A 72,089-nucleotide genomic window follows, 5' to 3' on the forward strand; every position below is an offset into this window, starting at 1 on the left:
TGAGCAAAAAAAATATTTTTTTTGTAAAAAGAAGCAACAAAAAGCAAATGCAGAAAAAGCAACAAAACGCGGCTAAACACTAAAGCAAAAACGCTGAAAAACTTTTTATGTGACTTTACACAGCTAACGCTACCAGCATTATTAAAACGCCCAGTGTGCATGCAGCCTCAGGCTCCGTGTACACTGCAGCTGATAAACTCACATTTAGGAGCTTTTCTGCATTTTTTTTCAGCAGCTCCTGAACTCCCCCTTATGTTTTCCTGTGTCCATGTACACATAGTCGTTTACAGTTGTTTACAGGCAGTTGAGTTTACAGTAGTTTTTTTTAATGTACCAAACTTGTGTTCAGGAGTAGATTTTATCAGCGTTTCAAATGCCAAACGCCTGTAAACGTATGTAAATGCAGCTAACCGCGTTTGCGTTTGGAAATTTTTTTTAAGTCTTCCATTTCCAGATGCTGTCCAGAGCCTTTTTTCATCATGACAAATGCATGCAAAGCATTTCCCTGGTACTCAAATGGACCTGGTACACCATACTTTGACGTTTTGCATGAAAGAAAATATGTTAGACACTGCTGCAATAATGTCTGCACAGAAATGAGCTGGAACACATCCAAACACCACAAAAAAAGACAGCTAATCTCAACAAATACTGCTCTCTCTGCTTCTGCTCTCTCTATTTCTCTCAAAATGTCTGAAATAGTTCTTTTTTTACTGTTTTTCAGTGCATTCTGGGCATTTTGGAAGGTCTCCTGAGGGTATCTTTAAAAAACGCTTCTAAATGCAAATGCGCATATACGAGGTATGCAAATGTTTTTTAACCTACATTTTCCAGCAGTTTCCATCGTTCAGAAATGTCCCGTGTACATGGAGCGTTAGACTTATACATCACTAACAGATTCTATAGAAGGTCACAATTGAAATTCAAATTATTTATATTCATCCCAGTCCACAAAGGAGCTTAAATTTCTGATGTCTCTACAACAATCATACTGCCACACACAGCACAGCCAATTAAATTGGATAATTCTGAACATATTAGCTTGTTCAACATGTAAATAGACATCTGGATGGTATATATATAACGTTTTACCATAACTCTTCTTTACTTGTGATTTGCTACTAGCCCCGAGCTTGAGCTAACATTGCTCTGTTTGTATTCAGTCCAGGGGTGGAGTGACCATTTGGAAACCCGGGCACTGCCCGAGGGCCCAGGGTCAATAGGGGCCTTGTGAGATGCCCCTGGTACCTTTTTCATAGGCTTTTTTGAGTTTGGGCAAGGACACAGGGGCCCCATGATCCCCTATTGCCCGTGGGCCCCATGAGTTGTCAGTCCGCCCCGATTCAGTCTGTCTGCAGTTTGCACGGTAGAGTACAAAGTGTAACAAGTATGCAGACCAAGGATGTGGACAATTTGAAAGCTACATGATCCACATACAGTACCTGTCTAACTCACAAAAATGGTGACTGTTATGCTGCACTGCATGCATGTAGTCACTAGGCAAACAGATTGCAAACTACTGGAAAAAGGCAGCCTCTGCACAGGTTTTACTATAGCCTCCATTCCCTTGTCTCATTCAATTGTAACTAGGATTCACATCTCATTCTCACTCTGTAACTTTAGACACCTGACAACATGCAGACAAGCTAAGTGTATAAAACACACTGCTTGCACAATACTAGGCCTGTAATGGCAGTCCTTAATGCACAGGAAAAAATAACAACTTATGCTTATACAAAATATAGGCATTGACTACCCACTGTGCTCCTCTATATCTACATGATTAACCACTTGCTCTCCAGAGGATTTACCCCCTTCCTGACCAGGCCATGCTGCGCTACCTGAACTGACAATTGCACGATAATGCAACTCTGTGCCTAATTGAAATTTATAGCATTCTTTCCTCACAAATAGAGCTTTCTTTTGGCAGCATTTGATCACCTCTGTTGTTTACGCACAGGTCTCTCCCCTGCCAGCTTTACCTGACAATCGCCGGGTGCTGGCAAGGACACGGTGATTGACATCCCTATCTGCCAATGGTGGCACGGGTAGTGCAGTGCTCATGCGTGTGCGCCCCTATCCTGAAATGCAAATCACATATATATGTGATTTTTCCCAGTCCTGCCACCTTGTAGCAGTATTTCTGCTATAGGGAAGCAGGCTACTGGTTAAAAATGTTAAACTTTGTGTTTTAAGATTCAAAAGGGAGAAAAAAATGTACATGACTTCAAAAACATAAACATGAAAAACACAAAATAAGACTGAACCAAATGCATAAAACTGAATGAAAAAATTACCAATGGAGTAGAATTAAAGTGCCATCCAAAGCATTAATTGTAAAGTAAGCTATAGATTATACAAAGTAACATCAGAACAAACATTTTAGTCATAAAGTATTCATGTATCCAGGGCTGGATTTCCCAATAGGCACTACAGGCATGTGCCTACAGCCACCCTTCCTAGAGGGGCACCTGCCTGTATCAGGTTTTTTTTTTTCTTTTTACAGCTATCCTGCAGAATCCAGGAAATGGAGATGTGTCATGGACAGCTGAGGTGCTTGCAGTGAACTTGGCGCCAAAACAGATGCTGGCAGGCGTGGGTGGGTAACAGACTTAACTTGCAGCACACAGATCCTTCCCCCTATCTGCTCAGGCTCCTGGACCTCAGCAGCTGATCAAGGTGCTCTACTGGCGAATCAAGGCTTGCAGTGATTGGGCGGGACTTGGGAGGGGGTGTGGTCTCCTTGGAGGTGATAGCGCTAGCCTGCCATCTGGTGTAGGTGTGTCAGGCTCAGGAGCGGACTGAAAACTCATGGGGCCCCCAGGCAATAGGGGATCATGGGGCCCCTGTGTCCTCGCCCACACTCAAACCACACCCAAAAAAGCCTAAGAAAGGTACCAGGGGCATCTCATGGGGCCCCTTACTGACCTCGGGCAGTGCCCGAGTTCCCAAATGGTCAGTCCGCAGACACTGTGAACGGAGCCATCCCCTCTCCAGTAGCTACTGGGGGAAGGAAGTGAGCAGAGAAGTCCAGGCTGGGAAAAGTCAGTATCTCTCTAGCTGGAGCAGAGAGGGCACATGCAATGAGTCCCTGTCAGTGAACAGAGCGGAGGAGTCTCTGCACAGCTGTCCTGCACACAGAAGAGGGGGGAGGGTGGATCACACAGAACAGGTCACTGTGTACACAATGCAACATCACCCCCTCCACAGAGATGTGAGGCTTCTCAGAGTCCATAAGATGGGAGTATTCTGCTTCACCTTTGGCCACCAGTGATACTGTCAGCCTTAGCATCTTTTGCTGCTGGAGACTGTGGTTAGTTTTGAAGGAGAACCTCAGGACAGGCAAAACCCAACATCTCCATCTTAACCATTTCAAATATACAGTATTTTATGATTATTATTATTATTATACAGTATTTATAAAGCGCCAACAGTTCGCTCAGCGCTGAACATTACAAAGGGGGACAGAACATGTGACAGTACGAAAACAATACAATGTGATACACGAGGGGTTCGAGGGCCCTGCTCTTTCGAGCTTACAATCTAGGAGGGAGGGGATGGTGGTACAGGAGGAGATAGCTGTGGGGGATGGAGTGGTAGGAAGAGTGGAGGAGGTCAGCAATTAGCAGGCGGTGGGGTAGGCTTCCCTGAAGAGGTGGGTTTTCAGGGTGCGCCTAAATGACAGGAGAGTAGGTGATAGTCTGATGGATTGGGGTAGGGAGTTCCAGAGGATATGTGATGTCCTGGTGAAATCCTGCAGGCGGGCATGGGAGGAGACCAGGGAACTAGAGAGAAGGAGGTCTTGAGAGGAGCGGAGAGTGCGTGTTGGGTGGTACTTGGATATTAGGTCAGTGATGTAGTTTGGGTCAGTATGATGGACAGCTTTGTATGTCAGTGTTAGTATTATATCAGTTAGCAATATATTGCATTGTGTTGTAACTGTATTGCCTGCCCTCCTGTTCTAAAGTGCTGCACAAATTATTGGTGCTATATAAAACCTGAATAATAATATTAATATAATATGTTGTCAGAGACTAACTAGTTCATACAGTGTTTCTCACCAATTCATCTTCATTTCTTTAAAGTGGTTCTAAAGGCTGAAGGTTTTTTTACCTTCATGCATTCTATGCATGAAGGTAAAAAACCTTCAGTGCGCATCTCCCCCCTGCAGCACCCCATAATACTTACCTGAGCGCGATCATGATCCAGTGATGTGCATGAGAGCAGTGACTCTCCTAGATCTCTTTCTCCTCACTGGCTGGGACACAATCACAGCCAGTGAAGAGGGAGCAGTGGGTGGGTGCCATTGGCTTGGGAGCGAGTGGCTTGGGAGCGAGCATGCATGAGTGCCTCAAGAGCTAGCATCTGACTCTGGGAGCACTCAGAAAGGAGGAGAGGACAGAAGCGCAATCAGAAGATCTGAGAAGAGGAGGATCGGGGCTGTTCTGTGCAAAACCCTTGCACAGAACAGATAAGTAGGATGTGATTATTATTTTAAATGTTACAAAATTGAGCCTTTATTATCACTTTACAGAACACTTGACTGAATTTCAGTGCAGAAAAGGCACTGTGTTGTCAGCCCACACAGAAAGTTAGGAGCACACACTGGATTTCAGGCAGATCAGAAGGTGGACTGCATTCCAGAATGTTGCCCATCCACCCTACATGCATACAGTGATTTATTTTCTAGCAAAACAATGCTGCTGCTTTGAATGCCAAGAGCAGCTGATTTACTAATTGCTGGATTAATCACTTCAATTACCCAATCATGCAAAAAAAGCACATTTCTGCTTAATTATTCCATTCTGCATATGATTGGGTATTCAAAGTGAACAGGCATTGGCTGTGCACATCATTGGATACCTAAAGTGAATATTGACACAACTACTAAATCAGCTACTGTGTGTATTGTACTCAGCCATAAATGTATGTAGAGAAAGGGTTCTTGGAAGCTGTAGTTCTGTGGGACATGTCTAAATCAATAGGAACTAAGCTCATGACAGCACATTGGCCTTGAAATTGTCTGAAGTTTGCAAGTTCTCCCTATGCCTGTGTGGGTTTCCTCCGGTTACTGCAGTTTCCTCCCACACTCCAAAGATATGCTGGTAGGTTAATTAGCTCCTGTCTAAATTAGCCTTAGTACATGTATGTATGAATGTGCGACAGGGACCTTAGATCGTAAGCTCCTAGAGCAGGGACTGATGTGAATGTACAATATATATGTGTAAAGCACTGTGTAAATTCATGGCGCTATATACGTACCTGTAAAAAATAAATAAATAAATTGGGTGCTCAAGCCCCAAATGACTCATTGGGAAGACGGGGGCCAAGTCACCTGTTCCCCTATAGCTTGAAGTGTTAGATATTTGTTTGGGCTCCAAACTGAGGCAGCAGGGGGTAGTAAGTGGAAGGTAACAGTCAAGGGAGATTGATACTTAGCTCCGAATCAGCATGACCAAGTTTACTTTAATAAAAACACACTGCTAAATTTGTCTATATTAGGCTAATCTTTCTCATGCACAGCAAAAAAAATGTTCCCTTTAAGAGGTGGTGACATAAAAAGTTAAGATAAAGTTTAACAAAGTGAACAAAAGTATGAAATCATGAATAATACAAATGTATGTGTGTGTTTTGAAATTTCCACCCTCAAATGACATTCATCTACTGTATTTGATTTTTCATGTCCTCCTGAACCCCTTTCTAAGTAAATTGCATTGCTGTTCTATTATGTCACTTGTTTATGTCTTTATGTAGAGGGTTTCTTTGAGTAGTAGACGTTCCCGCACACTCCAATGACTGAATCTTCTAGCAGCTATATTTATACATCTAGTATTTGGAGCTGCTCTACCAAAAATACCATACAGATAATTTGTCAATCCCCTTGAGTTTATGTTAGCTAGTAAAAAGGTCCACTCTCACCTTTGAGTACCCCACCAATATCACATGTCAGAAAGAGAATCAAGAGTTTGCCTCTTATATTTATGTAGTGCAGACACATTTATGGGTGTTCCAGATCACCTTAAAGTCATTTACCTTATTTACCAACACTACACAAAGTGTAAATACTCACAAAACAATAGTGCAGCACTACAATAAATTAAAATGTATGTGCAATACAATAGTGCAATGCAAATATATCAAACTCTGTGTCACCACAAATTGAAAAAATAAAGGAGTCCAAATGTGAAGCCAAAAACTGTGAATTCAGTGGTTCTTTGATTATGAGGAAAATGACAGACGTGGGTGTCAAACGCCACCAAAACTACTTAATGATGAACCACACAGCACCTCGGTGTACAACAAAGGGAGGCTTACCAGAATCATATGATCCCCAATTAAGAGTGGTGAACCAGCACTTATATATCAATCCATGATATCCAGCTTTCCTCAAAACCACATGTCAAACGATGGTACTGCTGTGTTATATCAGATCACTGTGCATATATACTCTGTTGGACATAATATCATGAAAAGGAAAAAGACAGAGAAACATAGGAATACTAGTCAGTACCAGTGTGCAAAGGTGTATTTGCTTTAAAAGAATAAATCACCTCTAACGTTGGGTGCCCTATGTGTGTGGATGTTGCTGCCTTATGTAAAACTATAGGTTCAGCATTTTACATTTTAGAATGGGGTGCCTTGAGATTGTTCAGATTTTTAAAGGATGCCTTGATGGAAAAAAGGATGAGAAACACTGCTCTTCACTCCTGTAAATGTTAATAAGAGGCTAACACGGAGGGGCATTTAGAGGCAGAAAAAAGTCAAAATCCCGTAAAACAGGCGTTTATGAGCTCAAGTATGCATGAGGCCTAAATATGGGCAACTTTGTATTTTCCATAGATTACAGCGGACAAATGAAACATACAGTGCCAGGCTCATTTCTGTGCAGAGCTCAAGGTTAGTGCCCACAGGAGACCATTAGTTCCTGCTGTCTGTCTGTAAAACTGGTGCTGTCTGGTCGGATGCTACAGGTTAAAGCACTTTATACACCACTTTTTCTGCTTGTACTGTTTTACTATATAAACTTGTGTGTCGTTTTATGAACCATCATTTCATTCTTGACAACCACTTATGAGATGAGAGGATAGTCTAGATTGATGAATTATACGATATCTGATGCCAAGATCTACAGGACATGGTTCAAGGAGTTTTGTATACTATAGCTTCCCTGTAATTTGTGTTCAGTCAAGGGAAGTGATCGCTCCCAGGTTTGTAAAATGAACACTGTTTGTACATATGATCACCATTTCTACCTAAAGAAGGAAGAAAGTAAAAAAGGTTTGTGCGTGAGGATTTGGTTTGGGCATCTTTCAAGTGACAGACAGGTTAACAATGACTTCCCAGAAGGCTTCATTCACTTCTTATAAAATCTTTTGTTCCTCCCTGAAAACACTGCTTGCTGTGAATCTCTCCAGCATCAAATGTTTGCTGTGCCTACCCTCCTCCCAAGCCCTTGTTAACTAGTCCGTTTTATTATAGGGCACAGTGCAGTCAAGCCATCAAAGCCAACAGACACATATGTTATTAGGATCTGCCAGGATCAAGCTAGCAGCATGAACTTCCAGCGAGGTGACTACTTCCCCCAAACCTTCAAGCCTAAGCCTGGAGCATGTGATTAATGCTTAAAGCCATAACACCGTAAATAAAACATAAGGGACATTTAATTGGAATCCCTGACCCTTGTCAGTCATTGTTTAATAATGTATTATGTAGCCATACAGTGCACCCTTGTTCTTTCCACACAAGATCTCCGTAATCTGATGCTCTTTGTGTCGGCTGGGCTGGGGGAACTACCTGAAAGCAGCAGAAAATGTGACATTTGGTGGAGACAAGGGACAGTGAGGGGGAGACAAAGGACAGCCATCAGAGAGGCATTATTGACACAGCAAACAGGACAGGTTCATCCAAAGCAAATCAGCAGGAGAAACAGTTTCCAGAGACTAATTGGTAAACATCAATTAGATAAACAGCACAGCTTAAAGTATACAGTGTAATAAAGCAAATCAACAATATTTGTGTATGTGTGCAATACATTGTATACAAAACAAAGGCTTATGTCACAAGTGCTCAGCAAGTGCAGGAACAAGCATTAGCACACCACTGGAGTGACAGCTACATATATATATATATATATATATATATATATTAGATTGTAAGCTCCAAGGAGCAGGGCCCTCCTAACCCTCTTGTATTGCACTGCATCGTTGCTGTATTGTCTCCCTTTGGGTTCATGTACACTGCAGCTGATAGACACACATTCAGGAACTTTTCTGCGTTTTTTTTCAGCAGCCCCTGAATTCTCCCTAATGTTTTCCTATGTATCCATGTACACAACGTCGTTTACAAGCAGTTGAGTTTACAGTCGTTTTTGTGAACGCACCAAACTTGCATTCAGGAGTAGATTTTATCAGCGTTTCAAACACCAAATGCTTGTAAACGCAGCTAACCGCGTTTATAAGTATTTGAATTTAGAAGCGTTTTTTAACTGTTCCATGTCCAGATGCTGTCCAGAGCCTTTTTTCATCATCAGAAATGCATGCAAAGTATTTTCCATGTATTCATATGGACCTAGTACACCAGCGCAGTCAGTTTCAGGTTTTGCGTGAAGGAAAAAATGGTAGAACGTGCTGCATTATGCTCATGATGGGATCCATAGTGATTACAACCAGAAAAGAGAGGTAATCTCAACACATACTTCTCTCTCTGCTTCTGCTCTCTCTATTTCTCTCAAAATGTCTGAAATAGTTAATTATTTACTGTTTTTCAGTGCATTCTTGGCATTTTGGAAGGTCTCCTTGTGTTATCTTTAAAAAACGCTTCTAAATGCAAACGCACATAAACTCGCATAAACGCTGCTAAACAGACTTTTTTTAACCTGCGTTTTCCAACAGTCAGTTTTCATCGTTCAGCAGTGTTTTCCAAACGTCCCGTGTACATGGAGCCTTTATATTGGAAAGCGCTAAGCAAACTGTTGGCGCTATGTAAATCCTGTAATATATATATATACATTTATATATATATATATATATATATATATATATATATATATATATATATATATATTAATGGGTTTCCTTCAGGTACTCCAATTTCCTCCCACACTCCAAAGACAGGCTGGTAGGTTAATTGGCTCCTGTCTAAATTGGCCCTAGTATGTGTATGTATGAATATAAGTTAGGAACCTTAGATTGTACGCCCCTTGAGGGTTAGGGACTGATGTGAATGTACAATATATATATGTAAAGCACTGCGAAAATTGACGACGCTATATAAGTACCTGATATATATATATATATATATATATATATATACAGTACCTGACAGGGGCGGACTGACAACTCATGGGGCCCCCGGGCAATAGGGGATCATGGGGCCCCTGTGTCCTTGCCCAAACTCAAAAAAGTCTATGAAAAAGGTACCAGGGGCATCTCATGGAGCCCCCTACTGACCCCGGGCCCTCGGGCAGTGCACGAGTTTCCAAATCCGCCCCTGGTACCTGATAGATATATGTATATATATATTTGAAACACTGCACTTTACATGTCACCATGCCTATCCACAATATGAATCAGCCCATTTGGGGACATTTCTCGAGCAGGATGCTTCATTCCACATTCAGCACACATAATCCATAGGACCTGCATTGAACAGGACTGACATGGGAGAACACTGTCATACATAGAACAATCACACACACATACGATGGGATCCCATAGCTGACTCCATCAGATCACATCATGAGAAGGGACAATCCTAGGAGAGGTGACACGTGCAAGGTGACGGCAAGGAACACACTATAATCATTCTACAAAGATCATCTACCGCCACCACTTACCGGTCCACACGTGTATGATGGAGCCCGGCTCCGGTACAGTTCCCCAGGACGGACAATCACATCTCCCCTGCGACACGGCCACTGCTGCCGCCACTAGTCACTCTGCAGTTCAAACAGAGAACCAGCGCGCAGCACAGGGAAGACCTGGAGTTGGAGTCCAGCCGCCTGGGAGCGGCTCCGCTCTGCTCTCATACTAAACACCTGGACACCTGCCTCTGTCCGGGCGGCCAGTCCGGGTTTTAACGCACCTGGGAGGGGAAATCAACAGGTACTGCTCCTAAAAGAAGAAGAAAAAAAAGTTTGTGACACCTAATGATTTCCATGGCATTGTCACCTGTCTGTTGTCACAGCCATGTGTACAGCTGAATACTAACCTAACAGAATACAAGATAAAAGTATGGGAACATCACCTTGTAAAACAATTCATCTAGTTTTAAAATAGAAATGCATAGCAAATATATGTGTATACACACATTTATACCCATTCAGTGCTGGGACAAGGTCATCTAGAGCCAAGGGAGAACATACGAAAGGAGGACAGGCAGTTTGTTCTCCCAGCACAACCAGGAAACTGACCATGCGGGGATGGATGTGTTCTCCTGCCTAGTGTGGTCAGTTTTTAATAGAAAAGCAGAGGGACTAGCAGGATCACCAGGGATTACACACAAAGAAAGCAATACAAAGAGAACAGGATACTTTTTCAGACAAGTACATGGTACAGCAGGTACATATCAGGAATATGAAATGTTGGGTTTACATATTCTTGTATACAGCTCATCTATATATAATATGGTGTGTCAGGACTTTTTCTGTCAACATTTGTACTCAAGAAGAACTCTTATAATAGTAGTCAGGTCTCAGGGAAGCTAACATTTATTTTTTTGGAAATCTTTGAGTCATTGGGGAAATGCCCCTTACTTTGGTGGTCAGTGGGAGGAAAGTCCCTTACATTGGTGGTCATTAGGAAGAATGTCCTTTACATTGGAGGTCAGTGGAAAGAATGTCCCATATATTGGAGGTTAGTGGGAGGAATGCCTCTTACATTGTTGGTCAGAAGGAGGAATGCCTCTTACATTGTTGGTCAGAAGGAGGATTGCCCCTTACATTGGTGGTCAGTGGGAAGATGGTCATCTACTTTGATGGTCAGTAGGAAGAATGCCCCTTACATTGGGGGCCAGTGGGAGGAATGCTCCTTACATTGGTGATCAGTGGAAAGAAAGTCCCTTACATGGGGGGTCAGTGGGAGGAATGCCTCTTATGTTGATGGTCAGTGGAAAGAATGCCCCTTACACTGGAGGAAAGCAAGAAGAATGCCCCTTACATTGGAGGTCAGTGGGAGGATTGCCCCTTACATTGGTGGTCAGTGGGAAGATGGTCCTCTACATTAATGGTCAGTGGAAAGAATGTTCCTTACATTGGGGGTCAGTGGGAGGAATGCTCCTTACATTGGTGGTCAGTGGAAAGAAAGTCCCTTACATTGTGGGTCAGTGGGAGGAATGCCTCTTATGTTGATGGTCAGTGGAAAGAATTCCCCTTACACTGGAGGGCAGCAGGAAGAATGCCCCTTACATTGTAGATCAGTGGGAGGATTGACCCTTACATTGGTGGTCAGTCAGAAGATGGTCCTCTACATTAATGGTCAGTGGAAAGAATGCTCCTTACATTGAAGGTTATTGATAAGAATGCCTCTTACATTGGTGGTCAGTGGGAAGAATGTCTCTTACATTGGTGGTCAGTGGGAAGAATGTCTCTTACATTGGTGGTTGGTGGCAAGAATGCCTCTTACATCATTGGTGGTCAGTGGGAAGAATGTCCCTTACATTGGTGGTCAGTGGGAGGATGCCCCTCACATAGGTGATCAATAGGAAGAGTGGCCCTTACATTGGTGGTCAGTAGGAAGAATGCCTCTAACATTGGAGGTAAGAAGAAGAAATGTTCCTTACATTGGAGGTTAGTGGGAAGAATGCCCTTACATTGGTGTACAGTGGAAAGAATGCTCCTTACATTGGTTAACAATGGGAAGAATGTCCCTTACACTGGAGGTCAGTAGGAAGAATGCTCCTTACATTGGAAGTCAGTGGAAAGAATGTTCCTCACATTGGTGGTCAGTGGGAAGAATACCCCTTACATTGGTGGTCAGTGGGAAGAATGCTTCCTACATTGGTGATCAGTGAGAGGAATCCCCCTTTCAATGGGGGTCAGTGGAAGGAATACCTCTTACATCTTACATTGGTCCTCAACAGGAGGAATGCATCTTACATTGGTGGTCAGTGGGGAGAATGCCTCTTACATTGGTCCTCAACAGGAGTAATGCTTCTTACATTGGTGGTCAGTAGGAAGAATGTTCCCTACAATGGGGATCAGTGGGAGGAATGACTCCCTTACAGTGGGGGTCAGAATGCCACCTTTTAAGGTGACCATGCACTGTACAATCAGATTGTATAATTTCCTTTAGGTCTACTGTCAACTATGTACTACAAAAGCCTACTTGATGTGATACAAATGCAATCATTTGTTTATGGCTGTCCTCATATTGCGTACAGTTGATTTAGTACATCTACTTATCAAAAGTTAAACGCATTTCAATAAATGATCAATTTCTTTTCTGATTGATCTCTCCTGGTAGGAATAATTAATAAACAGTTGGCAATATGCCACACACAGGAAAGTGGATTTCGATCGATAGTGAAGATAAGATTATGAAGCCCATTATACACTTTACAATCTGATTGTACAAATCTCATTTATATCTACCAGCAAGTATGTAATACAAGGGCTTTTCTGACTGGATAGAAATGTACTGGATAGTTTAGGTAGGTCTTCATATTACATAGTTTTGGTAGATCTGCAGAGATTATATTGATTGTGCAGAGATTATATTGAGTGGCGCAAGTACAGTGTGACTGACTTATGATCATAAGTTATCAATTGCATCCCTGCAAACGATTGATAATTATCTGCCCTGACCAACTGACTCAAGTTTGACCGAATCCCATCTAAATTGAGTCTAATTCAAATGGAAAGGAAGGCATGGCTATCTGGTTGAGGATTCAATCATTTTGATCAAATTACACATTGCATTGATAGATGAAAGTGTGTATGGCCATCATAAAGGAGAGTTATGGAGAGTGTATAGTTTACACTCAGTTTTAAAAAGAGCAAAACAAATCATTACTACCATGCTGCTGCATCTGCCAAGTGGTGTTGGACCTATGCAGGCACCATCAGATGGGAGGTCAACCAGTTACAGCTCAAGGAACCTCTAGCAACCTCTGGAGGAACCCTGGTTTCCAATGACTGGTTCAGAGTCTATGCCCTTGTGTTATCACATTCTGCATGCAGCTCCCAAGACTATGCAAATGGAGTGAGTTGCTGGAAGACCTGGCAACCTACCACATAAAAAAAACATCAAGAAAATACATGTAGAAAAGGTTTTCAAGCATATCAAACATAACACCCATAAATTCATCAAGAGTTGGATACAACTGAATGGATCACAGAAATATAAAGTTGTCCATAATATCAGATATTCATAAAAGACCTATCGTCAAATTTCTGCTCAGCCAGTTACTTCCCTAAATATTGGCACATGCACTCCTGCTTAGGACAGCGGCACAAAGTGGAGGAACTGCTTGCAGATAGTGTTCAAACAGGAGAAAAACAGAATATGGGTAAGTTTATCTGCCATGATCTTGTTTGGTTCCCAAAGAACAGGGCTACTGTTCTGTGCCTCACTGACAATATGAAAAGAAAGGACTGTTCAGTTCCTGTACATGATCCATGAGTGCCATTTACCTGCAAGCTGAGAACCATTGAGGATCTGTCAAATCCACTGATCATTTGATGGAGATGTCAAGACCTTATATAGTGACCATTTTCACATCAAAAACAATTACTGCTGTGCTGGTTGAGTTTAAAAATCAAGCATATCAGATTACAGACATCTTTTTTTTGTAGGCATTTTCATCAAGTGTGGGAAAATACCCAGATAAATTATTGTGTATTGTTCTAATCATTTGCCATCAGTAGCCCTCAAAACTAAAGTACAAGATACTGATTCCTGTGCTATGAGGGAAAGGGAAAAAAATGGCGATAGGTCTCAAAGGTTTTACAGCAAAATAAGAAAAGTTTGCCATGCAATTACAAGACATTTCAATGCTCACAAACTGATTATTTTAGTTGGAATTTATCCTTGCATGGTCTGATTATTGTAAGTGATGTTAAGTTATGGTACATTGTTGGATAAGGAATCTTTCTTGCTGGATCCTATCAAAATGTCAACTTGGAAGAAGGTGAGACTGTGCTACTTAAAGTTGGCTTCACACACCATGTGAAAATTTACCAAAAACTATGCAGTGAGGGAGCATGCCTGATTACATATGAATAGAATGGATTGTTTAGGTAGGGCCTCACATTACTTAGCTAATGATAAATCTATAGACCCTCTTTCTAGTCCAATCTCTTGGTCAAATCAGCACTTGATTACTAGTAGCTAATGTTTCTAATGCATCTGCAACCCTATTACTTTTTTTGATCCTTAGTGCATGTTGGTGGCATTATCTAATCTCCTCAATCCCCTGTTATTATCCCACCAATATAAGAACCAGCTCCAGGGGCTTTTGTTGATGTATGATTATTCTGGATTTGGCCATAAACAGCTCAACTCAATAACAGTTTGACAGATGTGCATCAAATGGTGGAAGTAGAGGTTGGTAAGGAGAGCTTTTGACCAGTTTCACCAGCAGAAATATTCTGTCAGTCTAGTTGATTCTTCCCTTTGCACATTTAGAAGCCATAGGTCCCAAAGCAGTCAACAGCAGACAGATGTCAATGTTCAGCCTAAAAGTTGTTTGATGTTTGAAGCTTACATTCTCCATCAGATGTCTATAGTTACCAATGTTAATAATGTGGTTAGCATTCTAGTCATGCAGACTCAGGGGACTGTGTTCAATTTCCCCTCTGGATATTATATGCATAGACTTTGTATACCTTCACAATATTTGTGTGCATTTGTCCCAGTTTCCACCCATAGCATATTGGTAGCATGTATTCTAACCAAACTGCCCTGAACACCCACATGGAATAAAAATATATTTGAAATATATTTTAAAAATATTCTTCCCAAATATATTAACATATATTTGAAATGCTACAATTTTGGCCATATTCAATATATTTTTAAAAAAAATAATATATATATATATATATATATATATATATTGTTGAAATGCGTTTTTATTACAAAATATATGAAAAATATTTTTAAACATACATTTCAAATATACTGTATGTCTTTAAAAATACAAATGTACACTTTTTGAGTGCATTTACAAATATATGTAAAAATATGTTAAAATTACATTATGTTAAAAAAAATCTGAAGAATATATTTAAAAAATATTTTTAAAAATATATATTTTTTAATTATATTCTTCAAATTTTTTTTAACATATAAAAAAGTAATTCTAACATATATTTTTATACCGTACATTTTGTTTCTTCATTTGAGTATCCACAATTTCCTATTTCTTTTTTATGTGTTTCCTTTCTTTTTTACAATCAGGCTGGTCATCGTTGATTATAACACACATTTTTATTAGAGCTGCACATTGATATTATAGTGTTTTGTTTTGGTGGAGACAAAAGAATGAATATATGAAAGTAAAACTTCCGTAGGTCTCATTACAATACATGAAACTTGAATGCATTGATTTTATTTTCTATACTTATATTGTCTTCTTCAGTAAGAGTGCACCATATTTTTGCTTTAAATGTGAACTAACCCTTTAACCACCAAACAATTTGTATACTGCATCGTATAGCAGATAACAAAAATCAGTTTAGTCACATTGCTGCCCTTCACATATGCACCACTTAATAAACTTGGTATAGTACCTGTAATTCACCTGCAGCTCTTAGATTTTTTTTTTTTTATTTATTTTCAGAAGAGGAAAAGAAGGTGAAGAGATGTCACCAGTGCTAAAGTGGATGAGAGCTTGTGAGTCCACTGCCAGGTCTTGCAGTTGTCCAGCATCTACTCTACTTGTATTTGTCTGTTTAAAGTCTGCCAGGAGTCCTAATCTCAAGATTTACCTCCTACTACAAACCCCCCCACCAATGACAAGACTGTCTCTGGTCATTAGCACAACAATGGGCCTTGAATGACAACAAACTGTTACTGGGGGAAGAGTGTTCACATGTTAATTTTTAACCAGAATGAAGCCTGAATAGGGTCTGCAGCTCTCTGCATCCTTGTAGGAAGCCACACTTGGGTAGATTGTGCCTCAATAACTGTTATCGGAGCACAATGTACAGTCTGTCATGGCAGCCTACCAAAACATGCTGGGACTCAATTGCAGAACAACCACAGGCTTATCTTTGAAATACAAACTAAACAATTTATATGTAACTTATTCTCCATCCCCTTGTTGCCAATAAAAATCTACAGGTTCTGGTTTGGTATTCCCTCCCCTGAACATTGTATTCAAGTAATTAGAGATCCGACATAAATGTTTCTAGTACAATGTGCTATATGTGGTTTGTAGTGGTATCTATTTTAGTGGAAGAATTAAAGATGTCAAAGGTGTGCAACTGCATCCAGATCCTGGAGTTGGACTCACAGATGAAACGTTTACATAGTTACAGTTATTCTGGCTGAAAAAAGACAAAAGTCCATCTAGTTTAATCATAAAGGGAAGAAAAAAATTATAATCCTATACCCACTATTGATCCAGAGGAAGGAAAAAAAACCCCAGCAAAGTAGGAGCTATTGCTCCCGCAGGGGAAAAAAAAATCCTTCTTGATCCCCCGAGAGGCAATCGAATATTCCTTGGATCAACTTAATCTATAAATGTAAGTATCCAGTTATATTCTGTGTGTCTAAGAAAGAATCCAGGCTTTTTTTAATGCAATCCACTGAGCTGGCCAGAACCAACTCTTGAGGTAGTCTATTCCACATTTTCACAGCTCTTACTGTGAAGAAACCTTTCCATATTTGCAGATTACATCTCTTTTCCTCCAGACGAAAGAGTGCCCCTTTGTCCTCTGTAATGACCTTAAGGTGAATAACTCTACACCGAGTTCACTATATGAACCACTGATGTATTTATACATGTTGATCATATTCCCCCTTAATCTCCTCTTCTCAAGAGAGAATAAATTCAGTTCCTCTAATCTTTCCTCATAGCTGAGCTCCTCCATGCCTTGTATCAGTTTGGTTACCCTTCTCTGCACTTTCTCCAGTTCCTGACCCTTTGTTTAGAAAGGTTGGAGACCCCTGTACTAGAGTCAGATTATCCACAGGGCAAAGTAGGCAGGAGCCTTTGACTTGGTGGATGCTCAGGGAACACCCGGGTACAGGGGGATAGTGAAATTGGTCAAAGCTGTGCACTGGCCTGTCACTTTTCAAGGAAGGATGAACTTGTAGTCAGTTGGTGTTTGATGGGGCTATGTCGGTACAATGCAAATAAGCTGACTTTTTCAGGGCAATTGAAGAATTGATGGGGGACTGACCAATCAGAATCCATCTGGTCCATCTTGGAAGCTCTGAGGGAGAAGAGCAGGGATTTCAAATGCGCGGACTGCTGAAGCAGTTACGAGGCTACTGACATCTCAGGAAACTTGGAGGTAAGTACAAGGACGAAAGGGTTGGGGAGGGTGTCTAAAGTTTGTTCAGCTTTACATTTTTGCTGTAAATGTGAACTATTCCTTTGACCACCAACTAATTTGTATACATCAATTGTGTACTTCATTGGTGAGATGATGAGTATTGGCACATTACATCTAGAATGAAAGAGGCGCTTGGGGAAATACGGATCATTTTTTTCTCATCATGTGCATTTTTCTAATATGGTGGGTGCCTTTGTTTTATAAGCCCTAAATTGTGTTACTGGGACCAAGTAGATTTCCAGCACACTGGAAGATTTGTGCCTGCCATCCTTTGGATTTTAAAAATGTTATGTTGTTTGCTCTGCACCAATAGGCCATCTCACAATCATCAGTGATGTCCCAAAAGCCACTTAATTGAGATCCCATTCTATGTAGATACATTTACTGAAAAAAAAACTTGAAAAAGCGGAAGACAGATGACTAAAAGAGTGTTTTATACACCTGTGATATATGAGCCTGATGCAGAGTGAGCCACTAGCTTCTTGTATTTCCATGTTTTATCTTGATCTAGCAGCCTGAGATGAAGCCATAGAAACAGCTTGCCTTTCTCAATGGACTCAGCAGGGATAGTCCAAGCTTCACAGCCATGTGATAATTTGAGCAGAAACTTTATCTGACAGTAATTGTAAAGCCCAAGTTGGAAAGCAGTGAATAGAAACCCTACAACAAAAGGAAGATGATATGAATACATTACCCTCCAAAATAAATCTAAGCACCGACATAAAAAAAACCTGTAACTCATATGATTCCAAGTAAAGGAAGATAGCCACATAAAATAAAGTATTTGAAAGTAGAACTGACTATGCTTTCAACGACAATCCCAATTAGCCTCTTCTGTTCATGTTTGTCTGAGAAACCCTATAATATGTCAAGCATCCTAGAAGCGTCCATAAATCAGTTAATTATTAAGCATGGTAGGCCTACACCTTAGACCTAATATTCTTTTTTTACATTATATTTATATTAGCTTTTACAACTTTTCAAAACACACATAGCACACTCCCATGCCCCCTTCCTATCCCAAGTCCTTGTACAAACAACTCCAACAGAGCACCAAAAGGTAAAACTTACACTTGGTGTATTTTAGAAGCTGAACTCCGAAACAAACAACAATTATCTAAATATATGAGGCATGTGTATTGTTACTTAAATCTTGGAGTGCTTTGTGTATTTCTTTCAGTTCTGTGCAGTAATCCAGTGTGAAAACTCTGCCTCTGTACAAGAGCTTCCTATAATAGAGACCGGTCACTGCTGCTCTCTCTCCTTGTGCAGGGTGACTGGTCTAGTATCCGCCCCCTCCTTTAGTTTTCTGCAGGCAGTCTGTAGTGGGTGCAGCCTGCTGGGTTCCTCCCACATCTCTGCTCTCTGCACAGACTATGTAAAGCATAGTGATGATGTCATCACTACTTTTATAAGGTAATAATTGGGTTTGCAGTGGTATATGGTTCACAGAAAGTGGATTTATACTCTTTGTGGCTTTTAAGCAAATTATTTAAATGAACATTTTTTTGCCCAGAGTTCAGCTTTAAACTAAATGTGTTGATCATGGTTTCCAGCACCAGATGACATAATATTGATTAAGAAATAGTCAGATACTGAAGCAGAAATTCTAGCATTGCAATGATAGTTGTAAAAAATTGTGGAGCATAAGCCAATGTCCATTGTTACCAAATAAAAAAGATTGTTCCTCTGCACCAATCTGTATGTTACATGTATCATCAATTTTTTAGTGCTTGTTTGCAGCTCTAAAGATGAAAGAAAATAAATCTAACTTGTTATGGCATCCTGGTGTCTTGTGGTTTTTCACCATGTTTTGATGTCTGACTGGTAATATTACCCAGAATCTTTAGCCCCTATATACACAGCCATTGTAATAAGCTTCGTCATCACATAGCAGCTAGTCAAAAAACAGCATCTAAAGCTAATGGGCTTAAAGATGAATTTCAAGTATGGCAATTTTACATCATTACATTGTTTCAGCTTGGACCAATGTAAGTATGTACAGTAGATGCCTAATCTGTGGGATACCCCTGGAAACTATTAATCACCCTTGTAGGCACTGCTACTACAGTGATTGTGGGTGGCTTCAGGGTCCTGTACCAAGCAGCTGAACTGCCGCTTATTGAACACAGGAGGTGGCCTGCTAAGCACAGGCACCATTCAGAGAACACTTTCCATTTTCTCAATGAATGCAAAGTGTTCTCTGCCTGAACTAGGGAGATCATGATATCACTGTTCCACATCTTCAACTCATCCATATCTGAAAATGCTTTGCATTCACTGAGAATGTAAAGGAGCAACCTCCTGTGTTCACAATGCAGCAAGGCAGCAATTTGGCACTGGACCCGGAATCTAGTGGGATCACTGTAGTAGTGGTGCTTCCTGCAGCGATTTCCAGCTTCCACTGGATCCTATAGGTATAGCACATTCATATTTACATAGGTCCAAACTGGACCAATGTAACTATTTATATTTCAATATTTTTATTGAAAAAGTGAAATACAAGAACAAGAACATAGAAACATAGCCCACCTACATGGTGAGTTGAGGCGAATAAACAGGTTCATGAATATATAGGCACAGTGATGTTGTAAACAAGAAAATACAACCCCCATATGGTAGCAAATATTCCATTAGTCAGTAAACATGGGCAGTTTTATATTACCATTTAACAAAATAAGGAGACCAGAAAAAAAAACAAATTAGGTAACAAAAGTCAAATAGAAAAAAATCAAAAAATAACAGAAGGGAAAAAGAAAGAAAAAGGTGGGGGGGGGGGGGGAGAGGAAAGAAGAAGAGGAAAAAAGAAAAGAGAGGGTCAGCCGCAGTTCCATTAAATGATAGAGATAGACCTAATCCATGGATCCAATGTAACCTCAGATTTAGAAGTGTTATTATTAACAATACTTGTAAATTTATCATTGATCATAATCCAATTAAGTTTTTGTTTGACCCAGTCTAGCAGAATAGATGACTGTCTCCAACATCTAGCTATTGTAATTCGTGCTGCTAACAAAATATAAAGAATTAATTTAACCGATTTCTGGGGAATATCAATGGGAAACAGATGAAATAGGGCTATGTCCGGTGTTCTGCGAATATTGATTCCCGGTACCGAATAAAGAAAATTAAACAGTCGGATCCAAAATCTATGAACCACCGGACATTTCCACCATATATGGAGCATAGTGCCCTCCTGTACGCAGCGTCGAAAGCAATTGGGTGACACGGATGGGTACATTTTAGCAAGGTGTGTTGGAACTAGATACCAGCGAAGAAGTGTTTTATAATTGGATTAGATAGGAGTAGTGTTAATCGAAATTTTAGGGTATTGGCTGTAGTCCGTCAGGTGTCTAAGTCTAGCAAGCTATTTAAATCCCTTTCCCATTGAATCATATAGGATAGCTTGGTAAGTGGATATATAGTGGATAATCAAACTTTCATCCTCCCAGTAGCCCCACAGGAGATCTCTAGAGAGGTGAGTGTGCAAGGTTCTACAAATAATTTGAGTTTACTAGTAATAAAGGATATAAGCTGACGGTAACGGAACAGTTCTCAGGAAGGCATCTGAAAAAGTTGTCAAAACGTATTGGAGAGAACGAGGACGAAGTCCATCCAGGTAGTCCCCAATACGCAAAAAACCTTTATTTATCCACCACTGAAATGCAGATGGTGATAGGCCAGGAATAAACTCAGGGTTACAAAAAACAGGAGCTAATAGGGTATGTAGAGAGCAGAGAGGTTTGCGAGCCCGCCATCTATCCCAGACCGTTAAGGAATAGGATAATGGAGGACAAACGATAGGAAGCTACATGAGAGCGCCAATAGCATAAGGTGGCAAGATAAGGCCTCAATGCCAACCCACTGGTGAACATAACCCCTAATGGTAGTACAACAGAGCTGTGCCATCTGAGCCGCCTGAAAATAAATCTGAAGATTAGGAAGTCCCAAACCACCATGCTTTTTTAAAGAAAATATAGTTGACTTGTTAACCCGAAGATGTTTTCCTTTCCATATAAATCTAGAGACTGCTGCTTGTAAAAGCAAAAGTTCCCAAGTCCTAAAGTAGTATAATAGTCTCGGTAAAAAGGTCATCTTGATAGAATTAATTCTACCAAACCAGAATTAAGGAAGGTCCTTCCAGTCATGTAAGTCGGTCTTAAGTTGTTTGAAGAGCGGGGGGATAATTGGTCTTATATAGTGACGAGATAGAGCTCATGAGGTGAATTCCCAAATAAGGGAGAGAACAGGAGGCCCACTGAAAGTCAAAGTTGTCCCTCAGATATTGAACCTCTGAATTAAGAGTGAGACCAGAGGCCGTAGAGGTCATAGAGAAACGATGAAACAGGTGGAGGAGACTAGGTAATGATGTTCGAGGGTTAGATATATACATGAGAACATCATCAGCAAATAAGGCACATTTATGATCTCGTTGGCCACAGTGGATGCCAGAAATAGACGGATCAGAAAGGATAGCTATAGCAAGTGGTTCCATTACCAAAGCAAAAAGTAACGGGGAAAGGGGGCAGCCCTGTCTAGTACCACGCTCAATAGACAGACAAGCTGATTTGTATCCACGAATGGAGATTTAAGCTGAAGAATTAGAATAAAGAGCCTGTATTAAAGTCAGAAAAGAAGGGCCAAACCCCAACCTACCCAATATCTGAAATAAATAGTCCCAAGATAAACTGTCAAATGCTTTATGAAGATCTAATAATAACAGTAGGATTTCCCTCGATAAGGATTTATCCCAGTTGGATTGTACAGCTTACAACAAGACCAAAGTTCAACAAATTTGGTCCGATGTTTGTCGTCCGCTGCTGAATCCGGATTGATCATCATGAATATAAAGAGCCAGAAATGTATGGAGGCGTAAAGCCAAGATTTTGGTAAGGATCTTGAGATCACAATCAAAGAGATGGGTCGATAATTAGAAACTAAGGTAGCACCTTTGTGGGGTTTAGGAATAACACTGATGAATGCTTTATTTTCATCGGGAGGCACAAGTTCCCCATCCCGTAAATAGTTAAAATAATGGGCCATATGTGGAATCAGGAGGTCAGGGAAGACCTTATAATAATTATGAGAGAGGACATCTGGTCCTGTGGATTTATGAGGGGCAAGAGTTTTCAAGGTATTACAAATTTCCTCACAAAAAATAGGCTGTTCCATTGATTCCCTGTGGTCCTCCTGAAGAGAAGGAAGAGCAACAGAGGTCAGCAAGTTGTCGAAAGATGAAGAAACATCTCTCTGAGGCGAATGGTATAGATCAGTATAAAAAGAATGAAACTTTTGGAGAATCTTACTGGGATCTTGAGATAAAGTACCGTTATTTAGTCTGAGTTTAGGGAGAGCCATTTGGGAATGTTTAGGAGACAATTTACGTGCTAATAAAGTACCTGGCCTATCTCTCCAAGTGAAGAATTTATGGTTGGACCATCGTAACTGTTTGTCAGCGGTAGTAGTGAGGCATAAATTAAGCTCCAATCGGGCTTGGTCAAGTTTAACCAATACATCCGGATCGGGATTCTGTATGTGTTGAGTAACCAGGTCAGTATATACTTGAGTTTTAGTGAGAGTTAAATTGTTACAAGCTTTTTTAAGCCTCGAGGAAAGTTGAAAAATAAACCCCCTAACCAAAGCCTTATGGGCTGCCCAATTAATAGCCGGATTTGTATCATCTGCTTTGTTGATTTCAAAGTACATTTGTAGATGTGAAGAAATATTCTGAAAATATGAAGCATTGCCCAAAATAGATTCATTAAGGCACCAATGAGAAATGGTCCTACCATGGGTCCAGGACAAAATTGTTAGAAAAATCGGGCCGTGATCGGACCAAGGTGTGGAAAGGATTTTAGCTGCAAGCAGTCTCGGAAGTGAGTGTGTATGAAAGAATATATAATCAATACGAGAGTAGCAATTATGAGCCCTAAACAATGCAACTATTTAAACATTGCAGTAACTGGAATTCATTTTTATTTTGATTATATATTAATAGTAATAAGATGACGCTGAACTAGCCCAGTGTAGTTAGGCACACCCACCAAATATTTTCCAGTTTTAGAAAGTTACATCTGCATTTATATGTGAGTTTTTGTAAGTGCAATGTGGAATTGATGCAGCAGTCTTTCCATCTTGTGGAAGCAGGTGGAGTTGGGAGATAACCATCTTACTACAACCAACTTTCTAGCTAGGAATAATATTCTGGTTAGAATTAGGTAATTTAATAGATTAAGTTTTGGAATCTCAATATTACTCAGTAATCATAACAGTTGATATAACCTGGTGCCATCAGAAATTCACTTGGGCCAGATGCAGCTTGTGTCATCTCCAAAACATGTATAGCAGTGTACCTACTTCTCTACTGCATCTAAAACATATCAATCAATCAAACAGATCAATTCTCCAGCCATAGCTATGATGTTTCTGAAGGGTATATAAAGTGTGATAGATGATATATAATTGTGCATGTCTCTGTGAATTAGATATGGATAATTGTGAGATTCTACCAAATGCTTCATACTGCAGCATGGCTCCTCTGAAATGGTTCCAATACTCCCCTTACACTTCGGTATACATTGGAATAGGGGGCAAAGACATTTCATGTTCAGTAGGGTAGTATAACATGTAGATATAATACCCTTTTGGGAGCAGGATGTAGTAATAAACAAGTAAACATTATCCCAAAGTGGTGTACAGGAGTTGTAGCCCTTAAAATTCTCTTTGCATTTTCAATAATTTTATCATTATTTCAAGCGTAGAAAGCAGAAGGGTCCTAGACACCAGTCACCATAACAGGTACTAGACACCTCCTGCTAGTAATGTGAAGTAACTGGGGCCAGGCTGGGTCCTCTGCTGCAAGTTTAAGCAGGTGAGAAAGTTGGGCAATTAAGAATTAGATCCAGGAGTTGGGTACAACTAGACATCCCTGGTTCGATAGGTATTGAAGTATGGATACATTTATTCCAGAGTGGCATCTTTCCAGAGAAGTTCCCTGAATATGGAAGTCTATTTGTCCAAACTACATTTTGGGATCCAAATTGGTAAATTTTGCATGATATAGAGTATTTGAGACATCCAAAACATTTTAATCATGTTCGTCCTACAAACAACCTACAATGATAGATGACATCAGATCTTGCTTCTGTCCCGTATTTTAGGTAATATGTGATTCCTATTTTAGGATATTGTTCTTTCTGGCTTAGTAGATATCATTATACCTAGATATTTAAAAGGGTTAGTATAGCCTGGAACGCAAAATGGTTTTGGCATCCAACAGGAGCAGGACTGATTTATCCCAATAAATATTCAGCCCTAAAAATTGACCAAATCTTTCTATATGTTGTATCAGGCATTTAAAAACATTTCCAATATCTTCCATAAAAACAATGTGTCATTGACAGAGAGGGCAACTTTTTTCACCTTACCTGCTCTTGGTTCTTTTTATCTTGGCAGTTTTCCCAATTGCTCCAATTAATGGTTATTTTTTTATTATTATATTTTTATTAGTTTCATTTACATACAAATATTTAAAACAAATCCTTACACAATATCATAACATTCAACAATTCCCTTTTCTTTTCCCTTTCCTTTTTCTCCCTTTTCCCCATACATAATCCCCACAGTCCCTTCTCCTCCCATCACCCTCCCCACTTCCTCTCAAATTACCTCTCATCTTCTTTTTCCCCCTCAATTCTTCTAAGCTACATATATTCTCACTCTCTCTTCTCTTATTTTTCTTTCCTTCTTTCACAGCTTTATCTCCCAGATTATCTTTCTCTCTATTTTACTCTCCCATCAGTTCTACATATCTTTTTGAGGTTTTAAATTGACTCCACACCCTCCAGGTTCTTAAAAGTTTTGTCATTTGATCCTTTTTGCTTTGGTATAATTCCTCCATCCTATAAATATATTCTACCCTAAGTATCCAATCCTTTACTCTTGGTATCTCCTGGGCCCGCCAGACCTTTGGGATCAAACCCTTTGCCGCATATAAAAAATGAAAAATCATCGTATTCTTATACTGTTTCACTGTTAACTCAGTATTATGGAATAAACAAACCCATAGGTCCTTTGAGATTTTAACTCCTGAGATCGCTTGTATTTGTTGTACTATATCCTACCAATATTACTGTAATCTTGGGCATTCCCACTATATATGTGCCATAGTTCCATTTATTCCACATTCTCTCCAACACAGTGGTAAATTCTCTGATTGTTGTTTATGTGCTACACTAGGTGTAATGTACCATCTTGCCAAACATTTATAATTATTTTCTACAATTTTCATATTCACCGCCCCGTGTGCTAAATTAAATATTTTCCTTCTTTGCCGTTCATTCAATTGGGTTCCAAGTTTCATCTCCCATTTCTCCAAAAACAACGGAGAGATAGGTCTGGACATTTTAGTGAATATTTTAGATATACGCGTTGTGCTGTGTTTCTGTATAGTACCTAAACTCAACATCTGTTCAGATGGATGTAGGTCCTTTACAACTCTTACGGGTTGTGGAAGTGCCATTACAAAGTGTCTTAATTGAAAATATCGCCACTCGTCAAATACATAAATCTTTTTTGTATTTCAATTCTTGAGAAGAACATATTTTCCCCTCCTTCCTAATATCCTTTTAACGGTGCATTTCCGCCCTTTATCCATTTTCCTGATATTTCCTCTTTCAGCTAATGATAATATTGCAATGGCAAGGCTCAGGGGCAACAGATGACATGCCTGGTGTGCTGTGCATCCCCACGCAGGCAGTCCTATCAATGTCAATTGGGAGGCAACGGATGCAATGCCCCAAACACAACCATTGTGCACAGCAATGTTCTAATTTGTCCCCACTTGTCACTTTTACTGAACAGTTTGGTCTACATGTAAATTTGGGGAAAATTTTGAATAATGGGATGCAAAATGAAAAAAAAAAATATATGGAACACAATCATTTCTGTTTACAGCTACCTTATTGCATTAATTTATTTTTTCACAACTGAAAAGGATGACCTGGTGTTTAATGCAATATAAGTGGAAGGCAATCCTGCCTTTTGTTTTCCCTTCATCCTTGGGTGGACAGTCTGCTGTGGTTAGGATGTGAGGGGTGTGGCTATATTTTTTAGCATGATTACACTATATGTAATTATGCCTGATGTAATTTAAAGAGTAACTCCGCTTTTGTTGAGAAAAAAAAAATCTCCTCTGGGTGATCTATGTACAAGAATTAAACTTGGTAGCAAAGTCCTACCTGTTTCTATTCTTAAAGCAGTATTAAACCCAAAAGCACAGTTTTATTATATTGCAGCTTACTAAGTCTTCGATGTGATGGTGGCATTAGTTTTCTTTTTAGGCTTTCTTTTATTTTCACCTGGTGGCCCAGCCAGTAAGTCTGTTGCTTTTCAAAAGAACAAGCTCTCCTGCAAATGTATCAGGTAAGAGTCTTGAGACAAACAGTTTACCACTGATAGGAATTAACTGCTTGTGTAACTGCAATGTGAGTTGGAGTTTGGCTTCAATTTGTTAATCTGTTATTAAACCTAACACCCTCATCCCACAGATTAACAATGTTACTGTCTGCTGTGCTCCCTCATCCGGAGTGAGGGGACTATAATATAGGAGGTGTGTTACTGGCCAGGTCACCAGGTGAAAACAGAAGAAAAGAAGCCTAAAAAAAACCAAGGTAACTATTTTTTTCCACAAAGGTGGAGTTATCAGGAATACACAAACCCGCTGCTCAACCTGAATAGCATGCTTTGCGTTCAAGTGGCGATGTACGGAGGCTCCTGTCAGCCAAGTCTTCAATGGAAGCGAAAGTGGAGTTACCCTTTAAGAGCAGTCAAGAACTCTTTGATTAGAACACTCTAAGAATCACTAATCATGGTCAAATTCATCTGTTTTTGTTTTAGTGGTCAACATACAGTACGTTGGCAAATTTTAAGCATCACCAATGAAGGTCAAATGCATTTTTTTGTTTTGTTTTAGTGGTCAACACGTTAAAGCAGAACTTTACACACACCAACTTGATAAAAAAAAATGTTCTTTAGCAAGGAACATACATTCCACAATAATAATTATGCCACCAAAATGAGTGTGTGCTGTAAATTGCCTCCAGCATTTCTCCTGTTTCTAATTACCAGAGGCTGCCATTTTGCTAAGCCCAGAGCCCCATGAGCAGCAGTAAATATTTAGGTTGTTAGCAAATCGCCCTCTAGTGGCCCTGATTTTAGGCACAGTGCCTCAAAATAGAGAGCAACTGAGTATGTGCAGAGCAAGGTGAGACAATGTATCACTGGATTTTAAACAGTATAGGCATTTATTTTTAATGTTTTACATAGCTCTACCTGCAAAAGGGGCCAGCCTGAAGTAATACAGCAGGACTTTTCTGACTAAAGTTCCACTTCAATAACTACTATACTACAATGCATGTGGATTTCCTTTCTCTGCTTTTTTTAAATCCATAAAATTACACAAAATAACAACATTATCATTTTTTAATTTATTAATTAAAATTAGCTAATAAGAATAAATGAAATTAATAAAAGGTAAACATCAGCCAAACAATATACTACTGATATAGCAGCACATATCCTATCTGTAAAGCAATTAGTATGTTTTGAGGATACAGGGATATCTGCATTTACATACACTTGTGTTTTCCAAATAAACAGTAGCCTTATCTTTTGTTTACTCTGAAATAATGAAATAAATAAAAATGTTCTGATTGATAGGATGTACAAATTCACACCTCTTTGTTTCTGCTAAACAAAAGATGATTCTGCACTGAATGAGCACCTAGTAAGCTGGAGGAGAACAATGAACTGCAAAAACAATACTGCAGCATCTGGCTGTCTCTTCTGGCTTTCCAGGAACATTTTAAAGGATTTCCCAAGTGATCTAAATGTTCGATGAAACATAAAATAAACACATTAGACATGCTATTATCTGTGGGATGATGGACATGAGTTCATGTTTACCACACGTCTCTAAATTAAATATTACTAGTGAATCAGAACATGTTTTATTTATATCACATATAATAAACATACATCACTTACACTAACCCACAAGGCAGCAAACAGAACAATGTACAGAAATTGACTAGGAACACTGTTATATTAGAATATAGAATAATATAGAATGATGAAACTTTATCAAAGAGCTTCTTCAGGCACGTTTATTAGATACTGGAGAGAGATACTCACTGCTTCAAGAAATCAGAGCCTTCCCTCAATGAGTTCCCAACTCTGCTAGTGGACTATTCTGTCCATTCCTGAAAAAGTTTGGCTCAAGAGTCAGACTAGTCGTCAAAGGGAATGTATAGTGTTTTTGCATATAGTTTCTTTATCTTCGGGAGTTAAAAATATGTTTCCTTTTTTAATGTTTAGTCTAGTAAGTATGCAAAATTGGTTATAAACATTTCATATTTACCACTCGTAGCCAGCAAGTGGTGGGTGCGAAGTCAGATGTTGGGGTTTGAGAGACTTCATTTTCTAGGACATTCTAAATCAGTGGTTATCAGCACTATGCTGTGGCTCGCTGCCTGGCTGTGGCCTCTCCTCTCCCAAGCCTCCAGCCAGCTGAAGATCTCTTAACCTCCCACAGTGCTTCCCAGCTCCCATAGTGCTCCTCAACCACCCATACTAGCCCACAATGCCCTCAGCCTCCACAATGCCCCTCAAGCTCCCACAGTTCTCCGCCAGCCTCCTTCAGAGCTTCCATCCCTCCATAGTGCCCCCCCAAATGCTTCCCAGGCTCCTCCAGAAACCTTACTCCCTACAGGGCAACCAAGTCTGCAGAGTCCCCCAATCCCCTCCAGAACTTTCATACAATACACAGTGACACAGTGAGTGCCTGTCAGGGCAGGAGCTGAGGAACGGACAGGCAGGCCTAACAATGTAACGCACTGGCTGACGACAACCACCACCCACAGACCGAAGTCCCTCAGGGCGCGGAGTCTAAGTCCCAGGCTGCCCTTCACCAGGGCCCCTGATGGTGGGGATGGACTTGACGCAGCCAGGAACCAGGTCGCGGCCCCCGAGACACCTCAGCTGCGGTAATGGCCGCCGCCAATGGCGTGTAGCTGGTGGAAGAGACAAAAGAGTAGTCAGACAAGCCGGGGTCAACAACAACAGGACAGAACAGTACAGGACAGAAGACGAGAATCACAGGTCACGAGCCGGGTTCAGCAACAGAGGGTCAGATCAAAGGAGAATACAAAGAATAGTCAAGACAAGCCGAATCAGATACCAGGAGAGTCACGAGAGTCAGAACAGAGTAACAGCAACACAAAGACACAAGACACAAGTGCAAAGAGCATGTGCGGGCCACAGGCTTATATGTCATCAGCCACACCCCTCTGGAGGATGGACCACAGAAACCTGAAGGCATAAAAGGGCTCCCATCATGCACAGCAGAATCCAAGATGGACACCAGCACATGAAGTAACATAACCACAGGGAAAAGGTAGGACCTTGACAGTGCCATACTGAGCCATCCAGCATTTTAATACATGTTTTGCATTTCACTACTTTTATCAAAGGTTTGGAAAGAATTTGCAGAACCCTAATTTTAAAAAAGGTCAAAAACCATTGCTCATAATAGCTTGTTTTCATAACAGATCTGAATTGCAGAATATCAGGTTCCACACACAATATACATCTAAATGACTAAGGGCTTGTTCACACCAACCATTGCATTGCAACGCAGTAGTTGGTGTGCAGTGTGGTGGGGCTGAAATCAGTGAAGTGATGATGTGCTGAGCTAGGTACGTTCTGCTGTTTTCTTTAAACAAACTTTATCGAGATGTGACATGGACATCTTATATAGCTCAATTGCCATCCGCGAGGCGTGAGACAGTGGATTGCCACGCACAGTGTTGAAAAATACTGCATGCAGTACTTTTTTCAGTGCACCATGCCTGCACACCACTGCAAAGCAGTGGTGTGAACCCAGACACATAAGAGACAAGGCATTTTGCAGTCCCTCCGCATGTGTTGTGAACCTACCCTTAGAGAATGGAAAATCCCCCTTCACTTCTGATAAAAAATAATGGCAGTAAATACACTTTTATTCTGAAAGAGCAGCTATCAAGTGCAGATACACTTAACTGCCACCCCCTCCAGCTGCACTTAATCTGGTCATACACAAAGATTTTTTCCATTTAGCCTGCTAACTGAATAGAATAAATCAAATTCTTCCATCCATGCTTGGATAAATCTTCCGCGGTGGCTATTCTATGTTGACAGCTGACCGCTCAGCTGTCAAAATAGCTGATCAGTGGCTGCATCTGATTGACTGCAATCGCTTTCTTCTGACAATTTTCTGCCTGGCTTCTTCAATTTTTGAATCGAGGAATGCTGAGTGGAACCAGCTGAAATTCAAACAGAGTATGGCCAGCTTAACCTACCTTCCCTTTTGCTCTATCTGCTGGGAGATGGAAGGAAGCCCTGTGTAGGCTCCAAGTCACAAATTGGAGTTCACACGTGGCTGAGGACTCCTTCTCTGCCCCATGTGACAGCATTGGGTGCTTGAGCAAGCAACAACCAAGGATTAGCACTATAATGAGGAAAAAGAGTCACATGCTCCCTATACCTGGTGGCTTCAGAGATTTCCCTTTACCCCAGACAGCCAAAGGCAAGACACAGATTTACAATAAACCTATTTTTTTTTTCTCATTGTACCGTACACGACTTTTAGGGCTCTGGCAGTAAATGGGCATTGGAAAAGGAAAGAATATTCAGCCTATGGCTACCAAAGGTGCTTATTATCTCCCCTAAGAGTTATGCTTGAAAATAGCAGCATTGCTTATTATGTGCCATTAATGGCCCCTATATACACATACAAATCAACATGAAGTTTTGTTACCAGCAGCCCTGAAACCTGAACCTGACCTCCTTCATCCTGACAAGAGGATGTGTTACTGAGAGTGAGAAAGTTGCCTTTATGGTGATCATTCATGATCACAGGGTCTAAGCTACATCAGTTAAACCAAAACATGTACATTTGCTATACATGTACACTTAATGCTGAACTTCAGGAAAACTAAACGTCTTTCCTTTTAGTGAGGCCTGCACTGCACTGCACTGAGGGTTAACTGCTCCTTTATGCCTAGAGGACCAGGTACAACAATTTTACTTGCAGCCACTCCCACTGGCTCTTTGGGCTACTAGACTGATCTCTACAGCCTCTTTTCCTCTTCATTTTGGCAGTCTAAGGTCCTCTGACATCATCAAGATCACAGCCCTCCATTGGATATGGGAAAGACAGTCCCACTGCTAGAGCAGAGGGAAAACACTGTTTGCCGGGGAGCAGAGAAAACCTGGTCTTTTCGAATTGACTAAATGAGCTGTTAAAAAATATGTTCACCTTTTGAAAATTATTATAAATGCGCATTTATTTTTTTCCCCGAAGTAACCTGCAGAGCATTGCATCCACAATCAGCAGATAACAGGTGCAATGTCAGGCTCCTGCAGACTCCCAAGATAGCTGTCTGATCATACCACCTGTACAAGCAGGCAGTTACTTTAGAGCAGAAATATCAATGAACTACGAGAGCGCTCACCAGCACCATCGCAGTTCATTGAGAACTACAAGCCATCAGCCGCAATCGGGGGGAGAGGGGATGCTTGCTGAACATGTTGCATGTTACACCCTAAATACAGGCGTAATATGTAACATGTTCACTAAGGTGAACTTAGCCTTTAAGCCTTTCTGTGCAGACAGAGCTCCACTGCAGGGGAGGTCTTTTAGTTTTCCTGGAGCTTAGCTTTAAATCTATTTTCATTTCTTGAACTGTTTCCAGTGGGAGATCAGTGAATTGATAAGTTGTTTTGTCCTCTGGAAAATACTAAAAGTGGATATTTTATTTTTTAAACCATTAAATTGGTTCTCCTGTTCCCAGATGCCCTTTCTTGCCTTCTGTGCACGGACCTCAGCTTGTAATAGTTGTTTGTAAAATATCCAGTGGTAACTATGCTCTACACGTATGTTGGGAATATCAGCAGCTCTTCCGAGTCCTTCTTTAAGCAGCGAGACGTTCAGGCATTCATTAAAGAGCCTTCCCTGAGTAAACAAAGACATTATTAACGTTGGTATTTTGTAGGAAACAATAACTTTCATTCACTTCCACTTTCATTTGATAGCTCAATAACATTAAGGCTGCATTCATACCTGAGCGTTGAGGTTTTGTGTATTTTTGTGGGCTTTTTGTCGCATTTTTAATGTGCGTTTTTTAGTGTTTTTTTACAGCGTTTTGGAGCTTTGGCATTTTTGTATTAGCCAATAGTGAAAATTATCATCTATTAGATCATTTTTTGCTATGTCTTTCTGCATTCAGCTGCTTCAAAAATTCACTAGTCTCTTCAAATAGAGTTACAAAAGTAGCTTCAGGCGTTTTGCAGTGAAGAAGTGAACCACAACTATATAGAGATTGATTTTTTTTTTCTCCATGAGCAGTTTGGAGTTTTGAGCTACAAAATGCTCTGGTGTAAATGGGGCCTGATATAGGTTATCTATTGTCTGCCAGTTCTTTGCTACTGTGTTATATCTATTAGCTATGATCTGAACATGGGCATAGAAATGTGGGACACAGATAAAGAGGACTCTTAAACAAAAGGGGTGTTATAACTCCTTTTATAACATTTAGTCACTTTACAACTCTTAAAAAAAGAAGAGGAAAAAGTAAAAAAGCAGAGTGCAGAGAACTAATATTATAATCAATATTAATATTATAATCAATATTCTTTATGCCCATGCAAAGGTCATTTGTAGTATTAATCTCTCGTAAATTGCAGTGTCGAAGCCATAGAATAAAAGACCTTCAGGAGCCATAACCCTGACATTAAAACATACACTAAGATAAAAATCAATAGGAATGAGCACTCTATTCTAATGACAGATGAGACAATTATCCTGTCCAATGTTAGTACAGATACAGTGGCCATTGCCTGTAACCTGCACTTTCCGCAGGTTCCAATAATATCTGGCCTGTCTGTAGGACCAGAAAAAAATCATTCCTCTGAGGGTCATTTCCTAAATATGCATTAAAAGCTATCCAATTCCCTTTAAAAAAACTGTAAAAACCTTATCAGTAGATTTGAAGAGACTGGCATCAGTGCCATAAGAGATCTGCAACACTGACTATTCCTTCTAATTCTTTATTAATATTGACTGATAAAGCGGGGATGAATGGAGATAACCTACTATGTCTGACAGCCAATGAATGTGTATGTTAGACAAAGGAAGCTTTGTCTGAGGATCTGTTTCAGAGCAATCTACAGCTGTGGCCAGGTTTAGTGAAAATGTGAAAAATCATAAGATTAATGAACAAAAAGTGACATGTAACATATAAAACAATAATTAAGAACTGAAACAGTACTAAGTTCAAATAGCCCTAATGATCTGCTAAAGAAAAACAATTTTACTTGATTTAATGGACAGAATTGGTCTCCACCAACTACTCAGTGAAGTCATGTTGTATTGGTGACATTATTGTATTGAATGGCTATAGATTTTACATGTTTGTCATTGCTTATCAAGCAGTGTGATCATCAAAATGTCTCTGTAGTCTTGATATGTAAATAGACACTATGTTGTCCTTATACCCGAGAGACATAATCTGGAAATTTGACTCTTTCTGCCTCTGGGCAGCACTCAGAAAAACACAACACAACAGGAACTGAGAAAAATAAATCCTTTCAATCTTGCAGGTTGACTAATGTTCATCTGCTATGGTTCTTTCAGGAGTACTCATACTACCCCATACTTTTTCAGGTGCAACATGGTAGAAAGAAAAAGAACCAATCACAAGTTGTCTTTTTAAAGAATTTGAATGAGAACTTTTTAGTTATAAATTTGCAGGCTTACCTATGAAAGATATATTTTTGCCCTTAATGTGTGTAACAGTATCAGGCAACAGAGTCCTTCACTGAAAGGGATTGCAGAGATATGTTTTATACGGTTATCACTTCAGAGATGGAGGACAGTGTGTGTAAAGTTGGCCATACATGTAAAGATTTCCAAACGTCCCCCATCCACACTAAACAGTGTGAATGGAGAAATCTCCCATTGCTTGCCATTATATTATGAAAACTGGCACCAGGGGCTATCAGAATACCAAACATTGATTACAGCTGACTGGCTTTTAATTCTCCAATCAAAGTTTGTGGAACCGGGTGCTGTCTACAGGGCCACTCACGGCTTAAATGTTTTCCAGTTTAAGGAATTAACCAAAATTTAAGCCATGTATAACTTGCCTTAGCATGAGATCAGGCAGTTGAAAAGGCCGAAAATGTCACATTTCAGGGGGCTGATCAACTCTGACCCTCTATCCAACAGTTCTTAAACGAACAAATTAAAGCCAAAAAGGGTTAAATATAACACTCTCCTAGGGTAGACTGGACTGTTATAAATTATGACTGAATACTTGGATTCTTGCAAAGACTCAGTCATGGTTGTCCCTATTTAACTGAACACATGCTGCAAAGAAAGTAGAAAACTGAGTTGAAGTTGCTCAAGAAAATCAGGAAATTCAGGTTTCTTCTGTGCTTACACTGATATGATTATCATCTTACATTGCTCTGTGTACTCAGTAAATAGAAAATCCCTTCAACCTTTTCTCATTCATCACATGCAAAACACACACATACAAATTATTTATTGTACAGGACATCTGAAATGTGTTTTGGATGGAAAATATATTTCCACACTTTTTGGTTTGTGGTCCCTTTAAGGTGAGAGCTTGAGAGGCATTGTCAGTACTCAGGGGTTCCCACCCATGCAGGGTTAGGGGTTCTGGGGGTAGTCCAGTCACAGAGAAGATAACTGATTTTCTGTACTCTCTGAACTGGTAAGTCCTCATTAGGGACCTGGAATTCAGAGGTTCAGAGAGACTATTGGGTTGGAAAAGAACCTCCAAACACTGATTACAAGGACTCCGGTCCTAAAAAGGTTAGGCCACATGCAAGGAAGCCTTGAAAAGTAGCCGGAAGGCAGAAAGTGTCTGTAAGGTAATGTGGAGTGGTTCACAGCTGAGAACAAGGGTGGACTCTCTGGTGACTGAGACTCTAGTTTTGCTGAGATCCTGTGGCTTGTCTTGTACTGTGAAACAAATGGGAACCCAGAACACCAGTGTGGGGCTGAGAGACTGATGGTGAACCATGTTGTATGGTTTTCTTTATACTAGGACTGTGAACCGTTTGTTGAAGAAATATATTTGTGTTTGCCTGTTTTGAAAGACCAGTAAAGACTATTTACATTTACAAGTGGCTTGCTGGTAATCTTTGGACCCTCTATATTACAAGACGGGCAAATTATAGCTAGAAGTATACAGGCAAAGGACTCCGCTAGCAACACGGGCCATGTGGATCATTGTACACAAAATGATTGGTTTAACCCAAATCTTTTTTTATCACTATGGCTTTTCAAAGTAACAAGAACAATAATTTAAACGTTAGATTAGATAAACACTAGTGCAGTAAAACATATTTAAACATTAAATAATACATTTTTAATAGAGAGCCTTGTATCAGAACAAAAACAGGGATAAACAGAGGAAGAAAGAGGGGTGGAGGGATATGGTTCCAAAAGAAGGACTGTCCTTCCAAATGAGGGACATTTAGGAGGTATGCTAGTGTATGTGCATACAAACAATTTAAACATATGGGCATCAGTCAACTCTATACTAGTGCACTATAATTACTATATATGTGCGTACAAACACACACACACACCAATTTAATGTACAAAGTTCACCATGTGTCACATTTTTAATATTAGCAAAAAGCTCTAATTCAGAAACATTAAAAAGTTTCTTCAAGATATAACTTTTTTGAAACACTTATTGTAGAGTTGTACAAGACGCAACATATTCAAATAAACTCATATATACACATACCGTTTATTTTCATGTATCTATATCCTTTCTTTAACATAAGCACAATGTTAATGTATAAAATCTCTTACACTCATACGCATCACAAGGTAAATCCAGTTTTGTCACTTTTTCAAAATATAACATTTTTGGGAGAAATGCAGGAAACCCAATAAAGTGACAATCACAGGCTTTGGTGGAAATTTTCTAGCATGCCCCCAATAAAAAGTAAGGACAAGCAGGGCACAGAGAACACTTAGAAAAACATAATAAAACTAATATCACTGTAAAATTATGAACTTAGCCTACCTTAAAAAAGTTAGCTTAAGCAACCCCCACAAGTCTGATACAGGAGTCCGTCATGAAGGCAGAACCACTGGCACTGCAGGCTGATTTGCTTGACTAGTTTCAGGCTTTGCTGCGTGCTCTGAGTCCTGGCCAGTGTAAGCAGTATGTAGGGCAGTGTACAGGGGTTAGCAGGATGTACAACAGTGTACAGGGGTCAGTAGTGTGTATGGCAGTGTACAGGGGTCAGCAAGTGTACGGCTGTGTACTGAGTTCAGCAGGACGAAAGGCAATACAGAGGTCAGCAGGACATTCGGCAGTGTACAGAGGTCAGCAGGACATAAGGCAGTGTACAGGAGTCAGCAGGACGTACGGCAGTGTACAGGAGTCAGCAGGACGTACGGCAGTGTACAGAGATCAGCAGGACGTACGGCAGTGTACAGAGATCAGCAGGACGTACGGCAGTGTACAGGAGTCAGCAGGGTGTACGGCAGTGTACAGGAGTCAGCAGGATGTACGGCAGTGTACAGGAGTCAGCAGGATGACGGGCAGTGTCCAGATGTCAGTAGTAAGTAGGACAGTGTACAGGAGTCAGCAGGACGTACGGCAGTGTAGAGGTCAGCAGGACATAAGGCAGTGTACAGAGGTCAGCAGGACATAAGGCAGTGTAGAGGTCAGCAGGACGTATGACAGTGTACAGGAGTCAGCAGGACATAAGGCAGTGTACAGAGGTCAGCAGGACATAAGGCAGTGTAGAGGTCAGCAGGACGTATGACAGTGTACAGGAGTCAGCAGGACATAAGGCAGTGTACAGAGGTCAGCAGGACATAAGGCAGTGTAGAGGTCAGCAGGACGTATGACAGTGTACAGGAGTCAGCAGGACGAACGGCAGTGTACAGGAGTCAGCTGGACGTACGGCAGTGTACAGGAGTCAGCAGGATGTACGGCAGTGTACAGTAGTCAGCAGGATCACGGGCAGTGTCCAGATGTCAGTAGTAAGTAGGACAGTGTACAGGGAAAAGAAGGGCAGTGGACAGGGGTGAGCAGGACAGGAGGTCAGCAGGGCACTGCACAGGGGGGTTGAGGGCACGGTGCAGGAGGTTAGGGTGACACGGTACAGGAGGGCCAAGAGAGCACATCACTAGGGTGGTCAGGAGGGCACAGTACAGGGGGTCAGGAGGACACAGTACAGAAGGGTCAGGAGGGCACACCACTGGGGGGGGGGGGGGTAGGGTCAGGAGGGCACACCTCTGGGGGAAGGTCAGAAGAGCACACCACTGGGGGAAGGTCAGGAGGGTACACCACTGGGGGAAGGACAGGAGGGTGTACCACTGTGAGAAGGACAGGAGGGTGCACCACTGGGGGAAGGTTGGGAAGGCACATAAGTGGTTTCAAAGCAGCGCATTGCTCTAGTGCTGATCCCAGCCACCCTTCCTCTCTCATCCATTCCATATGATGTCATCCACAAGTGCCTGGATCGATTGAAGAGGAGGGCCAGCTGAGATAAGCAAAGTGCACTCCAGGGAGGAGCTCAAGCACGTTAGCCGGAACCCACTGAGCTATCCTACAGCTGTCATAGGCAGCAGAAGCAGTGTCTGTCCTACAGCACGCCCTTTGCTTAAGTGCAGCTGTGGGGCGGCGACTGCCTCTGCCGCCTATGACAGCTGAAGGATAGTTTGGTGGGTTCGGGCATTGTCGTCTAGGATTACCTATGGCACATCTACACTTTGCTGCACAGCTCTGCCAGTTGGGGGTCGGTAAGGCAGGGATAAGATTGTGATCTACCGGTCACCTGCCTGCGGTTGAACGGTAGATTGCGATTCACGGGTTGCCGACCCCTGATCTAACCTAACTCATTGACTTTTCCAAAACTTCTATGTTCCAAGGAGGACTGTGATATTCCTTTCTCTCACTCAAGCTAGGTTCACATTAATGCAGTGCGGTACATCGCATGTGAATCGCACAGGAACCACACCGTATTCCTGTGCAAATCACATGCGATTTGTGTGCGATGCTATTGGAGCCATACATTATGTATGACTCAAATCGCACCACACCCGCACCAAAAAGGTGATGGACTCTTTTTTGGGTCTGCACTAGAATTGGATCACATAGGTATTCACACCTATGCAATCCAATTCTGCACATCGCACCTTTTTTTGCAGACCAATTTTCGGGGTGTTGTTAACATACACACCCACATCAGTTCGCATGAACGGGGTGCGATTTTGATGCGGTGCGGAATTCGCACAGAAAACACTGCGAATTCCGCACCACATCAGTGTTAACCCAGCCTAACACTTGATCATTATTCTGCCAAAGTATTCAGTAAAAAAAAAAAAAAAAAACCTCATATTACACAAGCAACTCTGGATGAGTTTCAGAAGAGCTTGAGAAATGTTGTGATATGTGTTAATAGAATGCGACTGTTTATGATGTCTATGTGCAAACACAAAACATAGGAGGGGTTTTTTATGGCCTAATTTGTTCTGCTTACTCACTGAGCTTGATTTACTACAGACAAATAGATGGTTCACTTTTCAGGGATATTTTCCTCAGATTAGTGAATGAGGTGAAGTGCTGCTAACTTCCATCATCCAATCATGTTCAAGAAAAAATACTGTTTTTTGTTTTTTTATTTAATTTTCCTAGCATGTGATTGTGTATTCTTTGCAAAGTGAATTTTCACCACTTTCACGTGCTAAGGTAAATATTCCTTGCAAAGTGGACAGCCTATTTGCCTTTAGTTCATCAATCATTTAATATCATTGCACATGACCTTCACAGCAAATGCTTAATGCTATGATTCCACATATATGTTTTATTAATCATTTATTTATTCTGACATTCCAAAAGAATAAGAGTAATCAGAAGAAACCACAAAATAACAAATAAGATAATTAATGAGGAATTTTCTAGTAATCAAAGTCAATGTTTAAAGCAGCTGAACCAAAGTCACCTTTTACATTACATTTTGAGAAACCCCCAATATATGTTTCTTATATGTACACATTCACACAGCACAGATAAAAATCATTTTAAAAATATTTCTTACCTTTCTGGTTGTTACTTTGGAGCAAGATTATACATAGAACTCTATAGGTAGTTTTATTTGTTCAGAAAAGCTTGCAATGTGCAAATAGAGACCGTTTTTTTTAAAGTACATTAAAGTGTAAATAGAGGCAAACTTTTTTGCCATCAATGTCCCATTATGAACTTTCCCTTCACTTCCTGTCCCATAGACAAAACAAGAAATGAGAGGAAATCCCTCCAAAGTGAGGGAAACCAGGTGTACCACCAGAACTAGTATCACCATTGAAAGATTTCCCCTCTATTAGGCCCTTTCACACAGGGCGAACTCTGTTGAGATCAGCAGGGATTCTGTTCACTGATCCCCTGCTGATCGGAGCAGAGCGAGCGGATGACAAATCTGTGTCCTCTCAGTTTCTGCAGAGCGGACATGGACAGACCCCGCTCTGCTTTATGGGTGACTGGAAATAAATTGACTCTGCTGTCTGTTTACACCCAAATACCTCCAATCTGCTCCACCTTAACGGAAAATGATGGAGTCCTCTTCATTTACACCCGCCTGTCCACAGGGATAAAGACACCTTTTGATCAGGTATGTCTGAACTGACAAGCGAACCTGATCGGAACACCTGTTTGAAAGGGACCTTAGTGGTCTAATGTCAACTCAATATTTGGAATTTTCTTTTACGTTCATTATTGATGATAGAGGTAAACAGGACAAATAGAGTGAATCTCCCTAATGGGGACACAGAAAGCAGTGTGAAAGCACCTTTAGTTACACTGTGGGCCTCATGCACACAAAACATTTAGCCTTGCTTAGCTGAGGCATGCGTAAGGGAGTGAGAGCATAATGCAAGGGATATATGCCAGTTGTGGTGCCTATGTTTACACTCATCAGCCACTTTATTAGGTACACTTGTTTAATTGCTTGGTAGCATGAATTGTTAATCAGCCAATCACATGACAGAAACTCAATGCATTTAGGCATCTAGACGTGGTGAAGACGATTTGCTGAAGTTCAAACTGAGCATCAGAATGGGGAAGAAAGCGGATTTAAGTGAACATAGCATTGTTGTTGGTGCAAGATGGACTGGCCTGAGTATTTAAAAAACTGCTGATATATTGGGATTTTCATGCACAACCATCTATAGGGTTTACAGAGAATGTTCTGAAAAAGAGAAAATATCCAGTGAGTGGCAGTTGTGTGGACAAAAATGCCTTGTTGATGTCAGAGGTCAGAGGAAAATGGGCAGACTGGTTGCTGCAACATTCAGATGTTAGGGTCAGAATTTAGTATAAACAACATGAAAGCATGGATCCATTTTGCCTTGTATCAACAGTTCAGGCTGTAGGTGGTGGTGTTATGATGTGGGGAATATTTTCTTGGTACTAGCAAGGTTTACCTAATAAGAGTGGACAGTGAGTTTATTTATCATATATCTTTCGGAGGCTATTTATCAAAGTCTCTTTAAAGTGGTTGTAAAGGCTGAAGGCTTTTTACCTTTATGCATTCTATGCATGAAGGCAAAAAACCTTCTGTGTGCAGCATTTACCCCAGACACCCCCCCCAATACTTACCTAAGCCCCTTCTCAATCCAGCTATGTGCACTGGAGTTTCAGCTATCCCGGGCCTTCATCTTCTCATTGGCAGAGAGAGAAGCAGGAGCCATTGGCTCCCACTGCTGTCAATCACAGCCAGAGAGCCAATGAGGAGAGGGGGCGGGGCCGAGACACAGTTCTGTGTGTGAATGGACACATGGAGCAGTGGGTGCCCCCATAGCAAGCTGCTTGCTGTGGGGGCACCATACAGGAGGGAGGGGCCAGGAGAGCCTGCAGAGGACCCGAGAAGAGGAGGATCCGGGCTGTTCTGTGCAAAACCATTGCACACAGTAGGTAAGTATAGACATGATTGTTATTTGTGCCATCTCTGATGCGGCTTGAGTTGCACAGAATAGCATGACATTGGGAATCACATTGTTTTCAATGGTGCCTGTTCACATCAATGCAACTCAGCACGGCACAATTTTGGAAAAGATTCCTGTGATACTTTGCGGCGATTCCAGCTCAATTTTAATGGAGAGTTTAATGGAATCACACAGAAATAGCATGTACATGTTTCAGGTTTCTTAACCCTCAACTCTCCCTCCAGGTAAAGCAGCAGCAGAAAAACTTTAACTACTAGGGATGAAATGGCATCAAAATTGCACAGGACTAAAATCGTGTCAAAATCGTTCACAAGTCACGCTACATAATTGCACCTCAAACTGCCTAAAAACGCATTGCACTAATGTGAACCAAGCGTAAATGTTTTTTTCTATATATATTAGGAGTGGTTTATTTAAAGCATAGAACTAATGCTCAAAATACAGTACTATGAAAACAGCTATCTTTTATGAATCCAAGTTGACCAAGCCGTGAAAATCTTTTTATCCTATCAATACAATCATGACGTTTTTCTTTTTTCTTTGGTGGAAGATTAGATTATTGATACCAAAATGTAAAAAAAAATCCCTTGTGATGAGACAAGCAGTTTCTTACCCTGTTGATAAAGATGAAACAATCAAGCATGGAGTCTTCTCGATTCAGAAGCTGAAACCACAGCTGCTGTGAAGGCTGGAGATTAGTCAACAACCAATGCTTGCCACTTGGAGTTAATTCCACTCCAGCAAGTCTGACCAGTAGGCTGCCATGACCCTGCCCTGCAGAATTCAATAAGAGTACGTAACAGGAAAAGTTAGACATGCAAGAAAGTGACAGGTTAAAATAGCATTAACGTTTCACTGGATGAACCGCCTACATATTTTAAAAGGGAAACTATAATGGATTTTGATCTTTTTTGTAATGTTAATTTTTTTTTAAGCTGATGTTTTAAAGTGATTGTAAACCTTAATTTTTGTTTAAATAATTAAGATCACATACTTACCTGCTCTGTGCAATGGTTTTGCCCCAATCTTCCTCTTCTCGGGTCCCCCACTCCTGATCCCTCCTCACTGCTGAGTGCCCCCATAGCAAGTTGCATTCTATGGGGGTACTCGTGCAGGCTCACTCCGGAGCCAGCTCTGTGTGTCCATTGACACACAAAGTGCGGCTTGACTCCGCCCCTGCCCTCTTCTCACTAGCTATGATTGATATCAGTGGATGTCAATGGCTCTTGCTGCTGAGTCTGAGCTACTGAGGAGGGAGAGATCTGAGAGAGCTGCTGCCCTCGTGCACAGCACTGGATCGAGATCAGGCTCATATAAGTGTAAAGGGGAGCTGGGGTGAAGATGAGCATTATGCATTAACCTCCCTGGAGGTATTCCTGAGTGTAGCTCGGGGGCAGGGGCGAACTGACAACTCATGGGGCCCCCGGGCAATAGGGGATCATGGGGCACCTGTGTCCTTGCCCAAACTCAAAAAAGCCTATGAAAAAGGTACCAGGGGCATCTCATGGGGCCCCCTACTGACCCCGATCCCTCGGGCAGTGCCCGAGTTTCCAAATGGTCAGTCCGCCCCTGCTCGGGGTAAAGTTTCAGCACCACAAGCGGTAACCCCGAGCTACACTCGGGAATACCTTGCAGCCTTGCTCCAGGCTATCTTCTTCACTTACCTTGTCCTGCGCTCCCGCGATGTCCCCTCTGCAGCGTCCCTGGCAATGTCCTCCGGCCAATGCCGGCATCCGTCTTCCGGGTTCCGTTCCCTGCGACGTCAGGACGTACGGGGACGGAACGCGGGAAATTTAAAAATGTGAAAAAGTGACATTCACTAAATACACTAAAATCACATAAAACATTACTGTATCAAACCATTTCACATACATTTTGTCCCGAGTGCTTTGTCCTGTGCCCTGCCTGCATTTTTACTGTTCTTTCTGCCTGGAAACTGAGAAATGTCCATGGTGTCCAAAAAGCGTCCCTTTAGGTAAAATAGGTTTTAGACCAGCTAGAGAACAGCGATAGTAAATTAGAACTACTTGCAGAATTGAGTGATAATGATTTGTGGGGAAATTCGTCATCAGACACTGAAAACGATTTTGTGACTTTGTTCAGTGATGTGCGAACTTGGCGCTATATTTCAAATTTCAGTGTTTTTGGTTTGATTATATTATTGAATTAAATGTATTATTATTATATTATTATTTTTTATGATTATCAATTATATTATAATTTATGATTTCGTGTTTCAAATTTTAACACACCCGGGATGTTTACTAGACTCTTGTTCAGACAGATTTCAGTGAGTTATTCTTAAAAATTACAGGCCTACAATAAAAAAAATACATATTTCCATTCAAAAAAATGCACCGCTTTGAGCACAGAAATACTGACATAATCAGACGGCTAGTGAGGTTAAGGTAAAAACCTTCTGCATTTATAACTGCTTTAAGAACCAGTACTTTAGACCACAACATCAGCCACATAAAAATATACCTGAAAAAAATTCAAATAGTGGGGGTTGTCTTTTGCTTGTCACATTTCTTTGTTACAAATGACAAGAAAATCACTAGGAAATTCAGTTTATCACATGTAAAATAGACTTCATGTAAATCACATGAGTGGTGAAACTGTGCATCCAAAAGATGTTTGTCCCAAGTTTGCAAACTATAAAAGTGTCCCGGGGCACAGAAGGTGGAAATCACATCCTGAACAACTGTGGTGACCAATTAAAATCAGCTCTCATTAGTCGGATTTTATTACTTAGCTAGTTATACAAATTTCAAGTTATGACATTACTTATGCCTAGAAACACTGTAATTTTAAGGCAATAAAAAAAGAATCCAGTACTTTTTTACAGCAATTATGCGGATCTCTCTAGCAATCCAAATGAACACTGAGGTGAGTAATTTCCAAGTTCAGCCATAAAATATCTAGACTTTGAGGCTGAGCACTTAGAATGGTTAATCACACTTGTAAGCATCCAATTATTTTTTAGAAGAGATGGCACTGCAGGAGGCCTTCTGAGCACCAGTTTAATATGCTGAAGGCACAGAGTTTGTGACATTATCATACTGCATCTGTCAAACCATCTGCTAATTACAATCAAGTTAGCACACCAGGGTATGATTTAAATTTTAGATGTTTTGGCTACAACAATGACAAAGTATCATGTTTTAAAACAGACATACATTAGTTAGGACTTTAGAGAATCTGAAAAGCTTGGACATATGCCCATTCTATTCCACTTTCTGGCCATGTTTAGTTATGAGATTTAGTGGCACTTTAGTCAGTTATGGAGTCCTGCTAGATCACCTCAGCCTGGCCCCTTTTGCAGGTACAGCTACAGCTGCGTAAAACCCAGTAATACACTGTTTCATTCTGCTCTGCACATGCTCAGTTGCTCTTCGTTTTTAGGCATTTTTAGGCACTGCTGAATCTGTAGAGGCTGATCAGTGGAATTAAACCCACCTATCCTTTACAGCCAAGGAAGCTGCTTCAGTTTGATCTGCAACTGCCATGGTGCTACACGTGATCAGTTATGACACCAGCCAATTGATAGTTTGACAGTTTGGTTGAAGATACCAGCAAATGTGACAGTTAGCAATCCTGGAATTCCAGGACTGTAACTGATTTTTGAGACCGTAAAATCAATGGGTTTAGTTCTGCTTTAAGATTACTTCTGTTCATGGGCTCTGAGCTTCAGCAAAATGGCATCTTCCAGCAAGAAGAAACAGGAGTAATGCTGGAGGCAATTTACGGCACACACTGCATTTGAAAGCATAAGCATTAATGTGTATCGTATGCTCCTTGCTAAAGAACATTATTTTTTATCAAGTTGTTATGGGTAAAGTTCTGCTTTAAAGGCCAATTCTAGCCAACATATTTGAAACTGGTAAAAATATTTTTTTCCTGTTAGAAAAGCCATATGAATTAATGCTGACCGTTGTACACACCCATGTGTTTGACCCAACTCCTGTAACTGTCACTTTTGCCGAACAACTTGGTCTGTATATAAATGTGTAGAAAAATATATATATATTAAAAAACGAAAAAAAGCAAACAAATTTATATAGGGAATACTATCATTACAAGTATGATGCAGTTACCAAAATATAATCTTGGGAATTCATATAGGGTGTCGTAGACATCTGAAATTGTTGGTGCTTGCACCCAATTCATTGTACCTTTCAGAGACAGGTACATGCATCTGTCAGTTCCTGCACTGAGGTTGGTGTGTCCACACTGGACACTCCTTTGTGCACTCCCCCCCTCCGTCACCATGATAAGTGCAAAGCTGAAGAGTTTTGTACTAGGGGAAGGCAGTGCCTGATAGGGAACTGAGAGACTAGCTCCCCATGAGGTCCACTTTAGATCTGATGAACAGTGCACGGCAATACACAGTTCAATAGCTGCTCTTCAGTCCTAGAGGCTTAAAAATTTCACCCACTGCCTTGTGTTATCACTAAAAAGACAGCAAGACTTGATGGGAATTAGTCTCACAGTTCCCATTCAAGCTATGCCCATCCAGTGACAAGTCATTTCTCAAAGACAGGCATTGCCATATTTGGGTACTGACATCAAAAGTATCCCCAGCCCTGGTGTTGGAGAATCTCATTGTCGACAGCTGAATGGGGCTGAATTGTGTGGGAGGCTGTTACATACATGACAGCTTCCCAGCTCAGACATGCACCTCTGTAAGTCATGGTGCACTTTTGTTTGCTAGCTTGGTCTTAATTGCTCCCATTTTCCTAATCTGAGAACTCGCAGTAATGCTTTAAGAATCTGTCACCTGCACAGCAACAGGTTCTTAAAGTGGAGGTAATAAGAACTACATGTACTGTTACTGACACTGGCACATTTGCTAGCCTGAATTAGGGATAGTTAGTTCTTAAGGAAACTGCTGCCACAAATGTTTTGTTATAGTTTCATTTCATTTCCAACATTTTTGCAGTAGTGGACCCTTAAAAGAGAAATGCAGGCATCAAAAAAAATAAACATACATACTCACCTAGATGGCTGCAGCATTGATCTGAGCTGCAGCTGTCCCCAGCTGGCTCCAACTGAAGGATCAAAGACTGCTGACCACTCAAGTCCACTTTGAGGTGGCCTGAAGCTCAACCATTGTATAGTAGTGGAGGAGCAAAGTCAGCGTTTGTAAAGGGCAAATATGACTGCCCTCAAGTACATTTGTAATTACTAACTTTAGAACGAGATTTTAAAAAACATTAAAGTAGAACTAAAGGCAAAACTTTTTTCTCTATGTTGGATAGAGTAAGGGAGGGCAGTCCCTTGACATTTTTTTTCTACTGCCTTCCATGTCCCATTGGGTAGAATTCCCTACATTTCTTGTCCTGTAGCCAAAACCGGAAGTAAGAGCTATTCCCTGCAAATTAAAGGAGTTTCTTGGGGATCCCAAGGTCACCAGAACTAGTGTCCCGTTGGAAGATTTCCCTTCTACTACTGTTCTGATATCAACTCAAAGTTTAGGATTTGCTTTTACTTTCACTTTTGATGATAATGGTAAACAGGACAAATAGAGAGGGTGAAACTCTCTACCAGGGACACTGACAGCAATAAAAACTAACAGGTGATGAAAACCCTCTCCACTCTATCCAAAGCTAAAAAAAAATGTTTGCCTTTAATTATACTTTAATATAGGTGAGAGAGACAGCAGAGATATTCGATTGGCTTCTTAGGGTGGTTGGGGTGCTCCCCTTCCTCAGTTCCTAGGGGTCCTCAGGTACTCCAGAAGTGATACTGGGTATGTCGTATTATAATAAAATATGTTCCAAATATTTTTAATTATTTCATTGATTTTTGTTAAATATACACATTTATTACAGGGTGCACCCATAATAATCAGTTTGAAAAAAATGTTGGCTTTCAAGAGAAAAAAAAAGCCCAAAACTGCCTTCATACTTGGTGGGTTGTGTAAACAGACTAATTAGACAGTCCTGTCACTACATGGAGGTATAGAGGTCTGTCTCTCTTCTGAGTCATTCAGATATAATGTTAGGTTTATGTGTTAGTACTGACTAATGTATAAATAATATATAGACAACACTCCAAACTCCCAACGCATGTAATTAGAAGAGGTCTCAAATAATATCAAATAGGATGTACTTACATTTTTGGAGGAGTGATGTCAAAATGGGAACCTTAATAGGAATGTGTTCAATTTCTATTGCATGTTCCTTCACACTAATGACTTTACCACGTAGCTTCACATTTTTCTTTATGAAATTGTCTGGGATGGCTTTCACGTTTGTAAACTTGGTTACCTGTTAGTATTGGTAATGACAGGAAAGAAGTGGGTACTTAGTTTTGGTTGTGAGAAAATGTAAGGACGAGAAAACAAATTATAATACAATGCCATAAAATGTTAAACATATTGGTTATTTACTATCCAGATAAAGGTGCTTTGGTTGTAATCTTCCCTCTAATTTGGCCTTGTTTACTGTGAAGATGGCAACTCATTTTCACAAAATCTTCTGGAAAATCAAGTATAATATAAATCCATTTGCACGAATTTGCTATGATTGTCCAGCATTGAGCTAGAATTTTTTCTCAAGTGCCAAACATCTATATATGACATATCCGGCCGTACACATGTATGGGGTTGAGGGAGGTGACTATACTAGACTTAGGGATCTATTTATAAAAAATTATCTGGATAAATGTTACACCCATCTACTGTATCACCCATCTGTTTCACCTAGTGGCCATCCTGACTGAGGAAAATAACACATTATGGCCACTAGATAGAGCTGGCAAACATAGACAATATTCATATTAGACAAAATATGGCCAAAATTCATTACAGCTCGAAGAATGTTTGAGACATTTGTCCAGTGAATATCTTTGCTCTTTGATATGCATGTTCAAGTAAAAAAAACCTTAGTTAGACTTACCGGTGACAGTATTTCTAGGAGGCTTTCAGGACAGCATGTGGAGAGAGTGCAGCTCCACCCATAATCACAGAAAACACTGCAATTAAAAGTCCGCTTTAAACACCATGCCCTCAGTTATAGCTGAGTAACCTCTGACATGCTGGAAAACAGAAACAAACACACCATGCCAACCACAGAATTACAGACATAAAAGTTACAAAGATAAAGGGGGGGTGGTTAGATGCTGCTGTCCTGAGAGGCTCCTAGAAATACCATCACCGGTAAGTCTAACTAAGGTTTTCTCCCCTCGCCTTTCAGGACAACACCTGGAGAAGATAACCAAGTAACTTACTCCTAGGGTGGGACCACTGCTTGCAGGACCTTCCTGCTGAAATACTGGTCTGCCACAGCCAACAAGTCCACTCTATAATGGCGTATAAATGTGGAAAAGCTGGATCTCGTAGCTGCTTTGCAAATCTGTTCCTGAGATGCACCAGCCCTTCCAGCTCAAGAGGCAGCCACCGATCTTGTAGAGTGTACTGCAACTCCCTCTGGGGGAACTTTGCCTAATGCCCCATAGGTTTCTTTGATGGCCTGTCTGAGTCATCTGCCTAGAGTACTCTTGGAGGCTCTTTCCCCTTTGCGATAACCCATAAAGAGTATGAACAAGGAGTTTGACTTTCTAAACTCCTTCAACACTTCCAAAAATCTCAAAAGACATCTTCCCACGTCCAGCATGTGGAACACCTCCTCCCCCAGATTAGCTGGAGCTGTACAGAAGGTAGGTAATACTATTTCCTGCGTACGATGAAAGGATCATCGGAAGAAAACTAGGTCTGGAAAAATAACTAAAAAAGGTTCAGAAATTGACAGCGCCTGGATCTCACTTATTGTACAAGCTGACGTAATGGCAATTAGGAAAATGGTTTTTAGAACTAAATTTCGAACCAAAGCTTCCTTTAGGGGCTCAAACGGTTTCTTTGTGAGGCCCTGTAAAACTAAAGACAAATCCCATTTGGGAAAACCTTTAACTGAAACTGGCCTGGTCCTGGCCAAAGCTTCAAAAAAATCTAATAATTAGCTCCTCTTTGGATAACCTTCTCTCCAGGAATGCAGATAAATCTGCTACTTGAGATTTAAGGGAACTTACCGCTAGCCCCTTCTACATTCCATCATGGAGAAATTCCAGGGTGGACACGACTCTGTTCACCTGGAAACCCTGCTCTGAACACCAGGTATTATACCTCTTTCATGCTTTCAAATATAATCGCTCTAGTTACTTCTTTCCTGCTTGAGAATAAGGTGGCAATAAGCTTATCTGATAACCCCTTTCCCCTTACAATTCATCCTCAAGAACCAGGCTGTTAGGTTGAATTGCTCAAATTCTGGATGCAGAACCAACCTCTGAACTAGCAAATCTTTCCTGATTGGCAGTTTCCAGGGAAGAGGATAGGTTCAGAAGTGTCAAGAACACGTAGGACAAAGGGTCATTCCAAGGATGAGCGTCCAGGCCCACTTCCTGGTCCTCCCTATGAAGGGGAAAGAACACTGGTGACTTTGTATTTAGGTGGCTTGCAAATAGGTCGACCTGAGGGACACCCCAAGATTCCATGACCAGCTGGAACACTTCTTGATTCAATCCCCAGTCGGACTCTACTACCTTTCTTCTGCTCAAAAAATCCGCCAGCCGATTCTGGGAGGCCAATTTCTTTTACGCCCAAGACAGGATCTATAGTGCCAACTCCCGCAGTCCCCTGCTTCTTGTGCCCCCCCGCCTTGAAATGTAAGCCACAGCTGTTGTATTGTCCGAGAGGACCTGAATGTGTTGTCCCTTCACTGACTGGAGAAAGTTGAAAGCCATCCAACTTGGTCTTCTTTCCTTTCAGAAGTTTGAGGACTTTCTGGCCTCTGCTTTGGACCATGAGCCCTGTGCCATCCGGTCTCCTAAGTGGGCTCCCCAACCCCATGCACTTGCATCTGTCATTAGGTGTTCAGCCTTTTCGGAAAGGACCATGGCAGACCCCTCCCTAAGTAGGTCAGATCTCGCCACCACCAAAGTTCCCTCTTCACCTTTGAAGCGGTCTTTATAGGCCTGTCCAGCGGATATTGGTATGTCCACTTTTGCAGGATGTCCCCCTGGAGAGGGCAGGAATGAAATGAATCAGTTCCAGAGCCAAGATGGCCTCTCGGACCGACACCAACAGGTTGCACTGAATCTGACTCAGGGCCGACTGAATCTTTTCTATATTATTCTCCGGAAGGAATATCCTCTGTTGTACAGAATCTATGGTATGTCCCAAGAACCTTAACTCTGGGCTGGGATCAAGTCGGACTTCTCCAGATTCAACAGCCATCCCCAGCCTCTTAGATGAGCCTGAGTTGCCTGAAGATTTAACAGCACCTGCGCCTAGGTTTCCACAAACACGAGTAGGTCATCCAAATACGGCACCACCGAAATCCCCCTAAACCAGGGTGGATAAAAATCAATGATTTTTTTTAAAAAATCAAAAAAATCCGATTTTTTTTATTTAAATCGGATTTTTTTAAATAAAATGCTTTTAAAAAATATATTACCATCCAAAGGTTATTCCATCATCAAATAAAGATTAGTTATTTAATTATGTAGAATAAGGCTGCATATGTTTAATTTTTTCATAAATAAATTCCATTAATCCATTCACAATGTCATGCTCTTCCAGAGGTTTTTTGTAAGATTATTGGGCAGTTTCTCTGCCTACAAGATATTATCACAGATGCTTGGTTTACTTTTGCAGTTCTCAAAACTGAATTTGACTCAGCGGAAATCACATGCCTCTTCTTCACAGCAAAAATGTTATAACATGAACAGAGTCAAGAAAAAGACCTTAATCCTAACTTCTACAAACCTATGAATACAGAATCAACCCCTTCAGTGCTAAGTTTCAAGAAGTTCAGCGAATAGAATAGAAACAATATTTTTCTGATTGTTTGGAGTGGAATAGATCTGCACAAGAAGAAAGTGAAACTAAGTGTGAGGAGGAAGGGGCTGACAGTCTAAATTTCTTAAAATATATATATTTTGTTTAGCCAAATTAGTTAACAAACATGGATGTTTGTTTAAGCAAATAACAGATGCTGTAATGTTATTGTTTCAGATGAATAAATCTATTTAAATTGTTATTATTAAGGTAATGATTATTTTTCTCCTAAGTACAACAGAAAAGTTGTCCAAATATGAATGATTAACCTATTAAACTGGGGATAAAAAAACTAATATGAAAAGTTGTTATTCTAAAAATCTTCATCTACTTGCATATTAAAGTTATACCAGCAAGAATTAGTCTTTATGTAGAAAACTAAGATTTAAATCAAGCCTTACTGACTAGTGATTTAAATCAAATCCACCCTGCCCTAAACCTCAGAGGCTCTAGTGCTTTTGCCATGACTTTGGTACACACCCTTGGAAAAGATGACAGGCCAAATGGTAGTGCCTTGAACTGTAGGTGCCAGATGGACATTCCCAGATTGACTGCCAGTTGGGGGAACTTCTGAGATGACAGCGCTCATAAATCGGAACATGCAGGTAAGCATCCTGCAGATCGATGGTCGTCATAAAGCATCCTGAGGATAGCAGCTTCCTCACTGAAAATAGTTTATCCATGTGAAAGCTCTTGTGCCAAATGGGTTTGTTCAGTATTTTCAGATTCAAAATTAAACAGAACCTCCCCGAGGGCTTTTGAACTAAAAAGATGTGCGAAGTAGAACCCACGAACCTAACAAAGATCGAACTGACCCAGCGTTTCCGACAATTCCTTTTTGAAAGAAGCAAACATGTCCCTGCATTGCTGCAAAGATTCCTCTTTCACTAAATCCGCCGCAGAGGCTCTACATAACGGTTTTGGCCACAAATCTCTCAGGGGATTCCTACAAGATGGACACTTTCTTTTAATCGGCGTGACCTTCTTCACCTTGACAGTGGCCTTGGCCTGAAATATAGGAAGGGAACAGGACAAAGAAAAACACCACATCAGGCTCCCATCCAGCCACACCCTGACCTTTCCTCCCTCCTTACCGCATGACAGCTGTATCGTAAGGGCAAGAGAGAGGGGAGACTTAGCCCACAAAACCCCCAAGTCATCCCCCTGTGCCCTGGAGCAGAGTAGAGTCACCTCTGTGACAAAGCAGCAGGCTTCCCTAACAGAGAAGGCAAACCATAAAGAGAAACAAAAAGCCCCACCATAAGGATAAAAGACACCACTGTACCCCCCTTACCTGGACTAGGCTGGTGCACGTTGTGCCTGCTTCTGCCGCTGGACCCTCTGTCTTCTCCATCCTACAGAGTGCACAGATTTGCTGAGACCTGTGGTCCTTTTGAAGTTCCCGCTGCCCTCCAGAACATTGGTGACCCAGAACCACCCGCTGACTTGCCTCCTCCCCTTGCATTCCAGTGGCCGGAACCAATGCCGCCACGTCTCCGCCGGACGTCCCGCCAGCTTGGCGTCCCCCTGCCGGCTGGGCCTGCATGACACCACAGGAAGCCACCTGATGGCTTCCAATAGTCTGGACCCCGGGAGACCCGCTCTCCTCCAAGCCCACAGACACGAAAGGGACTCCCTGGCTGGCCATCGCTCCACTGAGCCGGAAGGGGACAGAAGACGTCGGAACCCCCCTAAACTAATGGAGGAAGGAGCTGGGCTAGTCCACATACACACCTTCTGCGAGGTAAGGACTGCCACCCCCACACACACACTGGAGAAAGCGCAGCCATCCCGGTTCATGCAGCACTTACACCATGGCAGAGGACACACCATAACTGAGGGAATGGTGGAAGAGGCGGACTTTTAATTGCAGTTTTCCCTGTGATTATGGGTGAAGCTGCGCTCTCATCCGGTTGCTGTCCTGAAAAGCGAGGGGAGATAAACAGATGATGAAAGAAGAACTAGATAAATGGAGGAATCTCCACCACCAGTATTGTATTCAAGCAGCCGCAGTATCTGCAGCTGCTTCACAACCCAACAGTCACTGCATCTGATTGGATGGAGTTACTATTCACCCAATAATCTTTTACTTTGTTGATTTTTCAGTCGAAGTTTGGCAAGCCAAGTGGTGCTGAGAGTGTCATCCACGGCTCACATTTTGTCTAGAGTAACCAGTCTGAGCATCTCTTCTATCATGAATGCTTACAATTAGTAGAACTCACTGTTACTACACACACAAACTTTCTAACTTGTCTGAATAACGTTTTTTGAAACTGAGAGGAAGGCAGTATGTGAATCAGTAGAAAACAAGCTGATGTCTAGTAAACTATATCTGTTAGTGAGACTGTAAGATTTACACCTATATATAAACATACAGGGCTGTATCCAGTGGTCATACTTACCAGTCTTATGCTCCTTGCACACAAAATGACTCCAGCAACTGCCAAACCCGTACTAATATTCTGTTAAAAGAAAACATACAGGTACATGCTTAAAGTTGGATACTTGGTCCATTTAAAGGCTCTTTTAAGCACATACATTGAAATAGACAATAAAATAAATCTTGTTTTATAAATCAAGTCAGCAACTATATGTGTGAGAAAGCACTTGTGAGTCTCTAGGGACTTTTAGATATGATTTGGGTCTCCATCTACATTGTAATAATAAAGACAGTTATACTTAAATGGCCAATTAAAAGTGTAGTCTATTGAGCCAAGGTATCCCTGTCTTCTTATAGGTCTTGGATATCTCCCAACCCAGAATAATTTCCAACTCCTAAACTAGAAAACGTTTTGTACTGATTAATTCACAGTTTGTTTTTTATGAGTATAGCTGTCACCTCTAGGAGGATGCACACTATGTAAACCAAGAGCGGTAGAGGCCTACATAGTGGATAAACCCCTGCACAAAAAAAAATATTTTTTTTTCTTAGTTTCCATTATAAAAATTTGCAAACAGGCAATTTTTCTTTCACTGATGTGCGCTGATGAGGATGAATTGATGGGCACGGATATGCAGCACTGATGGGCACAGACAAGGAGGCAATGATGAGGCTGCACTGAAAGTCACTGATAGACAGCACTGACCGGCAGCACTGATGGACACTGTTGAGACTGCACTGATGGACAATGACTGGCAGCACTGATGGACACTGTTGGGACTGCACAGATGGACAATGACTAGCAGCACTGATGGACACTGTTGGGACTGCACAGATGGACAATGACTAACAGCACTTATGGACACTGTTGAGACTGCACTGATGGACAATGACTGGCAGCACTGATGGACACTGTTGCGACTGCACTTATGTACAACGACTAACAGCACTGATGGACACTGTTGAGACTGCACTGATAGACAATGACTGGCAGCACTGATGGACACTGACTGGCAGCACTGATGGACATTGTTGGGGCTGCACTTATGTCTTGTTGTGCATATACAATTGCAGATTAGGAAAGTGCATCCGATAACCGGCAGTTGTATTTACATTGTGATCATTGTGTTATTAGACACAGCTGATCACATTGTAAAAGGGGGGCTATGATTAGACCTTTACCATGTCACGTGATCAGCTGTGTCCAAAGGACACAGTGATCATAGAGCTCGCCGTGTGCACGTTCCAGGTTGCACGCGGGAGGCGTGGTTCTAGGGGACCTCACATGATGCCCTCCCAGAACTAGATGACCGTGTTGTAGCCGTCATTTGGCTGTAGCCCGGTCGTCAGGGGTTAAAGGCTTACCTGTAGCTAGGCTTGCCACCTCATCCCTTTAAAAGTGAATACATAATAAATACACAGGTTCTGAGGCTAATGTATTACACATAAGTACTCCGTGAGTTTAATTACCACCTTAATCCGCCACAGAACCTGTGTAATTAATATGTGTCCAGTTTTGCAGGGATGAGGTGACAACCCTACATGTAGCTAAAGATACAAGATTTGGGTTTCCTTGCACTTTAATATGAGTTTCCAGCTGTCTGTATCCAGAGGTATACCCTGGGCAGTGTGGAATATTCCTGCACATGCGTGGTGCGGTGTGGACACGAGGTGACCGCTCTACAGGAGTCTATTGTACGCCTTATATGACGGTGCTTGGTACAGTCCAGGCTGTACACCTCTAGCTAGGCTCGGTGTGTTTGTGTACATGGTGTGCGCGCTGCAACAAGTAGAATGCACGAGGTGAGGACACCATCCATACCCGGACTATATGTAAATGGGAATCCGCCAGCTGGGACACCGTAGAGATCAAGTTATCCGCCAGGTCACCCGCACCCATGTTGACATGTCCACCTTGCTTTCCTCGGCTTCTCCTGAAGGTGGCAGCACCGAGACAGCGAACGTCCAGCCAAGTACAAAAAGAGCCGGACCAAGAAGGAGAGGCGCGTCCTCGTCTCTGGGTCGTACTGCACATGCTCCGGTTCTAGGCCGCTCAGTGTGTGCTGATCTGCCGACAGAGGCTGTGGTGATTGCTGAACAATACAAATAAGTGCTGGAATGGCGGAGGGCTTTCTTGCAGGCTTGGTATATGTGGAAAGCAGTAGAAGAATCACAAAGTTTCATTGATGTTTTTGCAGTCAATAGGGAGGAATTGAAACTATAGAGTATTTATAAACCCAGGACCAGGGGTGTCCCTAGGGTTGGTGTCAGCCGCCGGTGCGATAACACTTGGTGACACCCCCTCCGATGATCCTCGCAGAATGGATTGGATCTGAGATTGAGCATAATGAATCGGACTCTGATCCATTATGCTCAATCTGCAGAGCCGATCCATCCTGCGAGGATTGTCAGCTTGCTTTACATCTTACCTTTTCGTGGAGCGGGTCCGTTGTCACCCCGTGCAGTAGGTGTTACCTGGTGCGGCATGCACCCCCCGCACCTGCCTAGGGACTCCCCTACCCGGGACCATGCATTTATTTATTATAGGTACTTATATAGAGCCGTCAGTGTACGCAGTGCTTTACATATATATTGTACATTCACATCAGTCCCTAACCCTCAAGGGGCGTACAATCTAAGGTCCCTAACTTACATTCATACATACACATACTAGGGCCAATTTACACTACAGCCAATTAACCTAACAATGTCTTCGGAGTGTGGGAGGAAACCCACACAGGCACAGGGAGAACATGCAAACTTCAGGCAGGTGGTGCCACGGTTGGGATTTGAAGCAACGACTCCAGTACTGGCAGGCAGAAGTGCTAACCATTTAGCCACTGTGCTGCCCTTGATATCTGCGTGTATGCACTACAGTATATCTGGTCTCCCACAGTACACAGAACATGGAAGTGCAATTATTTTAGTGAAAATAAACTGCTAAATACCTTTTCTCATTGGCAGTATATAACACTCTTGTAACTTCTATCAGTGTCCAGCTGAGCACTGGTTAATGCTTGTAGGAGGAGTTTTCATTCTCTTCTAACTGTCCTATGAGGCTGCATAACCCCTGACCCTCTGCCTGGACAGTATTGATTGGCCCTGCTGATTACACGCAACCTCTGGTGCAAAACCAGATCCCAACAAGCGTTCACCCGATATAAATCTGCCTTCCTAACATACACTTCCTCCCTTCACGCTGCCAAGCAAGCCTACTTTATTACCCTCATTAATACCTTCTCCTCCAGTCCTCGCCGGCCCTTCTCTACTTTTAACTCACTCCTTTCTCTGCCCCCACCTCCACCCAGTACCTCACTCACCGCCTACGAGATTGCTAACCACTTCAAAAACAAGATCGACGCAATTCGTAGGGACATCGCCACTGCTCAGACTTACACCCCACCTAGCATCCCACACAATAAAACCCCCTCAACACTCCACTCCTTCAACCTCGCTACCACTGAAGAGGTCACTAAGGTCTTCTCTGAAGCCCGCCTCACCACCTGCCCCCTTGACCCTGTCCCCTCACAACTCCTACGATCACCCTCTTCCTCCATCCTACGCTCCCTCACACACCTTTAATCTTTCTCTGTCTACTGGCACATTCCCCTCCTCTCTAAAATACGTGCACATTACTCCCATACTTAAAAAACCCTCCCTGGATCCCACCGACCTGAACAACCTTAGACCCATCTCCCTGCTACCATTTACATCCAAACTCCTAGAGCGCTTAGTCTATAATTGCCTGAGTTCCCACCTCACTGACAAGAACCTCCTTGATCCCCTACAGTCTGGCTTCTGCCCCCTACACTCCACCGAAACTGCCTTACTCAAACTCACCAACGACCTGCTCACCGCCAAAGCTAATGGCCACTACTCAGTGCTCCTACTCCTCGACCTCTCTGGGGCTTTCGACACGGTTGACCACCCCCTCCTCCTCAAAAAAACTACCCTCTCTTGGCCTCCGAGACTCCGCTTGTCAGGGATCTCCTCGATCCCCGCCGCGATGGTCCCGGCGCAGGCGCAGTGCACCGCACTGTGCAGGGACACGGGCACAAGGTCCGGTCCGGCCGCGGCGTTTGAGTTCGCGCATGCGCAGTAGAAGCCGCGGCCGCCCGCTGGGCACCAATGGCAGCGCAGGGCGGGATATTTAAATGGCCCTGAGCTGTCATTCAGTGCCTTCTGGTCTTACCTGTATCCTGTGAATCTGAACCTGTACCTAGTAAGTTATTTGACCCGGATTGCTCTTGACCTGCTGATTTCTCCTGCCCAGACCCTTGCTTTGCCTGACCTCTCTTCTGAATGCCCCTCATTAGATCTGACCTGCTGTTGCTGACCTGGCGTGTGACCCGACAATTCTCTGTCCGCTCCCTTGTACCATACCGTCCTCTACGTTACCAACTCGGCCCGTCTGACTCCGCACTTGCTCAGCCATCCATCCATCCATCCCACCGGGGTCACCCAACCTCCTCATATCTGGCTCTCCCTGGTTGGAGCCCCTGGCAAACACCCCTACCACTGACAGGTGTGCTCAGTAGTTGCGACCTGGTCTCGGGGTACTCCAAGTCCATCCCCACCATCAGGGGCTCTGGTGAACAAGTACCCTGGGACTTAGACTCCACGCTCTGGGCACGCCTGACCAGTGGAGTGCTAGTGGTGCCGCTAGGCGGTCCCTCACACCGCTCTCTCCTGGCTCTCTTCCTATCTATCACAGCGCTCCTTCAGTGTTACCTATAACGCTGCCACCTCCTCCTCACTCCCCCTCTCTGTTGGGGTCCCTCAAGGTTCTGTCCTCGGGCCCCTTCTCTTCTCCATCTACACCTCCTCCCTTGGCCAACTGATACACTCTCATGGCTTCAACTACCATCTCTATGCCGACGACACGCAAATCTATCTCTCTACCCCTCACCTCACCCCTTCAGTCTCTGCCCAAATCACACACCTACTGAGCGACATATCGGATTGGATGTCACTCCACTTCCTCAAACTAAATCTTTCCAAAACTGAGCTCCTAGTTTTCCCCCCAGCCCGCACCCCCCCCTGACTTCTCTATCAAGACCAACAACACCACCATCAGTCCCTCCCCTCAAGCCAGAGTACTAGGTGTCATTTTAGACTCCAATCTTCCAGCCCCAGGTCCAATTGCTGACAAACTCATGTAGACTTCACCTCTGCAACATCTCCAAAATACGTCAATTCCTAACCTCGGAAACAACTAAGCAACTCATTCACTCCCTTATTATATCAGGCCTTGACTACTGTAACTCCCTCCTCATTGGCCTACCTCATCGCAGGCTATCCCCGCTTCAGTCTATCTTGAATGCTGCGGCCAGACTCATCCAGCTTAGTAACTGCTCCGTATCCGCCACCCCTCTCTCCCAATCCCTCCACTGGCTCCCGATTGCCCAATGGATAAAATTCAAAATGCTAACATTGACTTATAAAGCTGTTCATAATACTGCCCCAAACTACATCACCGATCTGGTATCCAAATACCACCCAAAACGTACTCTCCACTCCTCACAAGACTTCCTACTCTCTAGTTCCCTGGTCTCCTCCTCCCATGCCCATCTCCAGGACTTCTCCAGGGCTTCCCCCATCCTCTGGAACTCCCTACCCCAATCCATCAGACTATCACCTACTCTCCTCACCTTTAGGCGCACTCTGAAAACCTCTCTCTTTAGGGAAGCCTACTCCACCCTTAGCTAATTACTGAATTCCTCCACTCTTCCTACCACTCCATCCCCCACAGCTATTTCTTCCTGTACCACTATCCCCTCCCTCCTAGATTGTAAGCTCCAAGGAGCAGGGCCCTCAAACCCCTCGTGTATTGAATCGTATTGTTACTGTACTGTCTCGTGTACTGTCTCCCATTATAATTTACAGCGCTGAGCAAACTGTTGGTGCTAGATAAATCCTGTATAATAATAATAATAATCTCCCAAAGAAGAAAAATGCTTTCTAGGAATACACACGACACTGAGCATGTGCAGAGTGTCTCCTAGAGCTCTGTACTATCTGCAGATGGATTGGGGACAGTAGAAGAAGGGGAGAATCAGAGAAGAGAGGATCAAACAGCCTTTTTAATGTGGAAGATTAACCCCTTAGGTTCTACAGTGAGTATGACAAGCATGCTTTACTGCATATACAGACTGATTTTACTGTTATGGGTTTAGTTTAGTGAAACATAGAAAATGGGAGAATAGGCAGGATTATTAATGCAGAAGAAACATGCTATGTCTCTTCTGCATTAAAGTTACTTACCTGCCTGTGCTCCCCTACTATACAGTAAGCTGCGCAATGTGCACACTTGACAATGCCGAGGTGACTGAACTCTCATGCATGCACAGGACTGATATCATCTCTGTCAAGCCAATGAAAGCTGCTGGTGATTGATACCTGGAAGCTCCAGGAGCTGCATCGCTGGGCTCAAGGTGACTATAGTTCTGCTTTAACTGGCGTTTCTGAATTGTGTAATTCATACTTGTCCTGTGCAAGTCATTTGGAAACTTCTAGGCCTCATGTACACAGGGCATCTGAGCACCTCTTAAGGCCAGAACTCCTGGCAGGAAAAAGCTGCTTAACCCCTTACCGCCGACGTCACACAAGAATGTGGCCATAGAACTGGGCTTTTTTCCGTGGGGCTGCATATTTGTGTACCTATCTTTGTGCTGGGAGTGCGCTGTACAGTGTGCTCCCAGCACAAAGACCGGGGTGACACTGAGAGTCCCGGCTCCCGCTCTAACGATCGGGACCCCAGATTCCAGGTCACATGATTGCCGTAATAGCCTCTGATTGGCTATCACAGTGATCAGTCACTGTGAAGCCCGCCCCCCTTGGTTTTATTTTCTCCCTGAATGGAGGAGAGATACATTGTATCTCTCTATTGCCTTGCAGAGAAAAAATAAACTTTGTTAAAAAAAAAAAAAAAAGAAAAATATTAAAAAAATTAAATAAAAAATACCTAGATCAAGGTTTGATCTAGTTTAGAGCCAGGGTTAGTGTTTGGGTCAAGTCCATGGTCAAAGGTCAGGATTTTTTTTATTTAATTGGTATCAGTGTCATTTAGTATCGGTGTGTTTTAGGTAAAGAAAAACCCCCAAAAAACAAAATGTGCACTATTGTTTCTGGCCTGTAGTACTGGTACAAACAACAAATAACATACACATACAGTTGCAAGAAAAAGTATGTGAACCCCTTGGGATTACGTGGAGTTTTGCATGAATTGGGCATAAAATGTGCTCTGAACGTCATCTAAGTCACAACAATAGAAGAACACAATTAAACCATGGCAACATCTAATGTTTGTGTAGTATTATGTTCAGCAGACTGTGTTCTTCTATTGTGACTTAGATGACGTTCAGAGCACATTTGCAACTGTATATGGTATCGCTGCGATTGTCAAGAGCTGGAACATTTTTTTTGGGTTGTTCTTTGGTGGTAGATTATGATAGTAACAAGAAACACACAGCTACATTAAAAAAAATTTTTTTTTACTATTTTGGGCCAGTTTTCCATTGATAATAAAAAAAAAAATCAGGAGATATCCATTACCATTTACCACCAAATGAAAGCCCAATTTGTCCTGAAAAAAAAACAAGGTATAATTCATCTGGATGTACAAAGTAGTTGTGATGATATGTGCGGTTTTACTAACACATGTCAAAGTTGCAAGATTGTGCTTAGGCGTTAAGATTTGTTTTACCCTTAGGCGTGAAGGGGTTAAAAAGTGCAACAAAAGCCATGTATTGCACACTCATTTAGGCGCCTCGCATTTGAGCATTAATGCATTCTGTTGGTCTTTGTTTTGGAGGTATTGCAGGTGTGAGGATGCACTGGAAAGATCAGCACATCAACCAGAAAGACGTCATCAGCAGTTACTTCTGGTTCATGTGTATATATTCTGGGAGTGTTTGGTGCAGATGTCACATCTAGTGTGCAGCATGAAGCAGTAGGAAAGTAAACAGGATCAAGACTGGAGCAGAGCGACAAGCAAAGGGCACACATGGTGTGCTATAGCAGAAGGTGAGCGGTGAAGGATCAGCAGATCTGGTAGACCAGAGCTAGAGAAACTAGCAATGTCACATGTGATGTACAGCATGGGAGCAATATAGCAGGAGATGAGTGGGGACCAGAGAGAGAGGAGAATCAGCAAAGCTGGAGGTTACTACTGAGTGGGGGATCAGCAGAGCTGGGGTTACTACCGAGCAGGGAATCAGCAGAGCAGGGGGCTACTGCTGAATGGAGGATCAGCAGAGAAGGGAGTTACTACTGAGCGAGGGATCAAAAGAGCTGGGGGGTTACTACTTAGCTGGGGATTACTAATGAGCAGGAGATCAGTTAAGCTGAAGGTACTGCTGAGGCGGGCATCAACAGAGCTGGGGGTACTACTGAGTAGGGTATCTGCTGAACAAGGGTACTAATAAGCTGGGGATCTGCTGAATAAGTATACCAATGCTGAATAGGGATACTAAAGAGCTGGGGATCTGCTGAATGGGGGTGCTGCTGAGCTGGGGTTTCAATGGGCCTCTTTAAAACAAATAGAAAATCAACACACACACAAAGCATCTGTAAAGTTTCAAAAAAGCCTCACTGAAGCATCAAAAACGCCTCACTGAAGCATCAAAAACACATAAAAAAGCATGTTGAAGCAGTAAGCACTTTAATGTGCATTGAAGTTGAAGCATGTGTGAATGGGCCCTTACAGACTGAAAAAAAGCTCAAAGCCTGTAACAAGCAGTTTTTTTTAAAGCTCTGTGTGCGTGAGGCCATAAAGCCAATATAGCAGCCAGATTAATTGCTTGCTTTATGGCAATTTTTCTTTCAGACAAGAACATTCGCAAATCCATCACTCCTCTCAAGGCTCGCTCCTCTCATCATACATGGATAATCTGGGTGCTGGCTGCTATAGCCCCTCTCCATCAAAGATGTAAAAAATATGAGATGCACCAGACCCATCTTGTGTTGCTGTATTTATTGATCCTCAGCAAAGTGATGGCACGTGCATACGTCTCCACCTGAAAACTAACCTTTCTTGACGCGTTTCACAACTCCAGGCTTACTCAATATACAGCAAGAAGAGCTAAGTTTGGAGTGTGACCTTTTTTTTTTTTTTTTTTTTTATAACTTTTATGGAAAGTTTTCTTTAAAAGATAAGTTCACCTTCTGGACAAAAATAATAAATGCAGATTTTTTTTGCAGGTAAAAAAAATAGCATTTATTATTTATGTCCAGAGAAGCCTGGAGAGCATTGCACCAGTGATCAGTAGATCACTGATGCCATGCAGGTCTCCTGCAGACCTGTCGGAATACCTGCTTGCAGCACGGGATGTACGAGCAAGGAGATATTACGCCATGTTTCCCCCCTAAAAATGGATGGAACATGTAACATGTTACCAAAGGTTACTACTATCCTATCCTTTAAGGGTCCATTCACACCAGTGTGCTGCAGTAACGCATGTTACCAGCATTATTAACTATACTATTTATGTGCACTGCCCTGTGGCACAACACTGAAGAAAAATACAGCCAGCCCCATTTTAGCACGCATTGTGGTACACTTTTTAAAAGGATTGTTCAACCTAAAGCCCATCAACACATGATACTGCATTGGTTTCAGCTCACAGTGTTTTGATATGTTTTTCACACAAATAAAAACTTCAAAGACCCAAGCCGGGAAAACAAAAAGTCAACCTTTGTAGTGAAGTAGCACTTGTACTGATTTATGTCTAGGGGGACAGGTAATGCCATTTTACTTACTTGATCCTCTACTCCCTCAGGGTTCTCACACTGCTAGACTGCTCCCCACAGCCACTTCTTCCCCTTTCTCAGGTGATCTAAAATCCTCGGAAATCATCAAGACCAAAGCAGGGTCCATAGCCTTGAACTGGATGTAAGGACACCAAGAAACAGTGCACTGCCAGAGCTTGGGTGGCACTTCCCTAGCACCATTTGCATTGGGAGCAGAGGATCTGGTATGTAAAAGTGCTCTCCCCATCCATTAGACCAGTAATCTCCAACCTACAGCCCGTGGGCCAGAAACAGCCCTTTGCCTTTATCCATCCCTTCAGTTACTGTTCCTCCTGCTGAAAACAACAGGTGGGGCACTATTCCTTCCACTGACACCTGCAATGAAGCAACATTCTTTCCATTGACACCAATGACAGAGCGCTATTCCTTCTACTGTACTGACAGCAAAGATAGATCGTTATACCTTCCACTGACACCATTGATGGGGAACTGTTCTTTCCACTGACACCACCGATTGGGCACTATTCCTTCCACCGGCACGAACGATGGGGCACAATTCCTCCCATTGACGCAAATGATGGGGCACTATTTCTTCCACTGCCACCAGGGTTAGGGCACTATTCCTCCCATTGACACCAACAATTTGCGATACTCCTGTCACCAATACCAATGATGGGCACTATTCCTTCTACTGACCACAGGCGCTATGCAATTTTTTTTAAATCTCACTGCCATCCAAGCCTGAAGAATCATTTAGTCCCTCTGACTCTGGGGCATTTTCTTCTCCCACTGACCACAGTCCATCCCCTCACTAAAGTCTGATGGACCGTAATTTGGCCCTTTGTTTAAATAGTTGGGAGACCACTGCTGCAAGGGAGGACTTTTAGTTTTTCTGGAGTTGATGTTTAAAAAAAAAACCATGGGCCACACAGAGAATGTGACTTGTATCTCTCCTGCCTGTCCTGTCAATCTCTCTTGTACTGTTGAGAAGCCTCTGCTGGAAAGAATCTTGTTAAACAGTCACTTCTTTCAGGTAAATTCAAAGATAACAGGTTAAATCAACATAACACATCTCGACTCCTTTGTCTATTAGTATTGTTTGGTGTTTTGGGTGATATGAAAAAGCCCCTACATCTCTAACTTCAGTAAACGAGAAAATCTACAATTTCTGGGGAAATTGTGTGAAGTGTTCTTGCCTCCACCAGTAGTCTACAACTCACACTCTAGCTTTTGTCTCTCTGCTGCCTGCTCACACACCTGGGTTCCTATGGCAGCTCACTCTACAGCAAGGGCAGAGAAGAGCGGTTAAAAACAAACTGCTCCAACTTGCTCACTTCACTGGCAATTGCCATCTTCAAACGGTTGTAGTTTAAAAATTATAAATCCTACACCGAAGAGCTTTATATTGTGAGAATCACAAGACCCAGGCCTACATTTTGATGCATAATATGTCTCTGAAATATTAAAAATGAAGGCACAGTCGCAGTTTAGAAATTGCCCTTCAAATTTGAGGTGGCTAGAGTGGAGTTTCAATAAATGTCAATGGGCGGCGTGAGTTGCAAACAAATGGTCATATTGTGAAAACTATCAGGACTATGGCTTAGCCGTGGACATTTTTAGTGGCAACAGGGATTGCCGAACGTTTTGATATAAGATTTGTGTAGGTGGGCTTGAAAATGAGGGAGTGATGGCAGTTTAGAAATCATGTCCTGATTTTTCAGCTCACACTCTAGCTTTTGTCAGCTCCCACTCTAGTTTTGAACATTCTGCCATTCATTCCTATGGGACCAATTTCACCACAAAAACGCTGATATTTCATGAACCATTCGGTGAAACGTTCCACAAAGTAATAGCATACCAATCGGGAACAATCCGCACGTTTCGGTATATTACTGTCTATGTAGTGTAAAAACTGTGGGAGGAGTTAGGGTGGTAAATTTGGCTATAATAATAAGAATATATATGTGAGATAACAGTAAGTGGTCTTGCCATGCAAGAACACTTAAAGAGACACATACAGGAATAGACAAGGCTGGAAACAGACTTGCTGACAATACTGAAGGAAAAAGGACTCAATGGATAAGTATACCATCATCAAAGCAGAAATAAAGTTAGAAAATAAAAATTGCAAACAGACAGGCTCAATATTTGCATGTCTCTTCTCCAGCAAAATAAATTGCCCTGTGTTTCCAATATCATACAGAATGAACTCTGAGCAGTACATGTGCAGCTCAGTTTACATTTCGGCACACTGTCTGATTGTTGAGATGACCACACTCCTGCTCATGGCCAATCAAGTCTGCCAAATACCGACACCCTGAAGAAGTCGAGAAGAACATGCCAGCATTCATGAGGTACCTCGCAGATGTCGGACCATTGGAACAGAGGTAAGAATTACTGCCTTTAGTTCCATTTGAAGAGATCTCTGACTACTGTTTTCATAAAAACTAAAACCCAAGACAACAGCACCATGGTGGTCAGAAGGATTTCACTTAAAGAACTCTGGGATTTGTTTTTTCGCCATGCAGTAGGGCTGTGCTCAAGCTGCATTGTTTGACTGCTCGTTTCTTCCTAGGGGTGAGTAGAACAGAAAAATTCTTACCTAATCCACCAATCCTCCGAGCGCAAGACCAGTCCCCCCCCCCGCATGCTAGCAGGCTTGTGCATGGACTGTTCCTGATGTCATCACGCCCATAAAATGGCTCTGGACGTGAGGACAGAAAGAATAGTCCATGGCTGGACTTAGGGGAGTGCTGTTGTCTGGAGGATTGAAGGATTGGGTAAGTATAGGCTTTCAGTGCTCCCCAGAACGAAAAGAGCAGTTAACCCATGCAGTGCAGGAACAGCCCCACTGTATGAAAGAAAAATAATTTCCAGTAGTTCTTTAATGGATCTAAAGCCAAACCTTTTTTTTTTTTTTCGCACAGTACCACCAATATTCATAGAACACCTCCATCTCACCAATTATAAAACACCTTGTATTCACTGAGAAAAAAAACAAAACAATACAAGGCATTCTACATTGTATGACAGGCAGCATTTCTGAACCAGCAACTCTCTGTGGTCGGAATGCAGAGGCAAAACCATCCTCATAGAACTTGTGTATCACAGTTGTCACAATAGTAGCGCTGACTACTACAGTGATTGTCAGCTTTCCCTGGGATCCATCAGGTATGAGATATACAGTTCATATTTACATTGGGGTGGATTGACTAAAACTGGAGCACTCAGAATCTGGTGCAGCTCTGCATGGTAGCCAATCAGCTTCTAAGTTCAGCTTGTTCAATTAAGCTTTTAGCAATAAAACTGGAAGCTGATTGGTTTCTATGCAGAGCTGCACCAGATTTTGCACTCTCCAGTAAATAACCCACATTATGCCAAGCTTGGCCAATGCAAGTCTGCAATTTAGATCATACACAAAGTTCAGCTGTAAAAGATTGGTATAGGACTAAAAATGAAGGCAAATCAAAAGGATTATTGTTTTTCAACAAAAATAGTAATAAAATGGCAATTCTCTCATGGGAGGGAGGGGAGGAGAGCCTTCTTGATCTGGTGACAACAGAGGATTTCCTTTACTTTAAATACGTCCCGCCTCATTTCTTTTGTGTCTATAGGAGAAATGGGAAATCTCCCCAGTGGGACAGAGATAGCAAACTAAAACCTGACAGACTGTTAACCAGTCTATACTTCAAATTTCCAGTGCCACCTATATTTATCTGTACTTGATGGGTACATATCATGCAAGTTTGTGGGACCTGAAACCAAACATTATGGTAAACTATAAAGAAAACCTGCTAACACAGAAGACAAAGGACTCAAGTCTACCTGTTTTTTTTCTTTAATAGAGGTTTAAAGAACATATATTGACCTTCTTATACTTTTGGTTTACAGTCATTCAATCACTTTAGGAAAATAGACCATGTAACTAATGATTCTTGTTTATACAAAATGTGTCATAATTAAAAATCATTTTAAACCATTAAAAGTATATACTCCTTCCTGTTAGAAGATAGAGATTTTTGTGTTTACAAGTATTTAAAAGCATAGAAAAGCACAAAATGATAATAAAATAACCTTTGAAGTATCTGGTCCCAGCCCGTAACATTATACGGATATGGATTAAAACATATTTACAAAGTGAACTGTAGGAATGAAGTGTGACATACAAATATGACAAGTACAACAGTAATCATAGGAATAATCTAACTCCTTATGCTTAAATACTTTATTTCTCAGCAGCTGTCAATATGACAACAGTTTAGAGCTCTGCTTAGTGTAACCAGTCACAGACACTACCAGATCTAGCATGGTACCATGGGGCTGCAGTGCTACCAGCATGGCCATTCCTAATAATACATCATGTATATCATACAGAGTGTTTTCACCGTAGACGTATTTAACAAAATGTAAGGCCAAAATAATGTGTTACAGTCCACGTCAATTTTTGGGATACATAATGATAAATAGCAGGAAATTGTGAAGTTTGCACACGGTAGAGTAATTTTGATTGTTAAAGCCGAACTACATTCATCGATTTAACAGTTTAAATAACAGTTACATTTCTGGCATGCCAGAAATGTTAACTGTCACATTTTGCTTGTGTTCTCAGCCAAATTGTCAAACTATTAATTGGCTGGTGTTGTAACTGATCCCATGTGCACTATCATGAAAGTTGCAGATCAAACGAGGCTAAGATGGCAGCTTCCTTGGCTGAAAAGGATAGGAAGGTTTAGTTCTGCTTTAAGTTCCATCTCCAACTTTCAAGCCTGTTGCTTTGGCAACAAAAAGAGGTATTGTTCTGGAAAAATAAAAAGAAACTGACATTTTTTCTGAAGGAACTTAAAAACAAACAAAACCCTCTGAAAGCTGTGTACCAACGATCATATTATTGGCCAATTGCTCCAAACATAGTATTTTTGGTCCGATCTTCTCATCGTGTATACTAGGCTTGAGAAGGCAGCTTCCTTGGCTGAAAAGAATAGGAGGGTTTAGTTCCACTTTAAAACTATCCAACAATAGATGTTCTGGAAACAGCCACTGAATTTAAAGGCCAAGCGAACTTTCAGTTTAAAATGGCTAAATACATTCCTGATGCTTCTAAAACATAAGGTGTTCAATAGTTTACGTTTTGTTTTCTTTAGAATGCAGCCACAGCCTGGGTAGAAAATCCTACCCCCTGCGGAAGAGGAACCTTACTCTATGTATGAAAGCAGTGGTCTCTCCACAGCAGTCCCACATTTGTTCTGCTGAATCTGAGCTAGAACTTTCCAATCAGCATGGAGCATGAGTTTTCCCGATTGCAGAGTTAAAGGTCTGACTCAGCAGGGGGGCATGTGGGACTGCAGCAGAGAGACCACCACTTCTAGACAGAGAACATGGTTCCTCCTCTACAGCATACTGGCAGTGGACAGGCTTTATTACCATGGCTGTAGCTGTTTTTAAGTTCACAATATCAGTCATGTGAAAAAAATAAGCACACCCCATGAAATGACTGACTTTAACATACTTGAATAGAAAAAAATAGATCCTAATTTAAACAGTGTCTATGAATAGGGGATATACTTGAACAGATTACACATAAAATTGACATGGATTATTCATTCTCCTAATCTAAATAAAGGAGAATGCAGCTTTGTCATGTGGAAAAAAAAGCCCCCCCCCCCCCTTCCATTTACCACCACTTCAAATCTATTAATTTAGATTTAGTTGTTCCATATTAGGTGCAAATGATTAGAGCCACTTTGGGGAGTATGCATGTGGATTTAATAATAGAAATACGAAAAATATACAAATCACAAATAATAGTGCAAACCAAGTTTGTTTGGTTTGCGCTATTATTTGATTTGTATATTTTTCACATTTTTATTATTATTTTGAGTTTTTTAATAATAGCAGCATCCAGTGAGTGTATTTCCTCTCTTTATTACATTGGCGCACTGATGTTGGTATAATAGAAGTGTTGTATTTATTGGAACATTTCTTTGGTAACTAACTAGTGAATGCATGTGGATTTATTTAAATCATAGACGTCTAGGGTCTGGTGTTTTCTTTGCCAACGATACGTATGGTGCCATTATGCCAAGATCAAAAGCGCTTTCCAAGCCCTCAAAGGGTTTGTGCATGACAAAGGTTTTAAAAAGATTAAAAAAGTATTTGAAATAATCATTCCAGTGTAAGGAAAATAATCCCTAAATGCTGTAGATTTCAAACAACTGCTAATTTGTCCAGGACTGAGGAGCCCAGCAAATTTAGCCAAAGAGCTGACCATTCGATGCCAAGTCATTAAGTACCTCAAAATTTCATCACGGGACCTGCAAGTAACTTTTGCAACAGTTGGTGTGAAAGTACATGCATCTACAATGAGAAATTTTGTGCACCGATTTAGTGGTGGTTGTGAAGACAAAATCCAATCAGTTAAGGTATATATAGTATATTTTAGTAATACATATTTTGAATGTATGATAAAATTCCTTTTTAGATACATTTTTTAACTATTTGATAAAGGCCATGTGATTGCTATTCCGCATCACGAAGTGGAAAGTGGGTGTGACTATCCCGCGAGTGATTACGCCACTTTCGGAAGTGACATATTCTGAGAACGTTAAGCATTTTTAAGGAAATGGAACTCAAGCCAATAGTCTGGCAGCATCACGTCACTTCCCCTTTCCCCAGTCAACTCACCCTGTTTAGCAGCAAAGGTTGGGGACTGAAACCACTGCCAATGAAGAGAGGACAGATGGACGTGGGGGTATGGCTCCAAACTGACTATGGAAGATACAGTCACGTTGTGGAGTAGAAGGCACGTAGACAGACTATGCTGGCATGGATATGCTTCCATGCTTGACATGGTCAGTTTTCAACCAGGAAGAAGGTGAATTAGTAGGATGAACAAAGTATTAGAGAAATCAGTAAAAATGGACATAATTATATGAAAAAATAGAATGTAAATATTTAAAGAGATATAATATAATGTATTTAAAGAGACTATTACCATTTAATTTTTAAGACTAAAATTACTTTAACCTGCATGGGGGTGTGCCAGGAAAAAGCCTTTGGAAAACGGCTTCCTGCTGTGCCACCATAAATAACGAAGGTACATATTTTCATGCATTAAGGTGTGCTGACAGCCTATTCAAGGTGAATGAGCCATCTTTGGGAAATGCATGTCAACGCTTGAAAATGCATGCATTGATGCAAAGTGTGAATGGGCTCTAAGGTCTATATTCAGCAAACTTCTTCAAAAGGCAGACTTAAAGATGTATCATATAAAACCGGTGGAAAGGTGTATGTGTTTTTTTTGTTTTGTTTTTTTGTAAAATAGCAAACGGAACTGTTCTCTTTTTTAATCCTAAAACAACCCTGTCATTATAGAAATGAAATTAAAATTATGTGTACCCTGTAAAAAAAAGATGCTTCAAACTTGCCAGCAAGAAAAAACTTTGCTCTCTTGAAAAGCCATGTGCGCTGCTGATATCCAGCACTTCCAGGTGTATCAGATGCCTGGTTCCCCACTGGATGCTGTGGTTAGTCCCGCTGTCTGCTATGTCACTACAGGACCGCCAGATGTGTTTGACACCAACAGCATCTTTGACTCACAGATCAATGGGAAAAAAACATTTTTAAACATTTTACAGGGTGTCTAATTCAATTTTGGTAGTCTAGCAACAGGGTCCATTTATTCTAGAAAAATGACCTGCAATCTGATTCACTGTTTTCCGCTATCTTTTATATTTCTATAAAATACCCTTGCGAGAAACATTTTACATTTTCAGTAGAAAAGTGATTCAATTACATCAATCTTTATCAGTTTTGCACATCTGTTTCCAGTTCAGCTCTGTTTACATCTGTTTTTGCATCTGTCTTTTAGACCCTATGCATACTAAGTGATTAGCCCCAGTGCATGGGGCTCTGGGATTTAGCTGGGGGAAGAGGGCAAGGATGTCCCATCCAGCTCCACTGCTGGCAACCTGTCAAACTGTATGAGAGGCTGACATCTGCTTCAGATGTACAAGACACCTCGTGATACGATTGTTTGGGGCTGTATACACCTGGGGCAAATGCTTGGATGGTAGACATCTTGCATTCCAGTCATTCATCCCTGGGTGCAAACTGCTATAAATAATTGTACGAATGGAAGAAAGCGTGGCACCTTCTAAGTGCAGCAGATTAAAAACTTTAATAAAAAATAAGATACAGGCAACCCACAAGATACATGGTGGGAGGGCGCTTGTCATGTAAATAACATCCACTGTGGACTGGAGTGCTAATCACTGTCCAATGGGGTCAGTCTGGTGTAAGGTGGCGATGCTGGTGGCTCCCAGCACTTCCTACAAACTCCGGGTACACTAGGAAGAGGCACTGACAGCACATCCAGTCACATGGGTAATTCCAGAGTTCGTAGGAGTGCTGGGAGTCACCCGCATCGCCGCCTTACACCGGCCTGACACCATTGGACAGCAATTAGCACTACAGTCCACAACGGATATTATTTACATGACAAGCGCCTTCTCACCATGTA

At 41.6% G+C, this 72,089-nt stretch overlaps 1 protein-coding gene across 3 annotated transcripts; it reads right to left on the reverse strand.

The window, feature by feature from the left end:
* Positions 1 to 15,409: 15,409 nt before the first annotated feature.
* Positions 15,410 to 55,809, reverse strand: MISO1 (mitochondrial inner membrane subdomain organizer 1). 3 transcript variants are annotated; one of them, XM_089663992.1, is made up of 6 exons: positions 55,644 to 55,809; positions 53,844 to 53,903; positions 47,722 to 47,875; positions 42,217 to 42,377; positions 32,424 to 32,555; positions 15,410 to 18,163 (listed from the first exon to the last, which is right to left on the reverse strand). In XM_089663992.1, the coding sequence occupies exons 1-6, from the start codon at positions 55,719 to 55,721 to the stop codon at positions 18,113 to 18,115; spliced, it is 636 nt and encodes a 211-aa protein (XP_089520118.1). In that variant the 5' UTR covers positions 55,722 to 55,809; the 3' UTR covers positions 15,410 to 18,112. The 3 variants fall into 3 exon arrangements, 2 of the variants coding, with proteins under 2 accessions (XP_089520118.1, XP_089520117.1); XR_016308799.1 differs by lacking the exon at positions 15,410 to 18,163 and adding an exon at positions 27,976 to 29,345 and having other exon boundaries at positions 29,976 to 32,555; positions 55,644 to 55,807; XM_089663991.1 differs by lacking the exon at positions 15,410 to 18,163 and having other exon boundaries at positions 27,976 to 32,555; positions 55,644 to 55,807.
* Positions 55,810 to 72,089: the final 16,280 nt, after the last annotated feature.

This window comes from Staurois parvus, unplaced genomic scaffold (assembly GCF_062004578.1).
Source record: "Staurois parvus isolate SC_StPar_1 unplaced genomic scaffold, SC_StPar_1.0 ptg001806l, whole genome shotgun sequence".
Taxonomy (NCBI): Eukaryota; Metazoa; Chordata; class Amphibia; order Anura; family Ranidae; genus Staurois; species Staurois parvus.

What these genes read in the sequence shown, in the direction of transcription:
- MISO1 (XM_089663991.1), bottom strand. Translation starts at nt 55,721, where the DNA reads ATGGGTGCGGGTGACCTGGCGGATAACTTGATCTCTACGGTGTCCCAG. An exon ending in CCCATTTACATATAGTCCGG is followed by an intron (nt 53,904 to 55,643) that starts GTATGGATGGTG and finishes TTCTTTTAACAG; the next exon opens with AATATTAGTACGGGTTTGGC. An exon ending in GTGCAAGGAGCATAAGACTG is followed by an intron (nt 47,876 to 53,843) that starts GTAAGTATGACC and finishes CAATACTAACAG; the next exon opens with GTAACCAAGTTTACAAACGT.